This window comes from Marmota flaviventris, chromosome 18 (genome assembly GCF_047511675.1).
Source record: "Marmota flaviventris isolate mMarFla1 chromosome 18, mMarFla1.hap1, whole genome shotgun sequence".
NCBI classification, from domain to species: Eukaryota; Metazoa; Chordata; class Mammalia; order Rodentia; family Sciuridae; genus Marmota; species Marmota flaviventris.
The window spans coordinates 32,405,344-32,477,432 of NC_092515.1; positions in this window are offsets into that span (position 1 = coordinate 32,405,344).

Consider the following 72,089-nt stretch of genomic DNA (forward strand, 5'->3'; position numbering starts at 1 on the left):
TGCTGGGTACCCATGGACATTTTTAAGAACCTATCTAATAGACACTAAGTTGGAGATATATTTATCTTGTATTCAGTGAGATATGTTTATGTGTTTTATAGCACCCACGGGCAGCTAAGTTACCACTAGTTGCTCCAATGCAACTCTCCTCCAATCCACTGAGCTCACTCACCTGCATTAGGAGATGAGCAGTCCAGAGATGATATTGCCATAGGAATATGTAAGTGGAGAAGGAGTAAAAGGGAAATGTAAGTGGAGAAGGAGAAAAAAAAAATGTTTGAAAGATACAGTGCAGAAGCTAAGCTACAAAAAATTCTGTATTCATCAGATGTGCACAATTATGAGCAGAAATTTCTATTCAATTGATTCCTAGTCAAAATAGAAGTTCTTTCCTGTCAGAATACATGCAGGAAAGCAGCGTTTTATTGACTATATAATTATAAACCTACTATAATTTTGATGAGACTCCCATGAAATATAATTTATCAGAAATATTATGTTTGAAGGGTACAAACTTGTATTCTTCAGTAAGTACATCTGTCTGCGAAGTTGCATGTTTTATGCATCCCAAGTATGATATTTTTATTGCTTTGGATCAACCATATTAGAGAGAAGACTGAATTACCTTTCTTTTCTCTCTATAGAAAATATTACAAAGTCGTCATCATAGAAAAATGCAAAGTGCGTCACAGGCAAATTGTAGGAAAGAAATATTATAGAGGTATAATAATAGCAGTTAATTCATTAAAATGTTATTTTATTTTTCTGGATCTTGTGGGTTTAAAACATTTTTGTCAAAATTAGTATTTTAGCATGATTTCTTATTCTAAATAAACACTCTTTTGCTGAAGTTCATGCCTTTCCATGATTTTGTTTGATGAGGGCTTTGAATTGGAACAGGCTTAGGCCCCACATATCTAAGAGATTGAAGGGTTGGGTGTTGACCTCAGTGAGCTCTTTAGTCCAAACCACAAGCATAGAAAAGAGTGGGTTTATGTCTTTATTTGTTTAAGCTCATCATTCACATACCTTTGGTGGCCAGGGTGAAGTAAGCACTCAAACCTCTACTGCATAAATAGATGGTCCTTCTTCTAGCTCTAAGATTTACCTCTAGGCTTCATTTGGGAATATGGTCGATTAGATTATTGTGCAAAAATATCCACTGTAACCCTGCCCTCACTGCCATAGGAAGAATACATTTTTTCCATCTGCTGATGGTGAACTTGGTCATGTGACTTGTCTTAACCTCGTGGGAGGAATACACAGGCCAATCCTGGATTAATCTGCTACCCCTGGGAGAATGAGAGCCATGTGGAGTGTATCCAGACCCAACCTGCAGTCTCTGGGCACAACCAAACCCTGACTCCAGGCATGTTTTCTGGTTTTCATGTTCAATTTAAAATCTAACTAGGAAAACATACCCCGGCTTACGCAGATGCACGGTTAGGGGTAAAATGGACCAGCCAAAGTAAGAAGCATGAAAAAACAGGCTTGGAACACAACCACTTAGACAAAGTCAAATATAGATTTAACAACTAATTATAGGAGAAAGCTGCAAAGTGCGTTATAAAATCAAGTGTTTGCACAGAAACATTTTTGCTAGAAAGCAAAGTGGTAGCTCATTTGCATGTTTGGTATTGTTAGCATACAAAGGAGCTGAACTGCTAAAATTAAGATAGTGAGTTGTTTGAAAACCTCATTTTAAAATAGAATAAATCACGCCACAGACAGATGTTTAAGAGTGTGCCTGATGTGGAGAGCGCTGGCCTCCTGCAAGAGGGTTGGCAAGGGGTTGAGCCCAACTGTTCTCTAAACCTCAGGCATCGGTGACCAGGGATGTGGGAAATTCATGGCCTGTGGCTTCCTGGGAAAGTATCACGGTTGAGAATTCACAGCCTGGTTCTGGGTCAGGAGAGGAAATATCAATGCTGGCAGCCACCAAAGGCTTAAGAATCTCTGAGCAGTAAGTGCCAAGGTCTCCACCTGCAGTAGGACAAGACATGGAAGACTCCTAGGGTACAGAATGTCAGGAGGTGCCCACTCCCAGGGGCTGACCCTGCTGCTCTAGCATGACCTCCTTCCCCCCCCCAAATGCTAGCCTAGTGGGCAGTATTGGTTTTAACTCATCTTACTTTGTGATTTAAATTATGGTTATTATTATCAAAATCCCATTTTGCAGACGGAGGTGTAGAGGATAGGGGAAGTTAGAAAATGTCCCCAAAGTCCACAAATGGAGTGACTCTGGGACAACCCAAGTCTAACGAAAGGTAGCAGTGATTATCAAACTATATTGTACACCCCATCACAAAGAAAAGGTGTCCATCTGTATTTATTTACGTACTTATTTATTTAAAGATGTGCACGTGTACAACTGTATTATCTACCCTATTTTATTTTTATTTATTTATTATTTTGGTGCTAGGGATTAAACCCAGGGCTTTGAACATGCTAAGAGTGCCTTCTACCACTGATCTACACCCCTCAACTTTCATGACATGCCCCAAAATAGAAATTTAAAAATGATGAGAAGAAAAAAAAATAAAAATACTGCTAGTTTGTTCACACATAAGGGATTCTTTTGAATGTTCCAGGGTGCAAGGTTTTTCCCATTTTGAAAAGAAGCACTTAGCCATTATGTCTCTCAGTCTGACCCCTCTAGGCTTGGGAATTCTTATTATAAGAGCACCTGGCACCCTGTCAGCAGACTACAGTGACACAGCCGCATCAATGTTTATAGCAGCTCAATTCACAATAGCTAAACTATGGAACCAACCTAGGTGTCCTTCAATAGATGAGTGGAAAAAGAAAATGTGGCATATATATTCAATGGAATATTACTCAGCTTTAAAGAAGAACAAAGTTATGGCATTTACCAGTAAATGGATGCAGTTGGAGAATATCATGCTAAGTGAAATAAGCCAATCCCCCAAAACAAAGGCTAAGCTGTGCATCTAATATGAGGATGCTAATTTACAATAAGATGGGGAGCACTAGAGAAAAATAGTGTTACCTTAGATTAGATAGAGGGAAGTAAATGAAAGGGATGTGGGGATAGGAATGATAGTAGAACAAAACAGATATTATTGCTTTATGTATATATGTGACTACGTGACCCATGTGATTCTATAACATGTACACTCAGAAAAATGAGAAATTATATCCCATCTATGTATGATGGATCAAAGTGCATGAATACAGTCTACTGTCATGTATAACTAATTGAAACAAGTTTAAAAATTAAAATAGAAAGAGCTCATGGCACCCTGTCCTTTTTTTCTTAATGTGCACCTGTATGAGTTTCCTATTTGCTATAACAAATAATCACTAACTCAGTGGCTTAAAGCAATACACACGTATACTATTACAGTTCAGGGGATCAGAAGAGCAATACCAGCCACAATGGTCTAAAGACAGGAGGCACTGGAGGAGGATTTCCCTTGCCTTCTTCAGCCTCTAGTGTCCACCTGCATTCCCAGACTCCTTCCTTCACTTTCAAATGTCACATTACTTTCTCACATGACTTTGACCCTGTCTTCTCCTTATGAGGATTTTTGTCATTACTTTGAGCCTACCTGGTAACACAGCATAATCTATCCCTTGGAGGACTCTTTAATAAATCCCATTTGAAACTGCTTTTGCCATAGGTTCTAAGGATTAGGGTGCCAAGTGTGGGTGTGCATCTATCATGCATCCTGTCATAATGTCTCTTGCAGACGAACTGTGGATTTCCACAGACTCAGAGGTCCGTAGAAGAGGCCGCTTTGAAGGGAGAAAATCCCATCTCCCTTGAAACTTCTGAGCTCCAGGAAAGCCAGAATGAAAAGTCCTTTTACTGCTACGTGTAGGTACATGGTATGGAAAGTCCTGTGCCTTGAGTGTTCAACTGACCCTTGCTGAAGGGCAGAAACAACTTTCCCTTTAAGTCTCTCCAGATCTTTCTGTCCCTTTTAACTCCTGTTTATGGCCCAGATCATCCCAGAATCCTGAACATTTATTCATGCCCATCTTCATTTTTTGATCTCTGTATTCTTACGGCAAATATCATTTCATGCAAGAGAATCCCGATGTGCTGCGCTCAACATATTCAACTGATGAAACCAAACAGCAAATATCTTTCATTTTAATCCTTTCTTGGGACCTAAAATAGTCCTAAATCTTAAAGAAATGCTGAATAGGTACATTCTGCCTTGCCAGCAACATACACCCCAAAACAACTACACACAACGGCAGAGTAATGAAGTGGTGAAGCGAAATGGAGAAGTACGTGGCATGTGAGGGTCTTACATGGAGACAAATTGTTACAAGTGCAAGTTCAAGGACATTGCCTAAAGGAGCAGTTCCCAAACTTTAGGGTCATAATTTTTGAAATATGGGGCTCATATCTGCCTACCAACAGTATTTTTTTTATTTGCACATCAACTCAGCTTTTAAAATTCCATACCTTTAAAAAGAAAATGGATATTTAGCAAACCTTAAACTTTTTTTTTTTTTTTTTTGGTTCTTGATTGTCCACTACAATAAATGAATGAAAATATTCATTGATAGAAATACTAGCTATTTATTGCAATGTAGTAAGTGACCACAAAAGTTAGTGACTTAAAACAGCCATTATCATCTCCCCATTTCTCCCAGTCAGGAGTTCAGACAAAGTTAGGGTCAATTCTTCTGCTCAAGATTGTTCACAACACTTCAATAAAGTTGTTGGTTGTGACTACTGTTGTCTCAAGGTGGGATTGAGCAAGGATCTATTTCCAATCTCATTTAGGGATCCAAGGGCAGGCGTAAGTTCCAGGTGAGCTATGATAGGGAGAGCCACATGGGTCTTTCTATAGGGCAGGTCACCACCTAGCAGCTGACATCATTAAATGGAAGTGGTGAGAGAGTAAGACAGGAAATGCTTACAAAATAGATGTCCAGTCCTTTATAACCCACCACATCTTGAAAGTGACATCTTATCATCGTGGAGACAAGTCACATTGCCCCAGACCACAATTCAGGGGAGGAAATAATTCAAGGTGGAGGTGGAAATCCTTGGAAGCCATGTTGGAAGTAGGTTAGAGCACATTCCCTGGAACTGGCTTGCTTACTCTTCAGATCTGCGGGCCCCACACGGCAGCCATCTGTCAAGGATGCAGTGAGCCTAACATGGCACTAATGGTAGCTGGGAGAGTAGGTTGTGGGCTCGGGGTAGGGAGAGCGCAGCCCAGCCCCAGAGAAACCACAGTAAAGACGTGGATGTTTTCAGAGAGGAGCAGAGAGAGCTGCTCACAACTCCATTGACTGGAGTGAAAGGATCACACTAGAAGGCAGGATGGAGAGTTTTCTTCACTGGGAGAAAATCCCAGAACCATTTAGCCAGTCTCCACCTTCTTATTTTACCTATCTGGTCCTCCTCATTGGGAAGTTAATAATTACTTCTTCAGCTACAGGGGAAAAGTGTTTTTGTTTTTGTTTTTTAAATAGATTTTGACAGGTAGCCTTATAAAAGTATATTTGATATAAAATTTTCAGTCTTGGATAGAGATTTTTCTAAATTGTTCTTTCTGCCCTTGTTTTGCTGGGAACTCCCCCAAGTCCTTGAGAATCAAGCTCTTATCCAATTCTCCAGGGCAAGAGTCAGCAAACGATGGAAGCCAAACCTGGCCAGCTGCCTGTTGGTTTATAGCCCAAGAAGTGAGAACGATTTTCACAGTTTGAAATAGTTAGACTAGTACCTCCATGGTAGCTTTGATTCTGCCCCTAGATTAGTGGAGTCTAAAACATTTATCATCTTTTTTTTTTTTTTTTTAAAGAAAAGATTCCCCCTTCAAAAAAAAAAAAAAAGTGGAGAATCCAAAAGAGATGAGTTAAGCTGTTTAGGAAAGAGGAAGGAAGAAGAAGGAAAGATCCTGAGATGGACAGAGCTGTGTGACCCTAGAGCCCACCTTTACCTGTACTGACTTCATACCTGCCAAGCCTGGTACTCAGGGACACCGCTTCATGATTTCACTGTCTTTCAAACCATCAGAATCTCCCTGATGAGAAGGAAACTGAAATCATTTTAGAAGCTACCACTGACTTAAAATTGTCTCCCATTGTCAGGAAACAATTGTGGTGACTTAGAGGGAGACAGAGACATGCTCCATAAAATCTTCTACTCCAAGGCAGGAGAGGGAGATGGAGAAGAAACAGTTCCAAGGAAATAACCAAAGAGCCAAGAACTTACTAGAAGGAGACATACATAAAGAGGGTGTTTGCCCCTCAAAAAGACCACAATCCAGAGATCTCCACCTCTGCAGGAAGACAGGCAAGATTTGAAGGGAGTGCTGTGAGTGTCAGGTTTGGAGCAATAACTTAGAAAGCCCTTCTATCTTATGGGGCAGTAAGAACAGATGTCATGGCTGCAAGCAGAGAAGGCAGGAGGAAGAGGCATTGGACTTTCTCAACCTCTGTGGCCAGGCTTCCTGGTCAGTGTCATCCCATTTCCTCTTTATGTCAGTGAACAGTTGGAGCAGTTCATTTTTAAAATTCTACAGTGCTCCTTAGAATTGGGTTGGGACAAATGAATGTTACTGAGCATGGGGTGGGTAACCGTGCCCCCATCATTAATACCCTAGTTATGGCCTCTGGAAGCATTAGGAGGCTTAAGTGTGCCTCCATGAAAACCCAAATCAAGCTCCTAAAAAAATACACATTATTGGTTCACCTACAGAAAAAGCTCCATACAACTCAACTGCAGGCATGTTTTACCAGAGAGTTGCCTTCATTTCTCTGTGATTCTCTCAGATTTGGCCTTTTCTGCCTGTCAACCAAGACTTTAGCCTCATTTTGTTCATGGCTGCAAGTGTCTGTCAGCAGGAGCTGGAGGGAGATGACTCACCACGGAATAAAACATTTTTGCTTTCCAGGAACATCTAGTAAAGCACTGAGCTTCGCTGTGCTTGAGCATCTTAGAGGACAGACCCGTCCATGAGCCAAAGACTGTGCAGGGGATAGCGTAACTCTGACTTACTAGAGTTACCAGATCCTGTAGAGGATGAGATTCTTCTAAGTTGCAGCACTTGCTGAGGGGGAGGCAGGGGATTGCCCCAGATCAGCTACTTCAACATCTTTTACCTGTATTGGCTAGTTGAGAAGCAAGGAAGGTCTCCTTTCTCTGTCTTTTCTTTCTCTTTATTAAAGATGCACATCTAGTTTCCCCTCAAGCCAGGACTAACTTGATGGAGCTGTGGGATGAGAGACCCTTTAACTCCCAAGATGACACCAGTTTACTTACTTGAGAGATTTTCAGCACAGACAGAAATGGTATACAGGGGGATTCCAGAAGTCTCCCTGATGGGAATAAAGAGAACAGAGAGTCTGGAGACCCATGAAGGTACAGGATAGAGTAAGAGAGAGGATAGAACTGAATATACACAGAGAAGCCTTTTTGAGCAGAGTAGACGATTGGTGCATTTAAATGAGACAATGACTCAAGGTTGGGGAAAGGGCCATTCAACAGGTAAGAGAGAAGAACGTTGAATGTTCATACAAAGGTGGAAATAGAGCGTGTTCTCATAGTCCAGACAGGAAAATCTCACCCTTCATTGGATGAAGTAATCTGAAAGGTTTTGACTCAGAAATTGGGAATAATTAGACCTAATTATTCTTAAACCTGTGTTTCTCCTGATTCGCCTAATATACCATATGTGAATAAAGGTAGGTCTCAAAAGGTGCAAACTGTTTTCAAGTAACTTAACTAACTGAATGCCATAATAAAAGTCAAGAATATTTATGGGAATATAGAAACATCCATTACTCAAGGATTACCAGTCATGCCAATTGAAAACATACTGTGACACCACTATGCACTGACTAGAGTGACTCAGATTATAGACCGAACATGCCAACTGTTGAAGATGACGTGGAGGAACTGGAACTCTCATGCACTGCAGGTGGGAAGGCAGCCACTCCAGAAAGCAATGCAGCAGTTTCTTGAAAAGATAAATCCGTCCCAAGTATAGGATCCAGTTACTCTACTCCCAGATATTTACTCAAGACGAACGAAAAACATCTAACATACAAAAATGGTCCACTAGTGTCCATACACTAATGTCCATAATAACTTCATCTGCAAGAGTCAAAAGTTGAAAGCAATTTAATACTCATCAGCAATTGAATAGATAAAAAATATGGACTACATTTACAAGTCAATATTTCAGCCACGCGACCAGCAGGCTAGCTTCATACTACAGGTTCAAAAGCATAAAAATTAACTAGTGAGTTTTAAAATTAAAGAGACATAACTCTCATTACCTTATTTGCCCAGCTCAGAGATGGCTCCTCCTACCTCCTGCCTCCAGCCACCTAATGCAGTGGTGAGGTTAACACGGGAGGCCAGCAAGAGAGAGGGACCATGCCAGGGAGTGAGCTTTTATTGGGGAACAAAAAATTCAAGGGAAAATTCCATCCAATGAAGGTCGAGGGGGGGCAGCATTCCAAGGTCAGGGTCAGTGATTGGTCTTCAGATCAGTGGTCAGGCACACCCACACGGACAATCCCTCGCACCTGAGACAGGGTGGGGACGGCTCTGACACAGCGTGTCTAAGCGCCTCTCACCCAGCCAGGGAGGTAACTCAAATCACGTGTGAGAATGGCTTCCCACAAATATTACTCAACAATAGGAAGAAATAAACTATATATATTTGCTACATTTATGAAGCACATACTTTATATCAAGTAAAAGTGTATCAGACTAAAAAGAGTGCATGTGGTATGACTTGATTTATATAAAATTTTAGGAAACCCAAACCAAAATATATTAACAGAAATCAGACCAGCAGTTGTCTGGGGCTGGAGAATAAGAAGAGAGAGTTTATGAAGAGACATAAGGAAGCTTTAGAGGGTAATGAATTTCTTCATTTGATTGGTTGTGATGGTGGCTTCAGAAGTGTCGACATGCACCAAAGGGTAATCAAACTGTAAAGTAGAAATATGTGTAGATTTGTGTGTCAGTTCTGTTCTAGAAATGCTGGTAGGGAAAAAAAAGATCACATGTTAAGAGTTCAATATTGTTATTTATTAATTCTTCATAACTTGATCTGCAGATTCAACATAGTCTCCATCAAAAACCCAGCACATTCTTTTCATGAATATAGACAAATTGGATCCTGCAGTTCCCATGGAAAAGCAGAGGACTCAGAATAGCCAGCCCAACATGGAAAACGTAAAACAAACTCGGAAGGATTGACATGACCAACTTCATGACTCACTAAAACCTCCAACAATCAAGTCTGTATGATATGGAAATGGTAATAAACATAAAAATCCATGGAACAGAATAGAAAGTCTCTCAATAGACCCAAACACATAGAGGCAACTGATTTTAGTCAATTGATTTTTGATAAAGGAGGAAAAGCCAATTCAATAGAGAAAAGATGGTCACCTCAAGCAGTATTTGGATCTATTTTGTTTTCTGTATATGTAATAAATAAATAATGAAAAGATTGAGAACAGTGTTTACATCTTTCACAAAAATTACATCAAAATGGATCATAGACCTTTATGAAATTTCAAAGCTACAAAACAATTAAAAGAAATTAGTAAGAGAAACTCTAGGTGACTTCAAGTTTTATGATAAGTTTTCAGATACACACCAAATGCATAATCAATAAAAAAATAATAATTTGGACTTTATTGCAGTTAAAATCTGCTTTGCAAAAAAAAAAAAAAAAACTGTTAAAGCAATAAAAAAAAAAAAAACACCAACTGGAAAAGAAGTTTGCAAAACACATACCTGATCCAAATTGTACAAAAAAGAAAAACCTTCTACAACTCAATGACAAAAGAAACAACCAGGCAAAGTTAAAAAAAAGAAAAGAAAAGAAAAAGAAAGTCTAAATAAACATCTCACATCTCACCAAAGAAGTTGTATGGATGGGCAAATAAGCCCATGAAAGAATGCTTAGCATCTCTCATCTCTAGGGAATTGCAAATTAAAACAATGAGGAAATATGGCACCTGCTAGAATAAGAATATTAAAGTCCAAAACTAAATCCTGGCAAGGATGTAGAGTAACATAAACTCTCATTTGCTACTGGTACAAAATGGTGCATCTACTTTTGAAGATGGTTTGGTAGTTTCTCACAGAGCAAGGCATAATATTACTATTCGATCCAACAATTAAAATTCTTAGGTATTTACCCAATTGAATTGAAATCTTTTGTCCACATAAAAATATGCACTTGGATGTTTTTAGCAGCATTATTTACAGTCACCAACAACAGTGGGTAAATAAATAAACTGTGAATAAATAAACTGTGGCACATTAACACAAGGGAATATTATACAGCAATAAAAAGAAATAAGCTATCAAGTCACATAAAGACATGGAATAAACTTGAATGAATATTGTTTGGTGAAAGAAGCCACTCTAAAAAGACTACATACTATGTGATTCCACCTAATTAGCCCTTCGTATTTACAGAGTTTCTGCCATTGCAGATTTAACCAATCAAGGATAGAAAATATTTGCCGAAAATTTACATCTGTCCTGAACATGTTAAGCCCTGTTTTCTTGTCATTATACCCTAAACAATACAATAATAACTCTTCATACAGCATGCAGATTATGTTAAGTATCATAAATAATCTAGAGGTGATTTAAAATACCTGGGAAGATATGTGTATAGATTATAGGCAAATACAAGCCATTTTCTATATTGGACTTGAGCATTCTCAGAATTTTGTATCCAAGAGAATTCTAGAATAGATTCCCCTCAGATACTGAAGGATGACAGTGTGTAAACATTCTAGGAAATACAGAAGTATGCAAATAGTAAGAAGTTCATTTATATCCAGGAGACTGTGGGGAGGAGGGGAAGAACAGGGGTACACAGGGAATCATAGAGCAAGGTATTCTGTATGATACTGCATTGGTAGAGGAAAGAAAAGTGTCCCAGGACTGATCACACACACCTGGGAGAAGGAGCGGGTTTGTTGTCAGGAGCCTGACGAGGCTACTCTGCACAAAGAGAGGGACAGCAGCAGCAACTCCCCCTTGAATGTCACCTTTTATAGGCTAGAACCATGGGCATGGGCTAGGGGCGGGCTTAGTCTTGATTGACACAGTGAGCATCCTCTGATCTTGTGGAAGCCAACTTTGTTTCTTGGGAACAGAGACAGACAGTCTTCCTCTCTCTCAGAAAGGGGAATCAGGAAACAAGCATGTCCCTTTATCTTCTCAGGGAGGGAACAGGGAAACCAGTGCGTCCCCATCTCAGGGGCACTAAGTTGTCTCCTATCTCAATGAGAGAACAGGGAGAGACCCGTTCGTCTCCAGGTGGGTAGGTTTTATCTGGGGCTAGTTTCTATTTCTTGGAAATAAGAAAGGTATTCATAAAGTGAGGGTGGGGGAAGGAAGATGGCTACAATTATGCAGTTATGCTAAGAGTTGAAATGTGATATTATCCATTTCTCAAAACCCATAGTACAAAGAGTAAACCTTAATGTAAGTTATTTGAATAGTTAATTTAGAAGGTCAGGGGACCCAAGTAAAGAACAGACCACAATAAGAAACAACATGTGGTATACAGGTATGAAATATCCATCACAGAAGACAACAAGGGAAAAGATAGTAAATGAAGTAACTTTGGAAATCAATTGTCTCTGTAAGACCAAAGGCAAAAAAAAAAAAAAAAAAAAAAAAACCTCACAAGCACTGTACTCTCACGAATAAAGTTGTTCCCACGGAATTATGGGCTAGCAATTTTGTTAATCCCTACATGTATATTGAAACCTTGTAGTGTGGACTTGTAAAGGGAAAGAAAATAGAATTATCCATGTGACAATGGACCAGAGTTGGAGACATCAGTAAGTGCTCAGATTCATCGTAAAGGAGATGATTACATATGGAAATGTTGATAGATGTGTACACATACATGGGTTAGTGTATGGGCATGCATTTGTTTGTTCTTCCTGCTAAAAGGGTCCAGATTCAATGTCATCTGATTAGCAACAAATACACCTGGTAGCCAGGTCTTGGTTCCTGGTTAAGCAATGCCTGACTCTATGATGGGTGTGAGAAACAAACAAGATGAGCCAGGAACATCTTACAATGCTAGAACATAAGAAACTGCTTGGAAATAGCAATACTGCATTGATTGCTAAGCCAAAAAGCAATGCTGGTGTAGGGGCCTCAGGAAAATCAAAGGAGATCAGTAGAATAGAGGAAAGGAACCAGAAAGGGAGGATGGAAGGGAGGTGGGGAAGGGTTGGGGAGTGACATTGGCCAAATTATAGTACTATATTGTGTTCAGGTAAGAACAACAAATCCCAACATTATGTACAACTATAATGCACCAAAAAAAAATGCAAAAGATTTCTGGAATACTGAAAAAATTCCACATTGCTGGGATCATATTTAGGGGGCACAGGAGCCAATTGAAAGAGTGTCCAATGTTCAAAGCAAAATCAATTTGAGGAAAAAAAAAGAGGTAATATTGGGTTATAATCCAAAGTACAAAATAAATATCCAAGAGTACATGCATATTGTTACAAATAATTGAATAAACTAATAAATATGGGAGAAGACTCTAATTTCTTATGTAGAAGAATTCCAAACAAATCCTGTAGATACCCCATTCTCCAGGAGTCAGACTCCCCAGCCCTTAGGGTGAGCTACACACAGTGACTTCCTTACAAAGAGAGAAGGTGGAAAGGGGTGGGGTAGGGGGCGCCACTGTGCAGTGACAAGCTGCTGAGTCAGGCGATCAAAGTCAACATCAACCGTGATCAGGCATGTTGATGTACATACCCTTACTTATGTGATTAAAATGACACTTTACCTTTGTGGTGCTCTCCAAAACCCATATCCTCAAACTCCTCATGAGAAAGACATCAAATTCCAAAAGAGACACATTTCTATAACATGTCTGACCACTAATCCTCAAAACTGTCAAGGTCATCAAAAGTGAGTCAAGTCTGAGAAAATGTCAGAGCCAAGACGAGTCCAAGGAATTGTGACAATGAAATTTACTATGGTATACGGGATGCGATCCAGAATATTAGGTAAAAATAAAAGAAATCTGACTTTAGTTAATAATAATCTAACAATATTGCTTTATTCATTGTAATAAATACTATACAAATATGAGGAGTGAAGAATAGGCGGAAACAGTATTGTGCAGGGGATAATTTTAAAAAGAATGCTCTGTACCACGTGTTCAGATGTATGCAAATCTAAAACTGTTCTAAAAAAATTCAAGTCTATTAATTAAACAAAGTTACAGGACTTGTGAAGTGCAGAAATGAAGCCACTACCCTACATGTCTAGACCCTAAAATCTGTGTCCTTCTATTATGTAGAGGCTTCCTTTCCCATTGTCATTAACAGCTAACATGAAACATGTCAGTATTTACTTTAAGATGAGTTGGGACGCTGGTCACATGAGTCCTTAAGTAACTCTTCTTAGGACAGGGGCCGATTCTGTTTGCACTTCCTGTGTCTGAAGGGTGAACACTGCTCATGTGCAGCAGGAAGGGGGAGTGTTGGGAGGGTGAGGAGATAGGCTTACCTCCTACAGAGTTTATGGAAGCCCAGGAACCTACACTATATACAACTTAATCCTCATGTTTATGTCTGGGAATATATTAAATGCCATCTGCCTAACCATTTGCCATGTTATAAATTAAGGCGACATCAACAATGCTCTAACACCAAGGAGCTCTCTGCTGTCTTCCAGTTTGATATTAAATGGGTTTTGTTACCAAACTCTTCTTACAAACATGAAAAGAACAGTTGCCAGCCCTTCTGGAGCAGCAGATGGTCTCCGAGGCCTCCCAACGCAGGCTCTCCGTGAAAGTTACAGGATTTACATTTTCTATGCTGCAGACTTGACTGTGTAATGGTTATGACTGGGGAGAGCGAACTTTCTGTGGATGAGGTTGAACCTTGGTGCCATCCGCTTTCTTGCACTGTGAACTCACATGCGTAACTTAGCACCTTGTAATCTCAGTTTTCCTACCTGTACAATGGGCTTGAAAAACCCCAAACGCATCGAGTTATTATGAAATTTAAATGCAAAACTTCAAATTGCTCTAACTACTCTCCTTAGGTTTGGTTTGCACACATGTGCTCATGCAAGCACTTGCACACATCATTGAGACACAGTCTTCATTGAAAACCAATTCTTGCAATGGGTTATACCTTTCAAATTTTTTCCACTTTATTCTAACCCATTCTATTTTTCCTTTTTTTTTATTTCACAGGTAATATAGTGAATTAATTTTAGAACTTTTAAAAGTTCATAATCTTCAGATTTAAAACACCAAGATATTTGGTTTAAACACATGAAAATATGCTTGGTGCATTTGAAACATACGTAATACATGCTAGGTGATAATATTGCTTCTGATATTATTATTAACTGTAGCAAAGTGACGGGAAAATTAAAGTACTAAACAACATCAATCTTTCTCCCACTGTTTCCACAAACCCAGCCAAAGGTCTAATTTTTCCCTAACCCTGAAGAGCATCCACTGACGAAACCAGAAGCCTTTCAAGCCGGTGTTCTCATTGAAACCCACGTGGCCACCCAAGGAGGCCCTTCTCCCCTCCCTGACTCTTGCAAGCTCAGCATCTCTCTCTTCTTTCTGTTTCTGCAATCTCCAAAGTCCCCACCAGGACTGAGATTTGGTACCCATAGCAGTAACCTTGTGTTGTATTGGATTTCCTCCTTTCCTGGGGTCCCTTGCTACTCTCTAGCAGTGACCCCTGGAATCATGCACACTTGCACTCACTTTCTAATCTCAGAGATCCGCTTCTGACAGAACCCAGCCTCAGACAGCCCTGTGTGTTCTGCCCATTCTTACTGTACCTGCCAAGTCAGCTCACTGCACACAGAGTGGTATTAAACCCTGTTACTTCCATTTCTGTTGGCTCCAAAGTCATTGGAAGCAGGTATAGATGATCCATGGATCTTTACATGGATGGAACGAATCTTGAGAATCCCATTACTCTTTCCCTCCCCACTTCCTCTCCCACCTCCTACCCAGATCTGGGTGCTTTAAGGTTCTTCACATCATGCAAGACGACTATTTGCCCACCTTTCTCTTTATTTTTCAACCAAATAAACAAAGTACTCTGATCTTAAACATGGAATAAATTTATTTGTCTATCTTTCTTAAACCATATCTAATATCCTGTGGGTTTAGAAGGGCTACCCCCCTGTATCACTCACAGGAGAGCCCACAAAACTACATTTTCTCCAGACAGAACACATCTTTTATTGGGCTTGTGTCTGTGATAATGATGCAGGTGAATTTTATCATTCCTTTCACCCTACTAGTAATGAACAAATTCACTGCGTATTACTTTGGACTTGATCTCTGGCAAAACACTACTGGAACAAACAATTTGATTTGTCAACACCTTTACAAGGGCTCCTCAATCAATGTCACAAATCCAAATTTAAACAGCAAAGTACATTTGACTGCAAGACCCTGGACTGATTAGAGCTCCGAGTTCAGAGAATTGCTCCAGACAGGGCAGCAATCAGATTATTAACTCCACTTGAAAATACTCTCTGCTGCCCAGGATTAGCATGCATATTTTGATATAGATCGATAAGCAATCTCCTTTCTATAAGAAATGCCTGCAACATTCATTTGGCTGATCAAAGGTAGATATCAGCTGGCTGTGACAGCTAGCTATTGTTTCCCGGCTTTCTTTACAGAAGAGCCTCTATTTAAAAAATTCTCTGGCTCCTTTTCAGCTAATAGTTGAAGCCAAGAAAGAGCCACAAAATCCCATCTCCCTCTCAACACTGAACACAATTAGTGCAGAGGGACTTGAGTCTTTTTTTGAGCTAACTTGACCCATTTCCACCTCGTGCACTGACAAGAAATGTCAAGTTCCTTCTCCCTCCTTTTCCCATTTCCCTCCATTCTGACCTATTTTCAACTAGAACGGTGGTCTTAATCCGAAACTGCTAGAAAGATGGCCCTGCCCATCCTTATCCCTCTGGTCTTTCCCAGGTGAGGTCGAAGTTCTCATATTAAGGACTTGATATTGTTTCAACGTTGGATAGCTCCAGTTTGGATTCTGGCTGAGGACACGGAATTGATTCATGGCTTTGAAAGCAATTGAGTCAATCCCTTCACCCCTCTTTGTCTCCGATTCTGTTATAAATTCTCCATTTCCTTTTTAAAAATGATTTCTCTTTTATATTTTCTACCTATTCTATTTCAAGCTCATTTTTCCCCCCGACTAAACAACTCAATAGGCAACCAAACTTATGTACCAAGTGGTGATTCCTTTCTTTCATCCAAAGATCTCGGAAAAAAAAAAAAAAGCAAGAAAAAAAAAAAAGCAAAGCAAGAAAAAAAAAAGCAAGGTATGTTTTTGTTCAGTCTAGATTAATAACTGACAAAGGTAAGCTACAGAATAATTTGCACAGCCTGATTCAACTTTCATTTTTAAAACAATATTTTTACATGTATATGGGCATATACATATTGACTCTATAAATATATTATTTATGTATATATACACATGCATGAACACAAAACACATATACAATGCTCTGTAGTTATGTAGCTAATGGTATGCAAGAGTAGATTCATGGGAGATATTTATTTATGTCATTCATTTATTTATTTATGTTGGTGTTGAGTATTGAACCCAGGGCACTCTATCACTGAGCCACATCCCCAGCTCTTTTTAAGTTTTTGTTTGAGACAAGATCTCACGAAGCTGGTGAGGCTGACCTTGAACTTGGAATCCTCCTGTCTCAGCCTCCCACATTGCTGGGACTTCAGGTGTGCGCACCCCCAGGCCTGGCTAATGAGAGGTTTTTAAAATCTACTTATGTAATACATTCTATTTGGATTTGGAAAATCCCTCTTTGTACTATGTCTTAATTCAGGTAAAAATGACATTTAAAATGAGAATTAGAGATGTCTCCCACATACACTCACTGTGTATGTGTTCTTATCTGTTTTTAGAATTCTTGCCACCATCATGTCAGCATGTTTGTCTTAGAGCGTAAGGTCCATGAAAGCCATGTCAAGCATATGCCAGCTGCTCAGTACCTATGGGGTGGGTAGTGATAGGCTCATTAGGATTATTTGATTTGTGTTCATACCACACTGATCTGAATTGCTTGTGGGGGAGTATGACCTCGATTAGTGAAAATCTGAGATATTGTACTGTTCAAAGTAAGTGTGCTTGGAATTGAGTCATTCACGCTCTACCTGAAACCACACAGAGAGAAAATAACTAGGTAGTTATCACTAAAAACTGTAATCATAAAAGGTAAAAATATGCAATAACTTCTAATTTCGTAGCACTTCAAGTTTTGTAGTTCTCAAAGAAGTATTTCTTTGAAATATTTGACATGTTTTCTCTCTGTGAAGGGTTTTCTAAGCTGAGACCTCATCCAAGTAACTCCAAATGCTTTGTAAATGAGATTTAGGAAAATCTTCTGAGTTGCTTATGATGGATATCATTCATATCGTAGCCTTGAATCTTCACAAAAACATGACAAGCCAAGTGTGTTTGCTCAACTCAGATCTGACTATAAAGCTGTGGAGAAGAAAGATTATATTTAAGTGATATCGAGTAAAAATCAGTGGCCAGGGGTGGTAGCACGCACCTGTAATTTCAGTGACTCAGGAGGCTGAGGCAGGAGGATCTCAAGTCCAAAGCCAGACTCAGCAACTTAGCATGGTCTTAAGCAATTTAGCGAGATTTTGTGTCAAAATAAAAAATAAAAAGGGCTGGGGATATGACTCCGTGGTTAAGTGTCCCTGGATTCAACCCCTGTTACCATAAAAACAAAACAAAACTAGATCATAAAATGGCATGTGTTTTCTGAAGAAAACAATGAAATTGATTCTACTGATTTATATGCATGAAATTTTGCTCATGGGACTCAAATTATACCATACTTATAGACCCTGAAAAATGCTGCATTTATAGAGGGATTCTAATTATGTTAAGATAGAAAATTGAGCTCCAGTAATTAAATTTGACAGCAATATGTTAACATGACCCGTACTGAGAATGTGCTTCCATTTCTTTATGGCTGGAAATACTTTCTGAATCAACTATTTAGTGGTTAGATAGTTTTGGTTAAATTTCTTGATCTCTCTCTACCTTTGCTAATAAATGGGAGTAATAATGGTGTCTACCTTAGAGGGTTACTGTGAGATTCAAATGGGAATATATATGCATATTTTAATATATATTAATATAAATATATAATGTATATTATATGTATATTAGGCATTACTAGTTACAAACAACAATCATAAATCTCAGGTATAGGTTTCCTCATGTATACATTAAGTCAGGAACTCTAGGATAATTTATTTTCTTGTTTAATGAATTCTCTTTCTAACAGTTCCTTACCTATTAAGGCCTTCAGTTCTTTTCTTCTTTGCTACGAAGATTCAGATCTTTCTCAGCAGCAACTGAAAATAACTACGTTTATTTCTGGTGCGTTTTAAATTTGCAAAGTGATTTTTTTAATATCTTCTTTTTCTCACACAAAACCTGGCTATGAGGCAAGTGCTGTCACTCAGGAAGCATGTATGAAACCTCTCCTGAGTTCCAGGTGTTGGGTTAGGTGTGGCCCCTTCCCCTTGAGAGCCTCTTGGAAAATGATTGATCTTACTTGACATAAAAGCATGTGGAAGCAAGTGAGATAGATCGCCCAGTGAAACCTCAGGCATTGTACATCCCAGTTTTGTTTTAGGAAGATAGTGAACTGTAGCCTGCAATCCACAGATCTTTGAAAGGGTGAAAGGTATAGGGGGAGGAAGGAAGGGAGGGAGAGATAGAGGGAGGGAGGAGACAGGCAGGTACATTAACCATAAGTTGACATTGGTTGACCATAGGATCAAGCTGGAATTCTCGCTGGAATTATAAATATGAAATCAGGAATTCTAGGATAATCATCTCCTAATAAACACAATTTGAAGGGTAGAAGAGATTTCCAGAGTTCATCCAGGAAGGGTCAACCAAGGAGAATCTACCAGCCTCGCCCATGTCACCCCCGACTCCAGTTTGTACAAGTCAGATGCGTTTTCACTCCATCCTGGTATTTTGCTTTGGAACTCCAGTGTTCCAGCTTCCCGGAGCCATAAGGTCTGGCTGCCCCAAGGGCCATGGGTTTACGAGGGAAAGTGTTTTTCATAAGGTCTTGCCACACAGACGACAGCATTGAAGTAGGAACTTGGGCTCCTCAGGAAGTATTGGTTGGCCCTTGACTTCCATGATGCCAATTTACATGTCATTTTGCTGGCTGCCTAAATGGCAGCCCTCACAGTGTTTTCCCGAGGAGACAAGGGCCCGTAGTCCGGGAGGACATGGCAGATTTTCTTTGCCATGCCAATTAAGTTTGGCCTTCTTGGTGTTGTGTAGGAACAGCGGCATGCGGCGTATCCCTAAGCACCTTCCCACTATGATCTGCTATATATAATGATTTGGCAAACATTTCTTTTTTTCCCTGACTGAGGAAGAGAAATGGTTTTCATTTCTAGTCTAATAATCGAGGACTTTCTACAGCAGGAAAAGTGAATCAGACTTTCTGATCTAACCAGCCAAACCCCAAAGGACCTTCTGAAGGTGTTACCAGGCAGCCAGGGCCAAAACTCTTATCTGATCCCCGCGTTTTCCTTGTGAGGAGGGCGACGTTGACAAGGAAGGGTCCCCATGATGTAAGGGCATGCTTGATGAAAAATCTGGTTTTTCTCCTTGGATTGCCTCAGATAAATCAAATGCGAAGTTTGTCAAATGTACATTGGCCACTCCTGTGTGAGGACCATTTCTCCTTTTGAAGTGGAAGATTAAGTGCAAGAGGCAATTCAGAATATTGGATGACTGCAAGCTTCAATGAATCAAAAATATTCCTCTCTGTTGAGTGGAGTAATTTATTCTCGTCGATGGGAGGAAGGGTCAAACAGTGGCTCCTGCTTCATTATGTCTCTCACTGGTAGATAATTCTGATGGGGTTCAACTAGGGCAGTGTCTACACCAGCCCGTAGGCAATCTTGCTTTGTCATGACTGGAAGTTAAACTTGAAGAGAGTAAATAGCTATAAGTTTTCTAATGATTTCTTTATTGATGATAACAAATGCCATCTATATGCTGTGTATTCTTCAGATGTTGATGAATTTATTTTATTCGTTTATTTCTATGTGGTGCTGAGAATTGAACCCAGGGCCTCACACAGGCTAAGCAAGTGCTCTACCACTGAGCCCCAACCCCAACCCATGCTAACACTTTTGATTTGGGAATTTACAATTATTTGTAAATCTGTTAAATAAAGATCATTGGTAGGGTCCTGTCACCTTGTCCTTAGGACTCCCTTAAAAATATATTTCAGGGGCATTTTTCTATGCACCTCACCAATGTGCAATACATACACTCATTATGTAAATGTTTCTTAAAAATATAAACACATTAAAGAGTATGATATATATTGACGTCTGGCACATAAGAGATATTAACTAATGATAGCTGATGCTAATAAATCAAAGCATATGTTATCAATTTATAATAGTGAAATTTTTATCCTAAAACCTGTCTTTGTAATTTAGTGGGTGAAGTGTAAAAAAAAAAAAAAACTATACATATAATGTAATGTACTGTCATGTAAGCAAAGATCAATGTAGGCAAAAAAATATTATAGAGAAAGAAATTTATTTTGGATCGTGGAAGAATGCCTCATAATGGATGCATTTGGCTGTAAGGTTTTTGAAAGATGATCAGGAATTAGCCAGACAGATGGGATTGGTAAACTGTGAAGGGTATTCATGTCAAGGGAGCACCATGAAATACATACACAAAGGCACACACACATAGGGGTTTTGTGTCTAGTTAGAAGCAGTTCAGTTTATGGAAAATCTGGCATATATTTGTAAATATTCTATGTATACTTAAACACAGAGTATATTCTGCTTTTTTCAGATAGAGTGTTCTGTAAATGTCAATTAGCTCAAATGATTGCTGTTTCTATTGAAATCATTTATACCTTTACTAATTATCTACTTATTATAATAATTAACTAAATGATTTATTGAAATCTCCAAATGTAATTGTGGATTTATCAACTTATTGCAGTTTTCTTAGTTTTTTCTTCATGTATTTTGAAGCTTTATTATTAAGTGTTTAAGCATTTAGGATTGTTAGGTTTTCTTGATAAAGTTACTCATTTATCATAAAATAATCCCTTTTGTGTTTGATTATATTCTTTGCTCAGAAATCTAATTTGTCTAATAGAGCAACTCCTATGTTCTTTTCATCTGTGTCAATGTTGAATATATTTTTACCCAGTTGCTTTTAACATATTAGTTTTTATACTTAATGTATATTTACTGCAGGCAGCATATAGTTGAAATTTTGCTTGTACATTCAAACTGATAGTCTCTTCCTTTTAAATTGAATGTTTAGAACATTTATATTTAATATGATTATTGATACAGGTATATGTTAATTTACAATATTGTTATTTGCTTTTCATTTGTTCCATTTAGTCATTGATTGTTCTTATTCTGACCAATTTTGGATCAAATATTTTTATGATTTCTTTTTACCTCCTTTGTTGGTTTATTAACAATAACTGTTTTATTATCTTAGTGCTTGATTTAGAGTTTATAGTACATATCTTTACCACTATCTACCCTTAAGTATTATTATAATATCAACATAATTATCTATCAGAATCTTTGAATATAATAATTTTATTTTCCCATTTTACTTGTTCTGCTGCAGTTGTCATTTTATATTTATATATGATATAAACCTTTCATAATGTTACTGTTAATTTTTGTTTAAATAATTAATTATCTTTTAAAGATACTTCAATAATAATAAAAGTCTCATATCTTTATTTATGTTGTTCTCATTTCTGGTGCTCTTCAGTTTTCATGTAGACCCATATTTTCCAATTGGCATTCTGTTCCATCTGCTCAAAGGAGTTTCGTTAACATTTCTTGAAATGTGGATCTCCTCTCAGCTCTTACATGTTTGAGAAAAATCTTTATTCACTTTTTAAAACTTTGCATTTTAAATATAAAGAAAAATTGTGAAGCAAGTTCAGAGACTTTGCATAAACCAACTCTTAGTTTCCTAATTTGTAGCATCTTACATTAACATTCTCCTTCATTTTTGAAAAAAAATTTTTTTGCTGGATACAGCATTCTAGGTTCACAGTTATTTTCTCATTCTATATTTTAAGGGCATTGTTTTGCTCTCTTCTTGCCTGCATTGTATTTAATAAGTAATTTATTATAATTTTCATTTTCTCTCTGTAACAATTTTTTTTTTTTTTTTTTTTTTTTGTCTCTGGCTGCTTTTTTCCTTACCATTGTTTTTGATGTATGTTGGTATCATTTCTATCATGTTTGGCTCATTGAGATTTTTCTATTTGTGATTTTATAGTACACAAATTTGGGATTTTTTTCTTCCCTTATTTCTTCAAACATTTTAAATGCTACCTTTACTCTCTCTTATCCTCCAAGAACTCATATTGTACATACATTAGCCCATTCTGCCTCCCAGCTCTCTGATATTATGGTTACTTTTAAAACATTAATTTCTCTCTGTGTGACTTATTTTTGGCCCTTTTATTGCTGTATTTGCAAGTTGACTGATCTCTTCCCTGTGCTCTCTACATTCTATTACCCCTACCCCATGAATCTTTCATTTTCCACATTGTATTTTTCATCTCTGGAAGTATGATTTGGGTTTTCTAACTTCTATGTTTCTGCTCCTTTATTTTTAAAAATGGCTCTTGTAACCATTTAATTAATTCATGTAATAATTCTAACATCAGGCCTGGCTTCAGATCAGTTTTAATAAATTGTTCTTTTTGCTATTTTTAGGTGCTATTTTTTTCTTCATTGCATGCCTGTGATTTTTCTTATTTTAAATTGAATGCTCATATTGTAGATTCTATGTTACTAGGGTCTGGATATTTTTGTATTTCTACAAATATTCTTTGACTTAGTTTGGGATGAAATGACATCAGTTAGATATAGTTTAATCTTTGGGGGGATTGCATTAAGAATAATTATTTAGGGCTAGTTTAGTCTGAGCAAGACTCCTTTTTTTAAAAAAAAAATTTGTTTTAGTTGCAGTTGGACACAATACCTTTATTTTATTTTCATGTGGTACTAAGAATCGAACCCAGCGCCTCGCACATGCTAGGTGAACGCTCTACCGCTGAGCCACATCTCCAGCCCTGAGCAATCCCCTTTTGAGATCTGCTCAGTGTCGCTTACTGAGAAGCTTTTCATTTTAGCTGATGGAAGAAGACAACTCCTAGCGCCATGTGTGTTCCCAGTACTGTTTCCTCTAATCATTCAGATGGTTCTTTGCTTAGCTTCAGAGAACTTTCCATAAACATGCAATGAATGGTCAATGTTGGATGCACAAGGAAGGATCTTGGCAGATTTTCAGTTTTCTCCTCTGACGCCCTGACCAGGGAATGACTGCCATCTTTGTCTTCCCCTCCTCTCATCCCAATTTCTCAACTCAAAGGATTCACTGGGCTCTATCTGCAATTCACTCTCCCCACACAACAATCTGAAAACTTAGTGAAGGCAGGGAGCTGAGACCATTGTAAGGCTCAACTAATCTGTTTCCCATCTGTCAGGGATTGTTGTCCTTGGTTGCCTGATGACTGATATCTTGAAAACTTATTTTTTTTTTCAGGTGGGAAATTATATCTGTGCCCCCTGTTTCTTCATCTTAGCTAAAACACTGAAGTCAAAAATCCAATTTTATGTGCTGTTCTGACACAAAGGAATTTCACAAATGGTTTGTTGCTTTCTTGGACTATGTCTTCTATGGTCTGGAGGATCAACTTGGAAAGAGGCAGGGAAGTAAGGGAAAGGGATGTAGAGGAGAGATGGAGAGAATGAACGAGTATGTAGAGAATGTGATCTGACTTGTACTAGCAATGTTCCCGAAAACACACTTCAGGCCAAGTGCAGAGAAAATATCATGGGTATGGAGAAAAGTGGACTTCAACTGTCTGCAATAGGAATTGGTGGGCTAGTGGCCAACCGATTGTTTGTGGAGGTGATGGATTTTTCAAGCTGTGTCCTACTGGGAAAACAGAAATCTACCTGAAAGTGAAACTGAGAAGAATTTAATTCAAGATATTGGTTACATTTTTGGAACAACGGGAGAACAAAATAGGAAATGGATAATACCCAGAGACTGAGAGCCTGTGCTGCCCCTAGGATGGAGCCCATGAGCCCATATTCCCTGTTCTTATTGCCAGAAGCACAAACCTGTGGTGGTAACCAGTGACCTCTGCTCTTGACACCAATATTAGTGGAGATGCTGCCATGACACTTCGGGAAACCTAGATTGTGGGAAGCCACTCCTGAGCTAGTTAGCATCTTCACTTGGCCTTGAGCCAAGGACATTTTGGTCTGGCATTGCCCTCTATTTTGTGGCCCCTCCCACCTAATGGACTAGGCAGCGCATGTGACTTCAGTCTTCACTTGGCTAGGAAGGTTGCTGGCGTGACCCCTTGGGCGTGGACAGCCCACCTCCTACCTTATTTGGCAGAACAACATTCTATGAATACTTTTGAAGTCTCCCCCACATATAATAAAGCAAACGCAGGGTCGCTCTTTCTTTCTTCTTGACTACTAAGGTCGTAGAGCCATCCGTGATGTGTGATTTTTTATCGCCTTCTTTTTCTTAGCCTTATTTTTCAGCCAGTTCACTCCACACAGAGGAACTCCATCTCAACCTCCTGCGTGAGACGTGGGAGGGACTAGATGTCACTGTTTGCCAAGGTGTCACCTGAAGCAGACTGGCCTCTATCTTCTCTCCACCTTCTAACCTATGAGGACGCTACCCTGGAAGAACCTTGCTAGAACCTGGATGATAAAGAAATCTGGGTGATAGAGTTCACAGGCCCTCAACCCCAGGGGGACAGAGAATCTGGAAGGATGAATATGGCCAAGAGGGAGTAAGGGAGGAGCTATGGTGATCCTGTAGCTCTCGATGATGCTAGAGAACAGGATATCAGCTGGCTGGCTCTTGGGATCTGCCAACCATGTTATGCTCTCTTGTCCTATAGTAAGACCAAAGTCATCCGTTGGCTCAGAGAGACAAAACTTAGTATATGGCCTTGAGAGATGTCCAGATCCTGATGGATCAGGACTCCTTTATGTGTTTTCTTGTCATTAAAGTTTCTATCTTATAATTAAATGATGAAGTAAGTAAGATCATAAACCCCAAGAAAGTAGAGAGTGTGTTTGCTAGGATTGCACCTATGTCCTCAATATCTAACACGCCGTTGGCACTCAATAAATACTTGTTGAATGAATACATGAATAAAAACTGAAGGAATCATGTTATGGAAAATAAGTAAAATTCAGTGGACATAGGCCAGAGGAGATTGCAAAACGGTTGGGTGGCCAGGCAAATGTGGAGATGTGGGAATACAGTGAGTTAGGGGGGATCCAAGAGGACTTGTGGAGGGCGTATCTACAAGGGGGCTGGACTCATCCTGCCTTTCTCCTTGGGAATTCCCGTAAAAGAGAGATTGAGAGGGCATCAGGCGTCTTGGTGTACAAGGCTGTCTGTATTTTTGTCTCTGACATCTAGATGAGGGGGATTTTCTACTATTTTCAAGGAAATACAAAGACTTTCCTAGGATGAATGAGCTGAGGCTTTGGGGTAGACAGGAAGTCTTAGGCATGGAGACAATTATGGATATATAATAATAAAGATCATCTAAGAACTGATAATAAATGTTTATTTTTAAAGCACTAAACTGCAAAAGCCCCATGCTCTCGTGGAGGGGGAAAAAAAAAAAGCTTAATTAAAAGCAGAACCTTTCTAAAGGGCGATCAGACCTAGTATCCACATAAAACCCCCCACACTGGGCATAGGAGCCACCAGCAACCCAAAGGCCAATAATAAATGCACCCCATAAAAACAGAAATAAAATGAGTTCTGTCTGAGGCATGAGGCAAGGGGAGGGCCAGGCCCACGGCTGGGTAATTGTCCAGCCCTCACCTTGTTTAGGCGGATTACCATGGGAGGCATTAGGAACTGACCTGGAGGTGACCACTGGTGCTTCACTGTGAAAACCCAAAGTGGAAAGGGCTCACCCAGGAAAGGAGGGACAGCTGTGGGGTGAGACTTCAGGCAGGAGCCTTCATGTGCCGTAGCTGGCCTCCAGGGCTGACTCCCCTGTATGACCTCATCATGAAGACCAACATTTCTTTTGGAATCTGCAAAATGGACACTCTTAACCCCAGTCTATCCAAATCTCCAGAAAGACTGTTGAGAAAGGAAAATGATATGCACCAATCAGAACACCCCTTAATAAAAGGAAGATATGTCAAATGTTCGAGAAAAATGACATAAGCTACCCATTCTGCGTGAAGAAATGAATGGCCACAGAGATCTAAGACAGGCCCCTGCCCTTCAGGAAACAAATGGCCACGGCAGACGTACTCATATGGAGAGACGGCCCAGGCGGATCTCTAAGCATGGCTCTGTCTGAGCCAGACTTCTCTGGGATTGACCAGCCTGTTGCTGACCACTGCCTGGCCTTGGCAAATTGCATGCCCTCTCTGGGCACAAGTTGAGATATTATAAAATAGTTTAAGAGTTAAGAAATAAAGCTCTGAGAGTGATGCTTAGTCTAGACCCAATGCTCCAGGAATGACAACACTTATTATCTCACGGCATTGGTGTCTAGGGATTAGTGAGATCATGTGCTCACGGGAACAATGGCCCAACTTACCTCATTGTGTTGTGAACAGCAAATCAAATACAGACCTGGAATTTGTGAAGTATTCTTCTTGCTGCTCAGAGGGGTGAGGATGGGATAGCTCTTCGCAGCAGTTACTGTTGCTGCTGCTGTTCTCCCCATCACCTGCAGACCGTGTCCACAAATCCTCTGCATACAGATCTTCCTGGAGCATGTACAGCCCCCGGCTGAGGCTGCTCCTGTGAAGTCCACAGCAGAGTCTAGAACCCAGGCAGTCAAACCCTAATGTAGGACTTCCCTAGAAGAGGTGCACCTCCCTCTACCCAGGCTCGTGTGTGGATGATAGTCTAGGAAGCTCTGTGTGTGCAACGATTCCATTTTCTTCCATTGATATTATCTCTAGCATCCAGCATAAGGCCCCCCACACAACAGCTCCTGAATGCAGAGTGATTGACTAAAGGGAAAAATTACCAAGCAGAAGACCTTGATTCCACCCTCAGAAGAAAGCACAAAAGTGAAAGTTCTTCTGCAGGACTGTCAGACCTGTCATGGGCACACGGTCACTTTGGGCAGATCGTTGCACACAAGGGCGGACACCAACATTGGTATTAACATTACCTTAGCAATGGTTAGCTACTTTTGATTGAGCACAGGCCCTGTGTTCTGAAATCTAACTACTTTTTGTCTCATTGAGGACTACTATGTATCATAGGTATTGTCCCCATTTTGTAGATGAAAAGCTGAGCTTCTGAGAGGTGAAGAGTCTGGCGTCATGGAATCAGAGCTGCTATTCCCATCCGGGTCTGCATCATTCTAAGCTCGTTTTCTTCCCATTCCATCCCATGTCGTCTTGTTAAAGGGACTGCCACTGCTAGGTTTCCAATTATTGTCCATCAGTCCTTCAGGAAAACACAAAGTCCAGCGGATTGCAAATGGCCTCCCTGAGACTCTGCACAGGGCCCAGAGGAACCAGCCACCTACCCTCTTACCTCCCCACTATCCAGCTGTCTGTTATATAAACATTGGTTGGCCTGAGAGAGAGAGAGAGAGAGAGAGAGAGAGAGAGAGAGGAAGGGAGGGAGGAGTGTGAGAATAGACTGTAGATTAGGGTTGGGGAACAAGATAAGTGATAAAGACAAAATGGGTCCTGCCCCCAGGGACCCTGCAGTCTAAGGGGAAGAGATAAACATAATTAACTGCGATAACTCTAGGCAGAGCAGGGGAAGGGCCAACAGGCCATCCCAGGGGAGGGGAATTTTAATTAACTCTTCTCAAGGGTTAAAAGGGGAATTCCTGAAGGAGGAGCTGGCATGTGAATGGGAGCTTAGGATGCAACTCAAAATTCTTTAGTAGGTGGAAAGTGTCCGATCAAAAAAGCACCCTGGTTAGAAAGGGCAGCCCAGGTAAAGATGGAGGGGACAAGTGACAGTAAAGGCCTATCACAGGTGGTGGCTCCCACACTGACCTGCCTCAGACTGTGAAATTGTCCAGCTTTATTATTATTTTTTTTTTTTTGGATTTGAAATGATGGGGCCCGCCCACACTGCTGGGCTCTTATTAGTATCTAAGATACCTTTATAAGGTGAATGGAAGAGAACAGAGCAGAAATGACTGATGTATGTCATAAGTGATACCATTCCCTGTTTCTTAACCCACAGCAGACATTACCAATCAATACCAGCATGGCCTCAGAATGCTTTCAGCCCAGTGTTTCCCCATGCCCTGACAATAGGTTAGAATTCCTATGATAGTGCATAGGATGCATAGATAGACATCTCCATCAGTCAGATGACTTGGTTTGAATGCCAGTTCTGCAACCTCCTGGCTGTGTTATTTTGGATTATTTGACTGGCCCCTCTGAGCTATTATTGCTTAGCCATCGTAGATGAACAGGGAAGGAGCTAATTTTGTTTCTTTTTTCTGTTTTTTTTTTTTTTTTTTTTTTTTAGTGCTGCAATAGAAGTCATGTTCCATGTTCATTTAATCCTATTTTCTTCTCTTCCTGGCAAAGAAGCCTTCCTTGGGTGGCTCTTCTGCAGTTTGATTGGCCCATGTGAGAGTTTTTGCCTCAAAAAAAAATACAGATGGAAAGAGTATGTACAACTTTAGGTTTGAGCTTAACTACCATGCTCCTCCGTATGTTCTGCTCCATGTTTGCAGAGGGCTCCATTGGGAACTCCAAGGACTTAGGACACAGAGGAGTAGCTTGACAAACAGCCAGGTTCCCTAAGTCACCACGTGGAAGCTTGCCCACCAAAGTGTCCCCTGGGACTCAGGGGAATGAGAAATCAGCTCCCACTCAGTTAAGTCCCTGAGATTATGGAGTTTATAATAATAGCATTTACTATCACCTGTTCCAACTAATATAGGTACAAACACGTGATTTCATGTAAGTGCTTTAATGGCCCTTTTAGGAAGGTGTAATTCTCCTCCATTTCACTATTTCACTGATGACAATATTGTGGCTCAAGGTCATACGATTTCATTGTGGTCCCACCTTTGGAAGGTAAAGGAGTTTTAAAGATTTCTCCCCACTAAAGCCCTGCATCTTTTAGAAAAGTCTGTCCACAGTACAAGAGTTTGAGGAGATTTTGAAGGCTCAATAAGTTCTTGGATGTGAACAGATTTCTAAGTATTTAAGAAGGAAATGTACAGAGTTGAATGATAACGATGATGGTGAAAACACCAAGCAGCACAACTTCACCCTCTGCAGAGCAGCTGATTTGGACCATCTCCAAAGCCCAGGTACACAGCCAGGCAGGGACAGCACTTTTGTGCTCCCTGGGAGGGAGCCCTGGCACCAGGGATCTTGGACCTCTGAGAAGCCTGAGGACTGGGAGGGAGGGAGGAACAGGAGAGGGTGGGGAATAATTATAATGGCACAGCAGTAAGCGAGCAGACTTTTAAATATCAGACTGATTTACAGGTTCCACCCACCTAATTGCTTCTTTTATAAACTGCATGTTCTATACATCACGGTAAATCATCAAGGAAAGATCTCTCATGTCAAATATTAAAGGTGGATGGCCCTCTCAGGAGACAGTCACCCACCCATTCCCAGAATGGCCAGGTCTGGCATTTGGATAGGACATAGGATTTTCGTAAGAGAGATGGTCCTCCTTCACTTGGAAGCTGGCCCAGTCAGTGACCCAGGTGAAGAGGGCAGGGAGGAGACCCCTGGACCTTAGCAGCAATCCTGAATTATGGCCTCATGCCCATTTCCCAAGATTAATAAGCCTTCCCAAGCAATGGAGCTGGGTGCCTCAATCCCAACTCTGCAGAGATGAGAAGGGATCTCCCCCTAAATATCCCAAGGTAATCATAGCTTGGTTGGGGAAACTTGGTTGAGATGCTAAAAGATTTTTAAAGATGCTATTGAAAGATGGTTTTCATTGAAAGATATAAAACTGTCCTTTATATCTTGCTTTTCTGCTTAAAACTAGAGGACATGATTGAACTCCTTTCTGTAATCAACTGGTAATGAGACTTTCCTGACCACCTTCTATATGTCCTCTGCATTTAGGCACATTTAAGAGGTTTTAAAATCCGTGTGTGGAGTGGTAAAATAAAAGGATGATAGCATTCAGCATTCATTCATTCATTCAACTGTTCAAGACCTACTATGTGCTATACTCAGTTCCAGACACAGAATATATATATATATATATATATATATATATATATATATATATATATAGAGAGAGAGAGAGAGAGAGAGAGAGAGAGAGAGAGAGAGAGAGAGAGAGGGGGGTAGAGAGAGAGAGGGGTAAAGTCATGTGTAAATATTACTAGTGCTATGCTAGTAAATTCTAACCACTGACTCATGGGGAAAGGAAAATGTATTCTGGCTGTATTGGCATGGTGTCAATATTCCCAACATTACCAATTGCAAGGTAACAAAGTGGCATTGTTGCATGTTTTCCTTGGGAGTTAGGAAAAGACTGCACAATAGATAATCTTGCTGGTGGATGAGAGCTGGCTCCAGCACCCCACTGACTCTAATTAGAGGCTGGATTGTGTGTATGTGTGGTGCATGCCTTATTCAGAGAAGAAGAAGCATCCTACGTCACTCTAGAAAGGGTTCCTTGAGCAGGAGGGATGTGCAGTAGGACACCCAAGAGGACCAGGTTTGCAGAAAAGGGAAGAGGACATTCTAGACCAAAGACCTCAACCAAAGCAAAGACACAAAAGCAAGAATGGGTGAGGGATGGGTGTGTTTCTTGAAGCCTTTGGAATGGGGGAGGTGGGGTACATGAACCCATCAGAGTCTTAGAAATAAAAACTAAACTCTAGGTCCACCGTGGGCTAGGAAGGAGGCCTCTGGCAGACTCCCTCCAGGTGGCACAACCAGAGCCTGCATGGTACCATAGATTTGTACCCCGTGGCATAACCAACTCCAGAGCAATTAAATGGCTCATCAATACTCATCATCACAATAGCAAACACTTACTGAGAGCTAACCACTCCATGCCAGAAGCATGCCAAGTCACTTTCCATCTTCATTTAATCTGAATAACCTAAGGAAGTGGTTGCTATTTTTGATCCCATTTTTTTTTCAGATGGAGAAACCAAGACACCCAAAGTTTAGAAAATTTCGGACTCCTTTGTCTGAGATCATAGAGCTAGCAATGGCAAAATCGAGATCTGACCCAGTGCAGTTTGCTCTCTTAAACCTTTTCTCCTTCTGTTTTCCTTTTTGATTTAACCTGTTTTCCATTACCGTAATGAGATAGCTAAGACTGGGTGATTTATAAGTAAAGAAGATTATTTGGTCTCAAGGCTAATGTCTGCATCTGGTGATGGTCTTCTTGCTGTGGTCCCAAGGTGGCAAGAGACAGGGAGTGTGTGTGTGTGTGTGTGTGTGTGTGTGTGTGTGTGTCCTCTGGTCTCTCTCTCTTTTCTTCTTAAGCCAGCAGTATCCAGTTGTAGGGGCTTCACTCTGATGACCTTATTCAATCCTAACCACCTCCCAAATTCTTACTACCTCATAATGAGGATTAAACTCCAACCTGCATTTCACAGTAGATAAACCAAATTCAAACCACATGCTTTCTTTTTTTCTAACATTTTACACATATAAAGTGATCAAATACTGTACCCATTGCTCAACTTCAGCAATCTTTAACTCCTGCCAATCCCATTTTGTCTACACCCCTCCTCATTTCCATTCTCCAAGTATTTTGAAGCTAATTCCAGGATTATATAATTGTATTCATAAATAACTCAATATGACTCTCTCAAGTAAAAGATTCATTAGACACATACACACTTATCATTGTTGCTTTTTTAATTAGCAGTGATTTAAACACATCCAATATCCAATCAGTGTTCATATTTCCCCAATTATCTCGTGAATGCAACGTAAAAATAATAACTTCAAATTACGGTCTATGCAATATTTATATATTGATTTGATTGTTCTATAAGTCTCTTTAAACTTCCCTCTTTTTATGATCCAACTTATTTGTGGAAGAAGCCTTATGGTGTGTCCTACCATGTTTTCCATAATTTGGATTTTGCTTTTATACTCCTAGAGTGTCTTTTAACATATTTCTCTGGTCTCTTCCTTTCCTTAAAATCCGTTGCTATTTCCAGAATCTTGGTCAAATTAAATCATTTTTTTGAATCCAGACTACTTCTTAGAAAATGTTCTATTATTCCTCCAATAGGACATACTTAAAATCTGGTGTCTGTTGTGTCTTTGTGCGGCCATCTTAGTGGCCATCAATAATTATTGCCTACATTCATTATCTCATTAGGGGCTACACAATGGAAATATTCTAATTTTATCATTCTTTGTTCATTTATAACAGAAACTGAAACATTTCTGCAAAGAGAAACTTCCTTTTACCATCATCTATTAACTATTTGGTTACCTTGAGGGACAGAACATAGACTTCTTTCCCCTTTTTTACTCTTTCTCTAAGGAATCTGTTTCCTAAGCATGTCCAAAGATGAGCACGGCAACTTTTAAGTCCTGTGACAAAATTCCCGTGTCTTACTTCCTTGCTTCCTTCTCAATAACAAGACATTACACTCTGGCTTTGTTCATTTTCCCCAGACCTGGAGTCAGCCCTTTTTCATAGGGAAATGGTATTTATAGACTACACAGTAGGTACTAGAGAAGTATCACGTTGCTTTCTCCTTAGGTAAATAGTGGCATGAAAATTCCAAGCTGCAGATCAATCAAAAATTTTTGTTTGGGCTTAGTTTCTGGTGAGTTGAAGCTATGAAGTCTGCTGGATCAGTTGCCACAATTGCTCTTCTTGCTTCTTTCCTTTCTGTACCATCGAGACCTTCACAAAATAACAAAACAAAACCAACAAGGAAAAATTACATTTGAGCCCTATGTACAGTCGGGTCTTTTTGCTACAGAAGTGATCATCCTGTAACTAAATCAAGAGACCTTATGTCAAAATAGAGCAACTCTGTAAGGGCCAGACTTCCAGGGCTCACACTATCTCTGCCCATGCTGAACCTTGGTTCTTAAAACTCCTCCTGAAATCGAGTTGGAAGCACATTGTGCAGGTGGAGATTTTCTACTCATAAGATCAAACTGACTTGAGAAAATAAAAGCAAATTTAAAGACACAAAGTCTCCCGAGGAGTAACTGGGACAGTCATCCCTTTGTACCCATAGGGCCTTGGTTCTAGGACTCTCTACTCCAGGATGCTCAAATCTCTTATTTAAAATGACATAGTACAGATGCACTTGGCTTACGATGGGCTATGTCCCAATAAAGACATGACAGAGTGAAACTCCACCACACCCAACCTGCCGATCATCCCAGCTCTCAACATAGTACTCAATGGAGCGCCAGCTGCTGGCCCTTGTGATTGCTTGGCTGGCTGCTACTACCCGACCACAAGGAAGGGTCACACCATATATGGCCTGCCCATGAGAAGAGCAAAATTCAAAAGGTGAGGTACAGTTTGTACTGAACACATAGTTGAAAAAATATAAGCTGAACTATCCATAAATTGAGAGCTATCTATATGTGCATGTAATGTATGCGTACCTCCCAATATAATTTGAATCATTTCTAGATTACTTATAATTACTGATACAATGTAAGTGCTCTATAAAAGAGCATTGTTTAAGGGATGATAAGTATATATTCAGTAAAAAATGCAGTTTCTTAAAAAAAATGATTTGATTTGTGATGTTGAATCCATCGATGCAGAACCCACAGATTCAGAAGACTGACCCTGTACTATAGTAGTTCCAAATATGATACTTCAATCGAAAATCCAAAACAAAATGAAACAATCAGAGACTCTTTATTCAGATTGCCTAGTGTCATATGCCAGCTCCAAATATTACTATGTGCAACCATCAGGCAAAATTACGTTTTAAAACCTGTAAAATATGAATGAAATGGTGAGTTAATTTATGTATAGCACTCAAATCAGTTCCTGGCACATCATCATAAAGGAAATAAGCTACTAGTCTTGAAATTTCATCAATTAATGGATCTATTCAACAAATATGAAGTTCTTGTGATCTATCCCTGTTGTTGGCTAGGGCTTTAGACCACTGAGCATCAGGTGGAGGAAAGATGTAACTAACACCACAAGTTTAAGACATGGAAGGGAATTCCAGAGTGGAGCTTCAATATGTTTCTACATAAATGTCAGGTGTTTATTCCATTAGACTCTGACAAGAATCTCATTCACTCACTCAATGATTTATTCAACAAATCATAGAATACATTGAAGGCGTTATCATCATGGAGGAGGTTGGATGGAGGCAAAGGTGAACAGGTTATTTCTAATGATTACGGCTATACATTTTTTCCTAGTCCAAAAAATTTTTGTTCCTGGAAAATTCAGAAATCCTAAAGTGTCTCTAGTGAAGCATGGAACCCAATAAAATCCAGATATCCATGGCTTAACCTCCTGCCAACTCAAAAACAAATTCTCTGATAACATGTCTTAGAATTGTTGATTTTAGGGTACCAAAATCAGTGACTATCAGGGAGCCAGGCAGGGACATTAATGTTTGCAATCAACCAACCTAAGCAACTGGCCTGCACTTGAAAACTTTCCAAGGGGGAGAATGGAGTTGGCTGTCATGTGAGAAGAGGGGCCTAGTTTGCCAGTTCTTGTCATTTTTCAAAAAAAAAAAAAAATTCAGAGTAGTTTCCACATTCAGGGGAAAATCTATCAGCTATCTAATAAACTTAGATTTGTGTGTGTGTGTGTGTGTGTGTGCACGCACGTGCACATGAAATTTCCCAATGTTTAAGCATTAAGAGCATTTAAAAAAATATATTTTCAAGTGTCCATGTCCTCCAAAACCCAACCATGAGCAAAACCTGGCTCATGGGCGGTTAGCATGAAACCTCTGGCCTGTTTACGAGAAAGGAGTGAAGGGGATTTTGGCAGATGGAGAACAAGCCCACTAGTGGCAAATCTTTCATTGAAAAGAAAACAAATCCAAACAACAACAGGGAGGAGTCCCCGGCTCTGGGCAGGAAGCCATCCCAGTTCTCCTTTTGTTGGAGGAGGCTGCCAGCAGGGCAGGGTAGTGCAGAGACCCACACCACCCTCCATCGCTGCCATGCCATATAAATCAGCCATTTTCTCAGAGACAAGAACCCTGCGAAGCCATTTTACCAATATGAATTTTGTCCAAGTGATCGTTGGGGAGAATACACAAACAGACTGCAATAAAATTAAAAATAACTTTTGAAGGAAATAGTATATTGGAAGGATTCATTGCAGAAGTTCAAACCAGGGCCCATATGTTTCCCTCCTTTTTATGGTGGATTATACATTTTATTGTAATAAAATGAGAGCAGGGGCAGGGGACTGGGGCTGGCTTGTTGAGGTAAAGTATAAGATCTAAACAGCAGATAAATAACCAAGATATCTTTATGATCATATAGGCACTTGCCTCCTGAGCTCCCAGAAGTTTCCTCCGATCCACATTTGCAATGATGTTTTCATTAACCTTGGCCGACTATGATAAGAAATGAATCATTTGACCTTCTCTATTTCTTTTCTGTCCGTCTCCTCAACCCTTACCCCACGCTTTGGTCTTTTAAGTAAATCTACAAATTGGGTCCTTCTGGATATAGGTTTCTCTCTAACTTTATTGTTTAGAAATCAAAAGTCCCTGGTGATTTCCAGGTTGACTGAAGGTTACATGGAATTTATACAAGAACCTACCCAGAAGTTACGGTTCCTTATAATTTAAGAGAATTACGTTTATTCTCAATGTCTGTCCTAGGCTGTATACAATGTAAAATTTTATTTTATCTTTGAGATAATAAATTTTCCTATAAATCCCAGAACACATTATCTGTTTTAGACAAGTTTTTGAGTGTCTGCAAGGATGGAAGGGAGAGAGGAGAATTTTCATACACACACACACACACACACACACACTTGCACACTGTTTTAAGCTTCATCAGAGCATAGATGTTAATACTGTCTTGATTTATACTGTGTCCTACAGGTCTTGATCCATTTGAGCTAATGCCAAAAACTTGAAATATACAGTGTAGGCTTATTGAAGGATAAAGAGAGGCTGAGGTGAGTGGGTACCCTGAAATATTAGAGGACAAATATTAATTCAATTTACTTTTGGAATGGAAGACATCACATTTCCTTCCTAAGTTTACCTTCTAGAAAGCCCTGTACAGATTCCGCATGAGACACTGTAGAGCATGGAAGGGTGAAGAATATCATAGATCATGGTTTGTACACATTTCATAAAGAGGAGAGACTGAAAAACAGATAAAAAGAATAAAAGTAGGAAGTAAAAGAAAGAGGGCAGGGAGTAAAGAAAGAAAGTAGAAAGGAAAGAAGGAAATGAAGGCCTTCTCACTGGGGCCATCTGTGATGTGGCCACAATTCTTCTTAGACCACCTTTAAGATTTTTAGTCTCTTTCTTTCCTTTGTTTCCTGGTTAACCTTAAGTTTAAACCCTAATAAAAGCTAAATTTATGGGGATCAAGCTTGTCATCAGCCTTTCATGACTGTCGGTTTCTCTTCAATTGCATCTAACTCAGTTCGGGGCATTGAAGAACGTTCCCTGACACTCGGTAGAGACATTTTGCGTAGCCACCAGAACAACTAACGACCAACCGTTTTGCAAGAAGCCATGACTAAGAGGGCAGTCAGTGACCGACAGAGTGGTGGAGAGTGCTTAGGAGAGGTCTTTGCCGGGGGCCCCAGCCCTCTCATGTTTTAATCAGGAAAGGCGGGTGGCAGGTCACAAAGATTAGGTTTAACCTTCCTGATATACATCGGATCTCTTGCCCTTTCAACCTTGAAGCCGTGTGAGGAGGCATGCTTTTTTGAAACCCATAAATTAGAGACCAAGGTTTCCTTGCAAAGTATAATGACAAGATGACAGAATCCCCACGAAGCCAAGCTCTTTTCCCTAGACATGAGAATTTTATTTATTTTCTTTGGAACATTAAGCCATGATTGGTGGGTCAATGGGAGTCCTGCATTTTTTTTTTAATGAAAAAAATGCTCTCTCCATGAATGCATTCTGCTTAGATTTAAGACCCCCAAGCTCCCCAATGACTCTTCCTGGTTTACATGCTTGTTTCAAAATCCACTAAGTAACTTATTTAGGTTCTGAAAGTTGTATACAATGTAAATCCATCCAGGCTGAAGTTGGGGGGGAGGGAACCAGGAGCTGTAAAGCTGGTTTCTGTATTGTTTGGACATAATACTGTTCTCAAGCGAAGTCATAAGGGAATAGGGCACTTAAAATAGGGTGTCACATTTCAAGGTAATAAATAGCAGATTGAATCTACCTCCCAATTGATCCTGCAGTTTACGTATACACAAGATGGAAAATAAAGTACCAAAGCCACTGAGATTTACTTTGGTAGAAATGAGACACTCCGTATTAGCTTAAGTGAATGTAAAGGCCAGCTCTGACAATTTATTACAGGCTCAGTCCAAATGCAGTTTGGATCAAGTTGCACGACAGGCACCCACGGATGGCCGTGCTTTTAGCATCTCTACAATTAAACACATTTTAGGTCTCTTCATTTCTTAATGTATACACTCTTCATACCAACCATGTCCAACAACAGGAAGTCCCTTTCTTGGCCTAAAAGGATTCCATTAAATAATAAGATACCATCTTGTTCCTCTCTCTGTCAGAGTGATTCCCACTATTTGGAAATTGGGATGTGGTCTAGAGTTTGTTTGTCATTCCCTATTCTTCCTCCCAAGCATGGTGTCTCTTAATATAGTCGTTTTCAATTATGGATTAAAAATACTTTTAGGATGAGGATGTTTGGAGAATTTTCCAGCATGCTCTGGGTCACTCTGAATCAGTGTTGTAGGATTAGAAGAGTTGACCCCGGCCCCTGGTCCGCTGGTTCATACCTGAACGTGTGCTGTATCACTTTATCCTGGCCCACAGGACTGAAATGCAGCAGGAATGAAACTCGATATTTTGTGGCTGTCACCACGTGTCATAGAGTGTGGTGAGCATTTTGTCAATTCTCACGATAGCCCTACAAAACTGGTACTGGTACTTTCTATGTTTTGAGAACAGGAACTGAGACTTAGAGGGGTCAAGCAATCAAAATGAGGGACTCCCACTCAGGTAGTCTGATTCCAGTGCCCCTGATCTTGACCAGGTTGTATGATGTTTCCAAGAAGGGCACGTAAATACTGTCCACAGCCCTAAATTTACTAACGACTGAACGTTCATTGGGGAGCCACTGTTCTGAGCCATCCACATGTTTCATTGCATCAAATCCCCCACCCTACATGTGAACCTGGTGTGTGGGTTCCTGATATTCATTTGAAATTCCTGCTCTCCCAGATAGTGTCACTTTTGTTCATGTGATGTCACTATAGGACACCTCAGGTTTTTTTCCTGCCCAATACTTATTTTTTCTTCCCCTATGTATTATAAAGACTGGTTTGCAGTTATGGGATACAAAAACAGCTCACAGGACCCCTTAAAATTAAAAAAAAAAATGGACATTTGTGCATAATGCCCAAGAGCTTGATTTCTCTCCCATCTGATTGGGACAAATGAGAGAGAATGCATGAACATGCACCCATGAGGTTGACAAAAATAATTTAATTTCACACATAAAGAATTTTTTACATCACAGCAAGAAATACTTTTTTTAAAAAAAGGTTAGGGAATGCAGGGAAGAATAATAGTCTGAAAAGCTTCCTGTTTTCAGAAGTATGGTAGAATAGATTACCCACTTCATACCCACACATTTGCATACACACAGGCAAGAAAGTGTCTACAAATAAAGCATTTAAAAACACGGTGCTAAAAAAAAATAGGGGAAACATATTTTTAAATAAATTACTGAGCTGCATCTTTTTTGAAGTAAAAATTCCCAGGGGAAAAAAAGCAAAATGAAAAGAGGGATCAACAAGAGGAAGGTAGTCGTTGGTTTTTGCCTTTGAAAGGGCTACACAGAGCACAAGGCACAAAGACCAAAGAGACTCCAAAGCACCCTCCTCCCTGCGAGGTGAGATGAATGATGGACGCACCCTGCACACAAACTCCCCATCGTGGAGGGATAAAGAGTTTTTAACCGGAGATGACTCCCTTTGCTGTCCCCAAGTTCCCCAAGATGGGAAATTATTTTTAAATGGTCCTAGGTTCATCGAGTTCCCAGACAACTAGCAGAAGAAACATTCTCTGAAGAAATAGAATTCCAAAACATATATAATTCATTGTTGAAAATCAAAAGAAAAGCAAAAGTAAACAAATAGGAAGCCATTAAATTCACAAACTTCTGCACAGCCAAAACACTCAAAGAAGGGAAATAACAAGCTACAGAATGGGGGAAAATATTTTTAAACCATACATATGATCTCTCTCTCTCTCTCTCTCTCTCTCTCTCTCTCTCTCTCTCACACACACACACACACACACACACACACACATATCAGGCAACTCCACAGCAAAACAAATACCTCAATTTAAAAAATGAGCAAGGAAACAGAACAGACATTTCTCAAAGAAGATATCCAATAGACCAAAAGTTATGCGAAAAAAAAAATGCTCAACATCACTCATCAGGAGGGAAGTGCAAATTAAAACCACAATGAGATTTTGCCTCATACCTGTTAAAACAATTATTAACAAAAAGGCCAAGATAGCACATTGTTGTGGAGGGTGTGGAGAAAAGGGAGCTCTTCTGCCCTCTTGGCAGGCATGTAAATACGTAAAGTTATCATGAAAGATAGTTTATTGAGGTTTCCCAAAAAACTAAAAGGGAGCTACTCTATGATGTCCTTCTGTGTATCCACTGCTGGCTATATATCTAAAGGAAAGGAAGTCAATAAACCTTAGGGGCACTCACATGTTCTGCAGAATTATTTACAATAGCCAAGTGATAGAATCAACCTTAGTGTTCACCAACAGATGAATAGTTGTAGTACACACACACACACACACTTTGAACAACACACAAACATTTTCAACAACATGGATGAACTTAGAGGACATTATGTTAAGTGACTAAAAACTAGGCACAGAAAGAAAGAAAAATCCTGCATGATCTCACTAACATGCCAAGCCTAAAAACTTTGAAGAGTAGAATGGTGATCACCAACGGAGCCAGAGGAGAATGGAGAGATGTTGGAGAAAGACATGTAATTTTAATTAGAGAAAGAACATGAATTCTAGGGATCCATTTTTTATTATGATAACAATAGTCAATAACAATGTACCACACTCAAAAATCGTTAAGAAGAGTAGATTTGAAATGTTTTCACCTACAAAAGTGCTAAGTATGTGCAGTAATGGATATGGTAATTAGTTTGGTTTAATCATTCTATAATGTATACATATATCAAAACATCAGGTTGCACCCCATAAATGCATGCAATAAAAAAGAAAGTGAAAAGACAACCTGCAGAATGAGTAATACCATTTGCAAACCATGCAAACCAGGTTTATTGATTAAAAAAAACTCATATCTAGAATGTAAAAAAAATGCTAACGATTCCATAGTAAAATAATATAATTAATAAATAGTCCAAGGATATAGACATTTCTTCAAAGATATACAAATTGCCTATAAGCACATGAAAAGATTCACAGCATTACCAGCCATCAGAGAAACACAAATCAAAAACACATTGACATACCCCTGTATACTTCCTACACAGGCTATAATAAAAGAAAGGTAATAATAAGTGTTGATGAGAGTCTGGAAAAATTGAAGCCCTCACACACTGCTCACTGGAATGTTTTGAAAATCAGTCTGGAAGCTGCTATAATGGCTAAATGTACTTACTGTAGGACCCAGCACTTCCATTCCTAGAAATGCAAAATTACGACAGTCTTGCAATCATTAAAGAAATCAACGCCATGGTTAGAAATCATTTCTCAAAAAAAAAAAAAAAAAGAAGAAGAAGAAGAAAAAAAAAAGAAAGAAAGGAAAAAAAAAAAAACCTGTAGTTCCAGATGGTTTTCTAGTGAGTTTTACCAACTTTTAAAGAACAAACAATTCCCAATGAACACAAAAAATTTCCAGAGATGAATAAAAGAAGAAACATATTGCAACACACTTTATGAGACTCGTAAATTTTGATTCCAAAATCAGTTAAGGAAAATATGATAAAGGAAAAACACAGACCAATCTCTCCAATGAAAAATAAACAAGTATCTTAAGCAATTAGCTAAGAGATTCCAGCCATTTATAAAGTAGACCATTCATGGTGACAAGTTAGGTTTATCCCTTGAATTAACATTTGGAAATCAAGGAATTAATGTACCATATTAAGAAATCAAAGGAGAGAAATTCTATGATTATCTTATCAGAAGCAGAAAAGCAAAGTCTTCAACATGTGTTACTGACTACTCAGTATTAAAAAAAAAAAAAGCTCTTCAAACTAGAACAAAAAGGGAACTTCTTACTCTGATAAATGATACATTAAAAATTATATTAAGCACTTTACTGAAAGTTAGAGTGACAAATTCCACTTAAGATCTCAAAGGCAAGTCCAGTCTCTAGCGATATTTTTAGTTAATGTTATATTTAAAAATATAAAAATAAGACCAAAAAATGTTTAAATATGTAAAAAGAAAATAAAAATGCTCCTGCTATGTAGATGATTAAGTTTGTCTACCTAGGAAAAATAAAATTATCTACCAAAATTCATAAAAATTAAAGAGTTAAGCAATATTGCTAGTTTTAAAATAACAAAGATAAAGAGGTCAGTAGTTTTCACATTGAGAGTTAAATTTGTTTTTTAAAAAATCCTATTTACAATATAAGATAAAATAGGAAAAATCAAACAGCAGATTCATAAGATCTTTATAGAGAAAATTATGAAATTGCATTGAAAGACATGGTGAAGTAGAAAACATTTTATAAAGCAATAAAAATATAATTTGTCTCCAGAGTTTTCTATAGATTGGTTGCAGTTCCATTTAAAATTCCAATGGAAGTTGAGTTTGACAGTAAGTTAAAATACATAGGAAATTAAAACACATAGAAAAGCATGAGATACACAGCACAGCCTTAAGAAAGAACAAAGAGAGGAGATTGCCTTACACTTCTTAGAAAGGTCCAGAAATTAAGACACTATAATACTGAAACAAGAGAAGGTAAGTAAATCAATGGGTCACAAGAACCCAGAAATGGGCCTGCACCTAAATGGAACCCTGTTCTATGAAAGAAATGGCTCTCTAGATCAGTGAGTGTCTCCTTTTGAAAAAAAAAAAAAAAAATATATATATATATATATATATATATATATATATATATATATATATATATATATATCCCTTACTTCTCATACAAAAATCAGCTCTGGGATTCATAATGAAAATGCAAAAGGTAGCACTATAAAAATTTTGGATGGAAATCTCTAGAAGCTTTGAAAAATAAAGAAACATTTTTAAACAAAATTTTAAAATTAAGGACAAAAGACTCCTTAACAACTGTGAAAAAAAATTCTTTAATTTTATGTATGTTATATCATGTATATATGTCATATTTATATATACTCTTATGTGAATGTATAAAAAGATAGAAATAAAAATGATATATGCCCTATATTATGATAAAAAGGTGGTCCCCAAATTTTTAAAGAAACTCTTACTAACCAATGAGAAAAAAGACAGGCGACCTAATAGAAAAAAAATAGGCAGAATTCTTAAACAGATTCTTCAAAAGAGGAACCCTGAATTGCCAGAAAAACACAAGAAAAGATGCTGGGGGTCCCTAGAAATCAGAAAATTGTAAATTGAAGCCATCATGAGACATTATTTTATACCTAATAAATTGACAAAAATGTTAAATGCTTGATCAGGTTTTGGTAACAATATTCAATATCATATCCTTCTGGTAGTGATGCGATTAGTTCAACCGTTTTGGGACAAGATGCCTAATTTGTAATTCCGCGAAGTTAAGGAAAGCAAATACCTGAGGAACAGAATTTCACTCCTAGGTGGGCAACTGAGAAAACTTCCCACAGTAGACATTACCAGGAAGATTAGAGCAGCAGAGTTTATTTCATCAAAAGCAAAGCAAAATATTTTGATACACAAATATCTACAGACAGGAGAATGAACAGAGCAGACTAGATGGGTGTACAAAAAAATGAAAATGGTTGTTTTGAGCAGCTCCACATGTGTGAAATTGAAGACATAATGCTCAAGGAATGAATTCACAGAGGATGATCACCTCATGTGGAGTCCTTGGTGAAAAAGAGATAGAGAATAAAAACAAGGGAACGGTTAGATGTTTAGGATATAGAAGAATCCAATGCCTTGCTGATCTATCACTTAGTGGGCTGGTAAGCACATGGATGTGTTTTATTATTCTTAAGGACACTATAACTATTTCTAATTATTTAACATAAACAACTTTTAAAGTTTTAAAATTCTTTAAAAGAGAAAACACCCTGAAGACAATCTTCTACAAAGACTCTCAGATGAAGCATTCACTGTCTGTTAAAATCATAATGAGGATGATAATTGTTCCAAGTTACTGCAGGGCAGACCTCTAAGAAGTTAGTTATGCCTGATAACAAAATAGCGTACAGTTGGGTCATGGTTTACCTTTGAAAGCTATCAGACACAAATAAATGTTCTATATGTTGTAGCATCACCTTAATAGGGGAATACATCATCCATTCTGTTCAATGGGGAAGGAGATCACAAAGATGCAGAAAGAGCAAGAAGTGAATCCTGTGCCACCCAGAGCCAATTTACCTGTGCCTCACCTTTAATGACCTACAATTACCAGTGAGATTTGAACAGTGGAGGTGCTTATATCAGGTGCACAATTATATTTCTTTCCTGGAAATTCGGTTTTTGATTTTTCTTTGTTTGCCATCTGGATGAATCTGTAGATGTATGTTACATGTGTGCATATGATCCATTCTCCCTCCCTTGACAAAGCAGTAGTCATTTAGAAAGTGATCAAAGTTTGCTGGGCATGGTAATACTTGCCTGTAATCCCAATAACTCCAGAGGTTGAGGTAAGAGGATCAAAAGTTCAAGGCCAGCCTTCACAACTTAGCAAGACTCTAAGCAACTTAGTGAAATCCTATCCCAAAATTTAAAAAATAAAATAAAAAGAGCTGGGGATGTAGCCCAGTGGTAAAACAACCATGAGTTCAATCCCCAGTACCCGGGGGAAAAAAAGTGATTAACATTTATTATTTCATTGAAAATTGTGTATCTGACTGTGATGTACACTATCTCATTTAATTCTTATGTTAAGACTTAAAACATTAAGAAAACTTACCAAAGTTTTCATAGCTCAAAAATGACAACCCAGAGCTGGCTGGTCTACAACCTCATCCTGTTCTTCCTTCCTCCAGAATTTGACAAAATGCAACCTTATTATTTTTAGAGGCATGGACACCAAAATCTTAAAATGAGGTAATTAGGCAAACTGGATTCATTTAGGACACCCAGATAGATAAGAAGTGGTCAGCCTCACAGAAAGAGGTATACTATATTAAAGAGGGAAGTACCATTTCAGTTGATTTGTGCATATCTGTTTTCCTATCTGTAAAAGGAGAAGGGCCTTAGACTACCAGTAGCCCTAAAGCTTTCTGAATCAGAGAATGGTTTTCCCCGGACATGTGCACCTATCTGTGCACATATGATGCCTGGGGCTCTTGAACACCTTGAACCTCACCCCAAGTCCTGTGAATAACCCCAGCCTCCATAGATCTGGGAATCTTCTTCCAGCAGAATCATTCAGTGATCCAAAACACTTCTTTCAACAGTACAAAAGGGAGCCTTCCTTACCAGCCAGGGGAAAGAGCCAGAGCTATCTGCAAACTGAGAAACTCAGTGGGGCCTCTCCAATATTTTAGCGTCTACCAAGGAGGGCTTTGTGTCAGGCTTGTTGGCCGTAAAACAGGAAATGAGGACGGGGCATTAACAGCCTCTGTAAACAGCGCCTTCAAGGTCTTCAATCACCAATTTGAGGGTGTTCACCACCCGGGTGGAAAAAAAAAAAGAGAGAGAGAGAAGAGGAAAAAGCCAAACAGGAAATGCAGTGAAGGGAGATGAAAGCAGATCAATAAAGGGAGAAACACTGGTTTGAAGTCTTGCCTTTAAAATAATGGGACCCCCCCCCACCGCCACCCCCTCCAGAAAGTAATTTGGGGCATTACCACAGGTCTGGACCTTAGGTGTAATTGCCCCAGATTCCAGCCACCCAGAGGTTTAGAATTCCAGGGTTTGTGAAAATAATTCAGTTTGAGGATGTAGATTTATGACCACCTCTTAAATAGATTTTTTTTAAAAAGGATTTACCTAATGTTAGAAGAAAATACTGTGGATCCCTCCCCCCATACATTTTTTCCCCAAATTAAAGAGAGGCAAAAGGAACTTTCCTTTGATCACATGTTTGAGGGACACTGTGGTGCCTCATCATGGAGATAAATGGAGCTACATTTCTGGAGTGGACAGTAGATAGGGGTTTTCTAGGGCAACAGATACCCGAGTCTCAAGTGTGACACACTAGTCCCTTTGGTCCCCTAGGTCATTCAGAATCCAACAATTCGCATTTCTTCTGCCTAAAGAAACACAAAGCAGGGTACATAGTGCTTCAATATGTAAGGGCTTTTGAAAAACCAAGTGGCATGGAACAGGAAGGAACACTGGGTCCTCCTGGGAGTGCCGGAGCTCAGAGAAAATGGGAGCACATTGTCTCAAGCCTCTCATATTTTTAAAGGCTTTCATTTTGTTTTAAGATCTTGAACCAAATGCCAATGTCAGGATGACATTTTTTTTTCCCCTTTTTGTTTTGCAGAAGCGACACCAGAGGGTTGAAGCGATTGTAAGAAGGAAGGAAAAGAACTGGAGGCTTAGAAGATAAGGAGACAGAAACACAATTGTAATTACGTGAAGGAAGCAGCCATTATTTTGTGCTTTGAAAAGATGGACAATTCCAATCCCATCCTTAAATGACTTTCGAACCTCTCCCACCTCCAGAGCTCACCCTCTCTCTCTCTCTCTCTCTCTCTCTCTCTCTCTGCGGCTGGAGGAGTCTGCAGGCAGGAGGGAGCTCCTGATGAAAATCCCAAATGATTTTTCAAACTGTTCTTTTTGTAGATCGAGGAGGACCAAATCACCCTTTCTGCTAATTTTATAATACCATCTGTGTTTCAAAGTAAACACCTGTCTCTTCGGATTACTATCATTCAGCAAAAGGAAGAACAGCTACCACTTGGAGGATAGATTCATTCACTCATTAAAGAATGTGTTTTTAAACATTGACTTTGATTTAATTTCTCTCTGCAGAAATCAACAAATAGTGAATGGGTAGTATACCATGAGTTTTTCCTCCTGTTCTCCCTTACTTTCTCTGTTCTTCTCTCCCTTTCTATCTCTGCCCTCTCTCAGTCCTTCTTTCCCATTTCATTAATGCAGATTTCCAGGCAGGCAGTGAAGCCCTGTAGCATTAAAGGTTTTGACCTTCTTCAGCACAGAGTCAGGAACAAAGAGGTGTCGATAAGCTTGAAGTGCAGGTACTTTACTTTTATCCTCTGCTGTTTCTTTTCTTTCTTTTCTGGGAGGTGGAGTGGGGGTGGGTGGCTCACCTTTTACAATGGCTGCTTTATGACATCTAAATTACTTCCATGATTTGCAAGCCTCAATTTCCCAGCTATTCTCCAAAATTCCCCCCTCCCTTGAGACCTCATCCTTGCTTCACATTCCTTTACTTGGGTCACAGTTTCTGTGGTCACCAAGCCACAGGGCACTCAATGCTGCCATAAACCATGGAGGTTGTTACCTCTGTCTTGGGCCAACTTGAGAGAAGCTGGCTTCCGTCAGGGCCACATGTCATATCTGGGAACACATGGGACCCTAACGTGGGAAAGCCTCCGTGAAATACCCATGGAGCACTGCTTCTCAGGGGCATGCGGGATTTAGTTGTGAAGTTATAAAACAAAATAACAGCAAAAAACGACCACAAAAACTGTTCTCCAGAACTCATGCCTGGAGATAAATAGTCTGGTGTCCTGAGCATCAGGGTTTTCAGAAATTCCTTAGTAGACTCTGCTTTGCAGCCAAGTTTGAGAAGGACTACCTCAGAACCTTTTTATTCTTCCTTGATTACAGATTCTTTTTGCATACCCCATTGACAGAATTAATGATATCCCCAAATATGGAAAAATTCCACCACACATTATTCCAGCAAGCTTCTGAGACTGGGAATTTTTTTTTTTAATTTTTTATTGTTGGTTGTTCAAAACATTACAAATTTCTTGATATATCATATTTCACACTTTGATTCAAGTGGGTTATGAACTCCCATTTTTACCCCATATACAGATTGCAGAATTACATCAGTTACACATCCATTGATTTACATATTGCCATACTAGTGTCTGTTGTGTTCTGCTGCCTTTCCTATCCTCTACTGAGACTGGGAATTTTAATAGCCATCAAATGTCCTCTCTTTCCTCCGATCCACTCAACCCCAGCCCTGGAGAAGCTGTTAATAGGTTTATTTATGTACGTCATGTCCAGGCGAAGAGACCAGTGGCAATCTTGCCCGCAGAGCCAAATCAGTTCTTTTAACAAAAATGTGCCCTGTTTCTCTGGTTCCCGGAAGCCTGTATCAAACCCGGATTTCTCAAATATTGTGATGGGGTTGTACATCAACATAAGAATCCTTTCCTGCTGGGGCTCCCTGCCTTGGCTCTGAGGTGTCTGATAGCACCTTTGTAAGACATCCCCTGTCTTTGTCAGCTTGCAATTAAATCAGTGCTGGAGAGTCTTCCTGTTCAAAAGACCTCCACATGGAGTTTTAGGAACTAATTGTTCCATCTTGGTGGGAGTGGGAGAAACCGGAGGTTTAATTGTAGGAAATTTTACATGAAAGGCATTCAGCAAACTCATCAAGCTCTTCCTTTCTAAGACTCTCTTTGTACCAGGTGCAAAGTGACTTCAACACTCAGAGGCAAAGTATCTCTTACACCATAAAACACTGTTCTGGGTAAACATGAAGAGGTTTACTGGAGAGAGTGTAAAACCTTTCAGAGAGATTAGACACTGGCTCCATGGTAGGTAGGGGCAGCCTCGGACCTCTAGGACCACAGAGGGACATCTGTGTGTGACTGGACTTAACAACCATGAGGCCCTCTATTGAATTAGGAAAGAGACGGGAGCAGGGGATTGGATATAAACGTGAGATTTCACCTGATCCTGAGATATGTTGCACAGACTGAGACCCATTTCAACACTGAAAAAAATCTAAGACCTTGATGGTAAATGAATTTGTAAGAGAAAAGTACAACCAATTCAGTTAATGACCATAAGAGAATAATGGCCCTGTAGCAGCACACGTTTAGGAGTAGCAAGTTCTCAAAGCTGTGAAAGGTGCAGTGGGTGAGAGAAGCGGTATGATCATTTGTAAAGGGTTTGGCTCAAAACCAGCAAGTTGTGCATTAATAGGCTGGTGGACCAGGCAGGTCAAATCTGTGGCTTGTGCACGTTCGAGTTTCCATAACTTTTCAATAGACTTCTGGGGCACATGATCCAATTCCCTACCCCTTCACCTCAGGTGTGATATATAGAAAGAGAGACCTAGTGTGTGAAAGATGCAGAATGAAAACTTTCTAGGTTCACAGGAAGACCCCTTTGTCCAACCTAGAAGCTATTGCTGCCACCATATTTGTTTTTACTATGAACAGTGGTATAAATTGAAGGCAAGTGGGGCTAACACTAAATTAAGATGATGAAGATCTTTTTGTGGCACTGGAGAATCAATATCCTACAAAATAATTGTCTATCAATCTGAGAATTCTGTTTAAAATTTGTAAGATTGTTACCTTTTCACTTTTTTTTTTTTTTGTTAAACATTTTAAAAGAGGAAATCCATGTGTGTGGAACAAATCTAAATAGAACAGAATGGTGTACAATTAAAAGTAAGCTCCCATCCCATTATACCACTGTACATAGGCGCAAGTAAGCACTTTTACATGGAAATCCCAACTGAGGATATAGGGCTAGAAACAGGGACAATGCTTATGGTACACATTGCTTATGACTCACAGTGAGGCAGATTACAAGTTCATCCCAAAGCCTCAGGGGAGAAAAGGTGCTATTTGTGAAAGGTCCTGAGTCCAGGACTTATTAAGACACTTGACTACATCAATACCAGGTCAGGTTATGGGACTTAATGCAAAATGAAAACATAGAACATCTTCTTTAAAAAAAAAATTAAGAATTTCAAGATGGTAACAGCGAGGGCAAATCTCCATGTAGTCATATCCCTATGGTCCATTTAGAAGTAAGCTTGCCTGAGAAATGTTTAGGATGATGGGCACATTATGATAATTCAAACCAAATTACAATTTTTATCTTGGATTATGAAATACCATCCAGAGTGAAATTTCACAGATGAATCAGGTTTATTTATAATAAGTATGTCTAGTCAAAATAGTAAAACTACTTAACTTTATAATTAAAACTGATACATATCTAGTTGAAAAACTATCCAGACCCAAAAATACTTGCACAGGAGATGGATACATACTTTGGCACAAAATCCCCTGGCCCCTTCCAAAACATTTAATTCTTTTTCTTATTCTGAAGGGGAGATTGTACGTTTTCCCACAATATCATATCAAACACGAGTATAGCATTATGCATTCATTCTCAGTACCCAGCAGTCCAGGCATCAAATGCCCTTGTATTGTAAGCTGAAACTCAAGGAAACATTTATTTATTTAAAATTTTTTTGCCCATAAGTTAGACAAACAGCAATATTTCATTTCACTGTGTTTTAAGACAGCCCTGTAGACAGAAATCCTGCAGTCTCCATCTATGATTATGCATACCTCTGTAGGAAGATTTAATTAATTTTTTTTCTTTGAAGTCAAATATCCACTGAGAATTTTACATTTGATCCTAGTTCACTTAGAAGTAGGCTGTAAATCCAAGTATTAAAAAAAAATCATACAATCCTTTTTCATTATATTCATTATTTTCTCAAGAAAACTGTCCAAGAGCTGAGCAACTCCCTTATGATTGCTATCAGTGGCACAGAGAACCTACGTGGACTGAATGTCTCAGGCAACATAAATAAGCAAGACAGATGCAGGAGACAGCACTGTATGATGTGATGAGTATGGGGAAAAAATGGAGTCACCTCTTAGAAATGGCCCTGAAGGTCTGTTGGTGGCCCCATCTTCAGAATCTGAAAAGGAGGATTTGAAGAATGCCATCTTTTGTTACTTAAAGTATCAAATTTTCTTCATTAGGATCAGTTTATATATGTCAGTGTTTTTCATTTCTTAGATTTCTATTATTTGGCAAAAAAAAAAAAATTGGCTTCTCCTTCTGTTAGGTGGGAATTCTGGGGTGCCAAGATGGTGGAGGCAGGGTACAAGACAAGGAGATGAGTCATCGTGTCCAGATTTAAGATGAGTCCCATTATTATGACAACTTCAGCCATGGAGGGCTTTTCTACCTTGAGAACTCCTGCCATAGGTTCTGTATTCTAAAATAACCAATGGGAGTTAAGAGAACAGTATTGTGAAGTAATTAATTGGACAGTATTCTAATCAGGTATCACAAAGTGACCAATGAGAGAAAATGGGGCGGGTCTGTATAGGGAAGAGAAGACTTCACAGCTCAGCATATAAGACAAGAATTCCTAGTCATTGGGACCTTGAGCCTCTCTTCCCTGCTTGGCCCACTTGGGTCTCCCTTACAGAGTGCTACTTTCACCTTCACCTTTAATAAACCTGTGCTTTGCTTGTTACTTCTGAGTGTCTGTTTCAATTCTTTGTTCAGGACACCAAGGACCTGGACCCCAGATAACACTTCTAAGGTTATCACAGGTTGATCATCCTTAAACCAAAAATCCCAAATCTAAATGCTCTAAAATCTAATCATTTGGAGCACTGATATGATGCCACACCTATTCTCATGTGACAAATTGCAGTCAAAATTCAGGTGAATAAAAATATTGTATACAATTGTATTCAGGCTATTTGTATTAGCTGTATATAAAACATAAATGAATTTCATGTTTTGGCTTGTATACAATCCCTAAAACACCTCACTAGATATATGCAAATATTCCAAAATCTGGAGAAATAAAATGTGATACCTGAAACATTTCTGATCCGAAGCATTTAGCATAAGAGAGACTCAACCTGTATCACTGAGCATGAGCCAGACCAGTGGTGCTCCAAATATGGCCCTTTGGATACAGAAGCATCAATGTCACCTGAGCATTCACTGAATCAGAAATTCTGGGGCTAGCACCCAGCAACCTGTGTTTTAGCAAGCTTTTCAGTTGATTCTGATGTGGGTTAAGGTTTGAGAACCACTGAGCTAAAAGATAACCTGAATCGCAGGTTCTCTGGAGAAGTAATGAAAATGTCTTACTGTCTTAATGTCTTAATGCCATCACAGGAGAGATCCTACCTGCTGTCAGATAGAGAGGCTTTGCCTTGGACAAGGAGCTCAGATGTAGATTCACATACATTCCATGGTTTCCCATGTATCCCCAAAGCAGGTGTATTCTAAAAGTAAACATAATTTCTTTAAATCGAAGGTCATGGATTCTATGGATGGTATGCACTCAAAGTCTTGGGTCTCACCTCTCATTGGGCATCAGAATCACATGGCAAACATGTGAAATTAGCCAGACACCCTCTAGCCTCTTCATATTCACATTTAATTGATTTGAGGTGGCACTCTATCTTTTTAAGTTCTTTAGATGATTCTAATATATATTCAAGATTGATACTCATGTCACTATCAGTAGCATGCATTGTTTGGTGCCATTTTTGGTAGATGGTTGAAATTTAAGTCGTCCCATTATCATAAAGGAGAACTAAGCTCTAATGCTAACCTGAATGTCAATGTAAAATTTTCACCCAGTGTCTCAGTTTCCCTACCTACTGAAGACCTTGACAATTGATGTTCTATATTCTATGACTTGGATCTATGTCCTCAGTAAGCTTAAAAAATGGAAGCATCCTGGAGGCTGGTGTTGGTGATCTCCATGGAGAGAAGCCCCTGATGGAGAGAAGGCTTAGTCTGTATCTGCTCTTGGTTCCAGCCAAATCCACGTGACACCAAATGTGGGTGAACAGGGAATGATTTAAATACCCCAGTCTCCAGTTTTTCACCCAGATGTTTGGTAATGATATCTTAATATATGATGAACGGTTTGCTGAGAATTAGGGAGTCCCCAGGTCATGCACCAGCAAGACAGCTTGGGGGCTCTCAGTTATGACATCCCCACTCATACCTTTGATCCTTAAGATGACTTGTGCCTAGACATATCTTACTGAGTCAACTGACCGAGAGTTCACTCTAGAGGGCCCCTGAGGGAGAGACCATGCCTGCTGGTTTATTGAAGCCTCCACGAGTTGGATGGACTTCAACTCCTTGCATCACTTAGAGTAAACACGTGAATAGATGCTCAGTTCTATTTGTAAGGAAAATAATGGATGAAAATAGCTATAAAGTTGATGATAGTAATAAACAAAACTAATGTTTGCTGAGGACCATCAGGTGCAAAATAGATTTTCACATCTCATCTAATCTTCCTAGCAAATCTCTAAGATGGTCACTATAAGTGGCGCATCATACAGGTGAAGAGATTGGAGCTCAGGAGGTTTTGGAATGTGCCATGGTCACTGAAGAGCCGGTGGTGTTGGAGATCCCAACCCAGCCTTGTTTAACTTGGGATTCTACTCCTGCACAGCATGACTTCACATTCCTGTCTGTAAATTCCTATGACATTTCAATAGAATTCCATGTCTACAAATATTTGATTTTTGTCTTTGTGCCAGCCCTGGAGTCATAAAGATGGATATGTTATGTAATCAATACCTCATAATCATTTAGAGGAGACAGGCATGAAAGTTATAAATATTGGCACAGTTAAAGTATGTGCAAAGAAGAGGAGGTCCTGAATTCTGCCTATATTACTTTATGAGGTCTTCAGGAAAGTCACTGAAGGGAGGTAACTAATCTTATACAGATATTGTGTGTTGTAGGGGAGGAATTCACACTATAAAAAGAAATGCATATATGAACACATATATTTACATAGGTAATATTGCATAAGTAGGCACATTTGCAGTGTTACCTAAAATTTCTTGACTGTAAGAACTTGTTAAAATCTCAGAATGTATCTCAGAATTTATCAGGTACCCCAGGCTTTTGGCTCTGGCAAGGTTGGAAAATATGCATATTTATATAATGGTTTCGTATCTCTACATTTTACATGTGCATGCAATTTTCAGGATATATTTTTTAAGTATAAAAGAGTTCTGTCCTAAATTCAGCATTATTTGGAATTCTATACAACATAGATTAAAATGGGCTGCTTGAAACAACTTCTTGCAGGTCAAACACTAATACAATAAGCTGACAATGGAATTTTATAAACATCCTCTCCCCCAACACACACACACACACACACACACACACACACGTTAAGTGACTCTTGTATACAGTTACCTTAAGCTGATCAAGTATTTCTTAATATCTTCATTAGAAAATATCATAACAAAATTATTGTGTGTTGTTGAACCCACTCAATATTATTTGGGACACTGTCAAATATTACAAATATCTTACAGCGAAAGCACCTAAGTGGGAATCATCTTTGAACAGTTGTGTTTATTGGTTATAATATACTCACGAGTACATTGTGTAATCATCCTGTTTAATATCTACACCTGGGGAAGCATTTCTACTAGGAGGGTTACACAAGGACAAATTCCTTCACTCTTGGTCTTCTTCATATGCTCAGTATCCATTTTCTCATCTTCTGACAATAGCCAATACTCCTACCCAAAGTTTGGTTCCTATGTTTCTGGCGGGGGTTGGGGGGTGGGGCTAAAAATAGTCCCACTTCCAGACTGTGTATGAGTGCCAGGCCTGGCCAAAGCAGTGTCATAATAACCCTGTCCACACAATTATAGCTTAGTATCTATTGTTAAAAGGTAATTTTATAATGTGCTCAGAAGGCCTGCACTAATGTCAAATATTTAGAACTCTGTGGTTCTGAATTAGAGTTTAGCTTTGGAGTAAAAACCAGGGGTAAATCTGTTTCTGATAATCAACTCTACAAGACCTTCATCCACCTTCCCAGAGGATGCAGTACATCCTGACCATGTGCCACATCTCTGTGCCTCCTGTCTGCCCCTAGCTAAAATGATAGCCAGTGTAACCTTATGTTTTGACACCAGAATCTTCCATGGCTGGGACTCTGAGGGAACAAGAAAGGTGGAATCCAAAAGTGCTGCCGGCCAAGAAAGCACCTCTGGGGGTTTCTAAACACTCAACTGTAGCTGCAAGAGCTCTACTATAGCTACAAAGGGTTGACCAGTTGATACAAGCCAGGAAAGTTGGAGTTGATGACACACAGTTCTGGAATTTTGATTTGAAGAAAAAATTTTCTTTCTGTTGTAGTTACTAAAAGAGTAGTCATTTTTTTTATCATGATACTCTTCATGTTGCAGTATCAATTTGGAAACCTATCCCCTTTGGCGCTAAGTAGATATACCTTAGATCTCATGGAAATAGACTAGGAATCTTCCTTTTCCACATGACAAAAACCAGTTCAACACACTTATTAGGACTTGGTTGCTTGGCTTTTTTCTTCCTTTTTTAAGATCCATTTTCCTCTCTGGGGCCTCAATTCAAAAAAATATTTTCCCATGAAATGACACAAGGGTCTCTAGCATGAATAGGCTTATAGTGTATTCTTTCATTCAATCCAGCAGAAGGACATTTCTCTTTCTAACCTAAATTCCGGACTTGAGTCTCACTGACTGGCTGGCCTGGCTTGGTCAAATTCTTACCCCCTAGCCCATTGTGGTGGACAGGGTTAATATGACACTGCTTTGGCCAGGACTGGTACTCATACACAGTCTGGAAGTGGGACTATTTTTAGCCCCCCTAGAAACATAGGAACCAAACCTTGGGTAGGAGTATTGGCTATTGTCAGAAGATGAGAAAACAGATACTGAGCATATGAAGAAGACCAAGAGTGAAGGAATTTGTCCTTGTGTAACCCTCCTAGTAGAAATGCTTCCCCAGGTGTAGATATTAAACAGGATGATTATAGCTGAGTATCTATTGTTAAAAGGTAATTTTTTAAAAAAAAAGTAAAATCATGACTTTCATACAGATATATAATGAACACATGTCAAAATTTTTATTTAAGTCATTAAACAAAGTGAGGGAACAATGCAGATGTCACTACCAGTTCAAAGGAGAAGTCAAAGAACAGCTTCAGGTTTAGATTAGGAATATTGAACTTGAAAATGGCTGCGAAACTGCCTTTCTAGAGTGAGTTTTCCAATGTAATCGCATGTCTGCAGGGAGGACCATCTGCGTGGCCGTGCCTTGAGTTATACACCATCAACTCAAAGGCAATGAGGACAGAGTTAGAAAACATGAAAAGCTATCCCCCAATTAATAAATAAATTTCCTCAAGAGATCCTCAGTAAGCTTTTCTGATTATTCCAAATTCCCTATACTATCTCCTCCAAGAAAGATAATTCTTGATCACAAAATAAGGTTGGTCTCATTGACTCTGGCCTGATTGTTCACAGAGGTGGAGCAAGAGTATTAATTTCCCACAGAGGTTTCCTTCAGTTTGCTTTACTGGAAGTTCCCATATAAAATACTAGATTGGAATTTTAAAAGCCTTTATTATTTGCTATCCTAAGGTTAGGAAGCCAAGCCCCTCAAAAATTCTCTTCACTAGATTTCACCTGCAGAACCTATCAATTTTGGTGAATTCCTCTCTCCAAAATATCCTAACGTTCCCTGTGTACTAGGAAGTGGCTTTCCTAAGACTGGGACCACACAATTTAAAAAATGACCACCAGTTTTCCTGGGAAGGCTTTCTAAACATTGGCTTTATAGAGTCAATCTTAATTCCTTTGAAGTGGCAATAGTGGATTAAATATGCATTGCTTCCAAATATAACATACTAGGCAAAGTCCTTGATGCATAACCATTTTTTTTCAATTATATCCTGGTGAAAGAATGACAGGTTTTTACTAAATCTATGAAAAAATAACTGTATTATCACGAACCGTAAAGCTACTCAATAAGATCTCATGATTTGAGAGAAGGGAGTCTCACTGAGAATAAAATAACATTTTGAAATATTTCCTTATATTTCAAAAGTTTAATCCTCTAAGTTATTCTGGGCTACAGAAAGCTTCATGAGAAAGAGAAAGGATTTTCTTTTTATTTCCAGAAAACAAAACATTAAAATAATATCTACAACATTCTGAACGGTTAACTCCAATAAAATTTCCTTTATCATCAATTCATTCAGTCTGTCTTCTATCATTGGACCTTGGGTTAGAAATCCCTTGGAGTCAGCTGCTTCCAAACTAACAGCAAGTCCTGAGAGTCTTTTTCTTTGCTTTAATTTAGGATCTGTAAGATGTACAACATTCCTTCATTGTGGAGACACAGGATGAAAATAAAGATTTTAATACTCAGATGTCCTGGAGGACACATGGCATTATTTGAGCCCATATGCACAGAGGTTGGAGGCATTTGGGAGAGAGGGAGGGACCTGTAGACCAACAGCATTTCGATGGAGAGTTTTAACTGATAATTGAATTCTAAGCAGCAGGTATGAGTTCCAGGAGGTCATACATGACTGAGAAATAATCACTGTGGCATATATGCCCAGTCCATCCAGGATGTGAGGATCAGAGGAGAGAGTCGAGTAGGCTAGATCTAGCTGTCCCATAGGGAGGTGGTCACTGGGGTGCAGCTTTATAAGCACTATCTGGGTGGACCATACTGAGGAACTGGGAAGCGGGTGTAGAAATGGAGACGGTGTCAAGGATGACTGAGTCATGTTTGTGGTACGAGAAAGTGACAATGATATTCAAAACGGATGCTGAAGCAACCTAACATTATGAAAATTTACTTCTCTCCCCACTGAAAGGGCCTGGAAGTTGTCTAAGCAACGTCATCATAATCCTAGACCTAAAAGTCTACAGTTTTAAATTTTAACACTCCACAGCTCTTGTTGTAATCCTTTTCCAAGGTGTTCTGAGATGGTCCTTTCTTATTTATATCCTTCCTTGGTGAAGATTGGAACACTAGTCTGGAGCTGGTTTCAGAGCCTTCAGCAAGCAGAGTTAAAAAAAAAAATAGTAGAAGAGAAAGAAACCCCACAACTCTCTGTCGACAAGGGCAACTTAAAATGACTGTGGTTAATTTATCACTGATAATTTTCAAAAGTGAAATGCCTTAATTGGAGTTAATAACACAATTGACAAGGAAATTGGTTGTTTCTGTGTCAAGTAAAACAAGATAATAAGGTCATTGTCTTCAAGGACAATGATTCAGCCTATATTCAAAGAAGCCGGTGAATGTTACATCTGACTTATGAAAATGGTGCCTCAGTCAACTTTCTATTGCTGTGACACAAGGCCTCAGATAGAGGTTCCAATCCATGGTCACTTGGCAGGGTCACTTTGGCCTGTGGCAAGGCAGAAACATGTGGAAGAGGCAACTGCTCCCCTCATGGCAGCTGGAAAGCAAAGAGAGAGAGAGGAAGAGGTGAGGGTCCCCAAATCCCCTTCCAGGACACACCCCAATGACCAAACTTCCTTCCCCTATGTCCTGCCTCCTCAAGGTCCCCCCACCTTCCGGGCTTGATGGCTCAGGCCTATCATCCCAGTGCCTCAGGATGCTGAGGCAGGAGGTTCTCAAATTCAAGGGCAGCCTCAACAAACGAGCAAGGCTAGACCCTAAGCAACTCGGCAAGACCCTGTCTCTAAATAAAATATGAAAAAGGGCTGGGGATGTGGCTCAGTGGATGAGCACCCCTGGGTTCAATCCCTAGTACCAAAAAGAAAAAAGAAAAACAAAACAAGTCTCCTCCCCTTTAATAGCACCACAGGTTGGTAACCAAGCCTCTGACCCATGAGCCTTTGGGAGCGTAAATGATACAAACAATATCAAATGAATAAACAGATTCCTTTTAGAAAAGGAAAAATCTCAAGCTACAGCATTAATTATGAGACACATATGGGTGTGTTCATGTGTGTATGAGAGAGATAAAATAGAGCAGGAATCAATCAGATGTGTACTAAGAATACATCCATCAACAACACAAAGGAAAGCTGTGTGGTAAGTATGAGCTATGGTTAAAAAACATGCGTTTTTATGAAATTTCATAGCTAAGTCCATGTTATGGTTTTGGTATGAAGTACCCCCAGAAAACTCATGTGCGAGACGTCTAAGAAAGGCCCTAGGTGAAATGATCTCATTATGAGAACTGAAACCTAATGGTGAATTAATCCACTGATAGGGATTAACTGGGTGGTAACTGTAGGCAGGCAGGAAGTGACTGGAGGAGGTGGGTTACCTGTGGCATGCCTTTGGGGTTTTTTATTTTGTCCCTGGTGAGCAGAGCTCTCTCTGCTTCCTAGTTGCCCTGTCCTGAGCTGCCTTCCTCCTCTACACACTTCTGCCATGATGTTCTCTGCTTGTCTATGGATTGAGAGTGGGTCACAGTGTTGAAAAATTCACTCAAACAGACTAATATGCATCATCATTTGACTAGAAGATGGCATATTTAAATTGAAGTTATGATTATGTGAGAATTTTAAATAATTACCAAAATCATGACTGATAACACTACATTGTTACTGCTTATTATCTCCAAGGCTTGATAAACAAAAATACGTTAGTGCACAGTCAGGGCATAATGTATTATGGACAAACCTCCAGCAACTTAGCAACTTCCCATACAGCTTACAATTTCTGAATTTTAGGTATTAGCATTATTTTACTCCTATAAATTCAATACACAGGGGGTGAAGCAGCCCTTCTGATTTTTTTCATCTTTCCGATGTGATTCATCAATTGCAGTATTTGAAAGAAACCTATTTCTAGCCCATTCCATTTCATAAGGTGAAAGAACAAATCTGTGAACTTCCAGGGAGCTTCTGAGAGGCCTCGATCTAGTTTGAGGTGCAAAAGACAACTTGAAGGTTTTATGTTGTTGTTTTTTTTTATGTTGAGGATGAGATTTGGAGAAAAAAAAATAACTTAATAAGTTGCCAAAGGAGATTTGGACACTTGATTACAGTAAGATCACTAATGCCTAAGACCCCATACTTAGTGATCCATGAAATCAAAGAGGCAATAAAACAGTAGAAAATAAACATTAGAGGATAACATGATTATAAAAAATCTTTAGCTCTTTCTTAAGTGAGGAATCTTTGTTTTCTTAAATGAGCTAGGACTTAAGAGAATAAAATTACTCTCCAAGACATAGAATCTGTTTTCTAGGCAGACTGCACACAGAAATGTTGCACACAAACACTCTCTTGGATGTAAAGCCAGGAAAATAAGGAATTGTCCCTCAAAATTGTGCAAGCTGTTGCTAATATTTTTAACACATTTCACAGATTTTTAGACTCAGAAAATTATAAACAAAGGTAAATAAGATTCACTTTTCAAGTTTTGTCCTTCATTATGTTCTTTCAGTTTAGGGAACAAACTGGTACTTTGTGGCAGATCTCAGAGTGCTGGTAAGGCCATAATTAAATTCCTAATAATATTCAGATGTTATTAGCATGCAATGTGTTTGTTTATCGTTGCTATCCTCAAATGAATCTGTAACTATTTAAAAATGTTACCAGTTTAAGTGTGTAATATTGTAAGTATCAATATTTCTAACTTAAAAAAATCATAACTATTTGGACTTTAAATAAGTTTTAAGAAAATAAAGTGACCTGAAGACAAAAACAAATAAAATGGAAAGTCATAACATGAAGACAAAAACAGAATCTTTGAAACAATCTTTGAAAACCAGAGGTATGTTGTATTAGATCATTTGCTGTTACTATTACAAAATACTGGAGGCAGGATACTTTTTAAAAGAAAAGAGTTTTATTTACCTCCCATTTTGGAGGTCCATGAATGTGGTGCTATCATTTACTTGGTTCTGGTCCTCACCAGAAGGTTGGTGACTTCATGGTGGAAGAATGTACAAAGAGGAAGGATCAGGAACCAGGCTCAATCTTGTTATAAAAACTCACTCTCTCAAGAAGTAACTAGGGCCCTGATAGCTACATTAATTTCTTCCAAGGGTGGTTCCCCCAGGGACCTAATTACTTCCCATTGAGTCCAAACTCTTCAAAGTTCTACTCCTCCCAACACTGGGAACAAAGCTTCCAGCACATCAAGCTTTGGAGGATACCCCAAACCATACCTCATGTACACATATATATTTCTCTGTTACTATTACTCTAAAATATACTCTCAAATATTGATATTAATGAAAATTGTAATGAAAGTAAATAATTTCCATTTCATAGAGGAAATTGAAGGTGGATAATAAGAAAAACTCACACAGTAGCATTCAACATCCACCCATATTCCTTACACAACTTCCCTAAGTGGCAAAAAGAAAGACATTCATATACCTGTTCCAAAGAGAGCATCTCTATAGCACAGAAAAATCCAAAAGGAAAGCAAAGCATGTAAACTTGAAATTATGCTTAGCAATCAGTATTATTTTTTAAAGGCTTTTTTGAGATATCATTTGCTTCTTATAAAATGCTTCCATTTAAAGTGTACTATCCAAGGAGTATTATCAAAGAGTGCAATCCAGCTACTTATGTTCACAGAGCTGGGCAACCATTCCCACAATCAATTTTATAAATTTTTCTCTGTAACCATCAGTAGTCATTCTGCATTTTTCTTCTCTGCCACCTTCCTCTATGGGCAGTCTTCTCTGGTCCTGTTCTCTCTCTCTCTCTCTCTCTCTCTCTCTCTCTCTCTCTATATATATATATATATATATATATATATATATATATAGTTAATTAATTGCATCATTAATCATTGAATCTCCTCCTGTATCTATGTCCTAGCAATGTGCTCATCACATCGAGAGAGAGAGAGAGAGAGAGAGAGAGAGAGAGAGATTTACATGCTGTAAATATATGTCTTAACAAATTTCTCTTACTTAACTATAATTAGATATCTTTGACCAACATCTGCCCATCCCTCTCTCCCCTCTAATAATTGGAGTCTTTTATAAGTACAACTCTGCTCTCTACTTCTATAGTATTGTCTTTTTTAGATTCCACATATGAGTGAAATCATGTAGTATTTGTCTTTCTGTGTCTGAATTATTTCACTTAGCGTAATTTTTTTTCCAGGTTCACCTATGTTTGTTGAGAATGACAAGATTTTGTACTTTTTCATGGCTGAAGAGTATTGTATGATGTACTTTTTATCTATCTGTTGATGATGACTTAGGTTAATTCTGTATCTATTATGGAATAGCTATTTTGAATAGTGCTGCAGTGATCATGGGAATGCAGATATCTCTTCAATATACTGACTTAATTTCCTTTGGATATATACCTCATAGTGGGATTGTTGAATCATATGATAATTTTTAACCAGCACCTTTTGGGGGGGGCATTTTTGATAATAAACATTCAGACATTTGTGCTCAATAAGACCATACTTAATTTGCTACAGAAAGACACATCAGTCATGTATTGCTGTGTAACAAAGTACCTAACTGTGGTTTTAAAAAAATATATTTCTTTAGCTTATTTAACTGATTTGGTGTTTCTCCTGGTGTACATTTGGCTCAGCAAACTTCATGAAATTGCTTATGGATGCTACAATGGCTTTTGGTCTACAAATATGTACCTGAAAAGTGATCTTGAATTACAGATTTCCTATTTGCAGTTCCCAGGTGATGTCTGGGACTGCAGTCACTTGGTAGACCTATTGAGAACAGAATTGTCCCCTAAGACTTCTCCATGTGGTCTTCCATTATTAATCAGGTAAATCCGAGCTTCTTCCTCTGTATCAGTGGGAGGACACCAAGTGTACCAAGAACAAGAGAATGAAGATGCATTAGGCAAGTTTCCTCCTGCTACTTCCAACTGCCCAGATTCAAGGGGAAGAGGAATAGGTTCCACCTCTTGGTGTGATGAACACATTGCTAGGACAAAGATACAGGAGGAGATCCATTGATTAATGCAATTAATTAAGTGCAAACCCTTAACTTGAGAAAGTTCCCTCTCTAGGGCAGGAGGGAACCGTGACATAAATACCTGTCTCACAAAGTAGACGTTGATAGATGCTGTCCTAGAGGCACACACCACTGATGTCTAATAGCAGAACAGGAAAAGGCTGAATTAAGAGGATCTGGGAAGGCTTCATAAGTATATGATTGGAGCCAAATTAGGAAAGATGAGCAGAAAAGTTCCCCCGGGGGGGGGGGGGGGCGGGCAGGAAGGGGAGTTGGAGATGGCTGAGGGGGAGGTCATAGACCTAGTAACTGAAAGAGGAAATCTGCTATTTACTCTCACATTTTGTATGTATAATTGTGGACTAACACCAGGGTTGCATCCACAAAGAATTTGTATGGGATGGTTAAAAAAAATAAAAAATAAATTAAAGAGTAAACCAACAATCATATTTAATATTAATTTTTTTTTCAAATTTAAGGCAAATACTTCTAATTCTGAATTTCCTTTCCTTTATCATAAAAATTCCTATTCTAATTTGACTATGTCAAATGCTTTAAAAAACTTGTGGAGGATCTTATGAAATTAATTTAAATTAAAGTTCAAATGAAAGACTAAAATGCAATGTATCTAATAAGCAAGAAGTTCATGATAATATAAGTTCTACAAATCAATAAGAAGGCAAGAAATAACTAAATACATCATTTGCAAATAATACGAATAGGCAATTCTATGAAAAAGAAATATAAGTGACTAATAAACTTACAAAGTGCTCTACTATTTATTACTAACAGGAAAACACAAAATACATAACAATAAATTATCATTTTCTTTTCTTTAAAGTTGAAAAAAATTAAAGATTGCTATTATCTTGTGCTAGAAGAGTGGAGAAATGAACCTTATGTATGTAGTGTTGCCTAGGGTATGAATTGATACAGTTTTCTCAGAAAGCTATATGGCAGACAGTGTAAAAAATTTAAATTATGTTCATTTTGATTGAAAAAAAATGTATTTCACTAAAATGCTTATGCAAACTTTCTTTTTCTGACACAGACACCATGCATACGCATGAATATATGTGCATATGTATATGTGTACGTTAGCTCATGTATAGATAGATAGATTCATTCACAAAATATTAATCCAACATTGTTTATAATCAGGGGAAGTCAGAGCATCCAAAATGTCTCTAATGAAAGCAATGTTTTATATATACTCATACAAAGGATATTCACAATGAGTTATTGAAGGGAAAAAATGTAAAAAAAAATACATAACATCATATGCATATCATAGTCTGGTATTTATGCTATGTAAAAAAAAATAGTCTCATCTTCCCTCCTTCAAAATTAAAAATGCTAAAATGAGCAGATTTTAAAGTGCTTCATAAACTGTAAAGTTCTACAAATATTACTAAACTTAAGGCACATCTGAACTCGGTTTGGAAAACTTTTAAAAACATAGTGATTCATTTCAGTGCTCTATGGCTTCTGCTTAAGATCTGTACATGGTTTTCCCACGGAGATAAATAAATTGTGTTAACAGAGTCCCGGCAAACTGATTTGTGGGTGCACCAGAAATGCGAAAACAATGGCCCCAACTGGGCCTATTGATTTTTCCTTAGGGGAGGCATTCAACCCGCAGAGAAGATGTTTTGCTCTTCTCTCTCAGCCCTTCTCTTCCCTGAACAAATGGTTAAACTGGATAACAAACTAATAAAAAATAATTTGGAATCTGGGGCGTGATTATGGCCACGAAAGATGCTGATGATCATTTCATGTGATCAGAGAAAACCCTAAAATAGAGCACTCTTCAATTACCATAATTTCTACTGTCATTGCAATTTCTATGCATAAAAGCATTTGGTCTGAGGCACAACAAATTTATCTGTAAATTACACAATAAAGGATGGGGAATGGACTTTCCTTTAAAAGAACAAACAGAATCCGTCATTTATGGAGACATCTTCATCTTAATCGACATGTGAAAGCCACAAAATGCACACTCCGTTATTGTACAAAGTTCTGAAGACTGTCACCCAACCCCACACCCACCGCTCTCCCAAGTTTAATTAAACCAGTATCACACTGAGACTGGAAGGGAAAAAACAATGATGCAACAATAAACAAACATTAATCATGATCATTACATACATTTTATTACATGAAATAAATAATACCGTGGAGCTCTCCCTAGCAGAAAGTTCTTCCTCTTGGATAACATCCTAAGGCAATTGAGGGGTAAAATAATACTAATAATGATAATAATAATTAGTATGAAAAGGGGAAAAGAAGGGCTTATCACCACATAAAGCAGAAACTGCAACCTCCTCCATTTATATTAATCTCATATTTGCTCATTTCTTCTTTTTAAAGTCTAATAAGGGCGTCTTCTCACTGAGAGAAAGGAAAAGTAGTTTTTATTTGTAGCCTAGCTTTGGCATACATAATTCAACTCTAATCGCCCCAGGACAAGGAGATACCTGGAGGATTCTGTCAATATTCAATCCACACGGATGGAATTCCACCAGGAAATAGGGGAGGGTGTGCTGAGCCCTCAGGCTGCATGGCAGCCAGAATGAGGAGTGGGAAAGGCTCAGCAAGACTCAAGACATGGGTTTTGTCCTTGCTTGAGAAAGACCAGGCCCCCAGTCTCATTCTGTTCAAGTCATTTTCTGAAGGGAACTGAAGATCCCCCTGGCTGGTCTCTGAATCAGGAATGAGCCCCCTTGGGGGATGCTCTTTTGTCTTTCTTTCCAGAGGGCCCCCTGACATTCTTTAGCATAAAGACCATATTGGGAATCACCACTAAACATATAACACGGTTGTCCAGCCCTATTGTCCCATCTCCGTGTGGGAATGACAATAAATAGGTCCTCTCCTACAGAGATGCCCATTAAGGGCCACTTCACCAGCCAGACATGAATCCCACTCTTGAGGCCTCACTAATTGTCCAATCCTGAGGTGTTCTGTTTTGTTTTTTTTAGTGCGCTGCCCGTGGCACCATTTTGGAAAAATCTCTTTCAATAAACAAAAAAGATCCAAACTGCCCTAGCAGACCCCAGGAGAAGGGAACAGATATGTGCTTAGGAGATATGTGCTTTTGTGCCTTCTTCAAGACTCGCTGGACGTGCAATTGCTCAGAAAGGTGATGGAAGATTCTACCTCAGTCTCCTTTAGGGAGGAAATCTCCTTCGTCTCCTATCTTGAAGAAAGGAAAAAGGGAAGAGAAGATGAGGATTGTTTTTTTCCTGTTAGACACCGAGCTTCTGTTCCTGCTCACAAGAAGCGGAATCTTCATGGCCCACAGTTGAGAAGGGACTCCTGATCCGGGTTTCCCATGGCAGCTCGGGAGCAGTGGGCAGGGGTGGATGCCCCCAGGGACTGAGGCGGTGGCCTCTGCATGCTCTCCACGGACCTCGTTGGGATTGGCTCTCAACCCAGTTGGGAAACAAGAGAAGCAGGTTTCCTAGCTTAAGGTCCTTTGTCAGCCAAGATCTCTCTTCCTTCTTATGGGAAGTCCTTGGTGAGGACATTTGGGAACCACTGCTGCTGCCCGGCGGCCTGTGTTTGACACCCAGTGAGAACAGACCAGAGGTGTGGCTGGGGTTGTTCTCCTGGCACCTGGCCCTTTCTCCTGGAGATCGACTGGCATGTGACCAGTTATAAAGGGGCTCTTAGGATTCTTGCTCCTCCCCCACAGAGACATTTTCACACAAAAAAACAAGAGAAGAAATCGGTGAGTGGACACACTCTGAAGCCTCCTCCCTACCAGAGTCCCTCAGGGAACGTCCCCTACCCTCTGCCTGTGAATTTCTAGGGCTGCCTCTATCATAAATACTCTGATTAAAATGTAAATTTAGCCAACCTATCAGCTTCCCATTAAGGGGACTCTTTAAAAACGCCGTTAATCAGATGAAAGATTCGTAGTGAAATACCACTCATCAATTGTAACTGCTTATGACAGTTAACAAAGCTTTATATTTGCCCCAAACATGTGCTGATCTATCCATTATGCCAAGGTTCACTCTCACGCTAATTGTACATTTTCTTCTCTAATGCATTTTTTGCTGTTATCTCATAGGCTAATGAAAGCCAGGAAATCAATAAATATAAATTATACATGCAAAGAAGGACTGCTGTGAACATAAAGTTTCTAATTAATTGCACTTGATTAATTTATATCCTTTAATTATCTTGCTAAGCCACAAACAACATAAATATCTTTGCAATCTGGTTATTGCTATGTCAGTCATAAAAAAGCAGACACAGTAAATCTATGAAATCTAGCGAACTGCATTGCCAGAAAACATGGAATGGCATAACCCATAAATATTATCGAACTTACTCAAGACACCGATGAATAATTTCAGTGTGACAAATTAACACTAAATATGTTGTATGGTTATTTGACGAAGGTTATAGTGATGTTATAAGTTTAAATGGCGCAGATGGAGTAAGCAAAAATGTGGATTTTTTTTTTTTTTAACTGCTGGGCTTATAAAAATCTGCTCAAGCTGGGGAAGAGTAGCGTGGGTGAGGACCCACATGCAAATATCCCGTGTAATTCTGCAAAAGGAACGACACTACTTTCCTGACCCAGATGAAGGGCAAATTGTTAACTATGTTGTTTCTTAGTTTTCCTTTGATAAGCTTGATCAACAAAGAATAATCTTCTGCAAAGGTAAAAGTAAAATGCACACTCAGAGGAGAAACTGAAATCCAGGAACCGAACTCCAGGTTGGGAGGCAAGCCGGATGCTGCACATTTCCATTCTCTTACAGGATGCAACTTTTACATGGAAAGTGGTTTCTTTTTATCCACTCCCCCCACCTTCTAATTTTATCTGACTCGGCTAAGCCAGCCATCTGTCACTGATCTGAAATCTAATCCTCTCTGTCCACCAAGCTTGTTCTTTGTCCTGGGCCATAGCATATTACCAAGCATCGACATCTACAACTTTCATAAATGTGTAAAAAGAAACTGTATCTGTCCTCAGCTACACTCAGACAAAGACCATCTGTCAGTGACTGCAGCTATTCTTAAAAAAAAAAAAAAAAAAAAAAAGCATCCAAAGGGATTTGCCCTTTACCAAGTAAACCCACTTAACCCTTCCAAAAAGATTAACTGTTATTTGTTTCCATTAAATAAAAATAACCATACTAATATACAGTTAATAGTTCTGTAACAGTTGCCGAAAGATCAGCTCTCATGTGGATATCTTTTGTAGATAAAACACACATGCACATAAATAAAGGAATTATGACAACAATTAGATGTTTCTACTTCCTTCCTCCAGTCTGGGGTTATGAAAGAGAAGCCAACATAAAATATAGACGCCAGAAAGTATCATACTCTCCAGGTCTTCAATTTTACAGTAAATAGCACTTCTAGATATAAAGTATGGCTGAATACACACAATTATTAAGATTCAGAGGCCACCCTCTGACTTCTGCCCTCTTATCACTGTACATTCTTGTAGACAGTTTGACGGCTCGGGGAGGCTGTACGTTTTCAAGTCACCATACACAGGGTACACAAATAGACTCTGAATAACTATCACTGTAATTATGGGAAATTTGTTGGTGGAGGGGAATAACTGCCATTTAGTGAAACTGATGTAGAAGTACAGGAACATTTTAGGAATCCTGTTTCCCATTTCCATCCTAAAGATGGCCAAAGTTGTTTGGCTTAGCACTTCAGAAGCAATATAAATATGACTTTGGCTTCCATGGGAAAGCCCAGGGGAATTTTTAGAACTATCTGCTCTCTAGATGTTTATGGACAGATTATTACAGATGACTGTGATTTTAATGTCACTTATTCAAACTCGGAAGGCCACGTTATGCTCACAGGTGGGTAAAGCGTGCATATAGACTCCACTGACCACCTTTGTAAGACCTTCATGTGCCCAGAAGTCTGTTTTCTCACTCAGGAAGTTGATGGGCAGACAGGAATAGGTGTATCCTAGGCAACTGAGGTGGGGTGGATGGATGGATGCCCAGCCCTGGTATTCCCCAAGTGCCAGCATCCGCTGAGGACCAAGCCATGTATTTTTTTCTGCAAGTGGATGGGGGTCACCAGGCAGATGAAATGACTTTGGTTGCTTCTCTCCTCTGAGCTTCTACATTTTCTCCCTTAAAACATTTTATGAAGTCCTGACTACTCCATTCCATGGGAAAAGCCAATTAAAAGATTCCCTAAGCCAGACACACCTGTCATTTGGCAAGTCTTGTCTTTTTTTTTTCTTTGCCTTGAGCTGTGACCATGACTCTGCCCTGGTAGTTCTGCTTGCTTTAAATGCCTGCGTGAGTACTGCAGGACCACCCTCCCCCAGCCGGCTTTCAGCCCTTCAGAGTCCTCTGCTCTGACAGGTGAGTCCCTCAGCCCAGAGCTACTCTCCTCTTGGGGGCTTCAGCTGAGACCTCCAGCTTCATGCCCAGCAGGTAGCTAAGCTGCCCCTGCGCCTGGTGTCTCAGGAGGCTGGAAGCAGCCCTGCAGAGAGAAAGAGTGCGGCAGTCACTAAGGCGACAGGTAAATCTCCTGGTGCTGAAATCAGATTGGTGAGGAAGAATCGGCTCCAGAGGCAACTCGCCTGCCTCTGGCTTCTTTCTCCAAGGTATTGAAAAAGCCAGTCAGGAGGGAAAGGCGGACCCGTGACATGTGTGGCCCCTGCAAGTTTGTTCCTCCGGCTGATGGTTGGAAAAATACCAATGTGTCCAGCGGGGAGGAAGTATGTGTCTCCCCACTGCAGTTCACCAGATTTGTCATTTTCGATTTAATGCACCTAGGTAGCAAGTCGACTCGTGAGGTTTGACTGCAATTACCTTATCTTTCCTATTTTTAGTGACAGGACCAGATTATTTTAAGTGCATTTTATAGAAAACCCTTCTTTACTGAAGTATAAAGACTGTAATAAAGACAATACAATGTTTTGAAACTGTTTTAAATCCTTCACTCAGCGTTGCTTCTACAGATTTAACATGTAGGGGTTCTAATCTTACTGCTACTAATTAGAGCTTTAGTGTAATTGTGCCAACAGGGTGCTTGGCATAATAATTACTATTGAGAGATTCTGGTGGCGCAGTAACGTGCCTACATAATGCAGATATGTCTAGTATTACAGTGTAGTCACCTTGGTATGTTGACTCAAGTTGGATTTTAACCAAGTAAGGGGTTATTTTGCCTTTATAATAAAGCTTAAAAGGCATATACATATGTATGATTTAGGTATCCATTTTTCCCCTTTGAGTCTTTTGAATATTAATTAGCAGGAACCTCAGAAGGCAACAGGGACACATTCTGTTTCAAATATCCCACAATTTGGGGCAATTCGCTCTGTGAGTGGGATTGTCCCTGCTTGTGTGGCAGAATCTATTTGGATGCAGCAGTAACGGCTCCTAGATAAACTCCCCATGTGCAGGGAGGAGGGAATTTCTCGTGAGAAATCCTGCCTGGCCATGTCAAGCAAAGTAAGGAAGTGGGGGGGCTCTTGTCTGACCAGGAGCCGCATCTGCACAGGACGTGTGTCTGGTTTAGAACAGGAATCTATAAAAAAAAAAAATTCTCAGGAATGTTCTAGCCTTCACATCTTTAGAAATGTCAGTCTGGGTTGGTGAAATCTATTTCTACCCTAGACTGGGTAGTTCCAATGATAATGACCCCTGGTTCCCTAAATATTTAATACAAAGGGGACGTCTAAAGATACCCATCCAGGTGTGGCATGCAGGAGGTGTCTAGGTGGGAAAGACCACTGCAGTCTCTCTCCACTTGGTACAAAACCCCAAACTGGGCAGCTGGCTTCAGATGGATCAGACAACTGACAAGGACCAAATTGGTTGGTTTCACTTTTAGTTGTTCCTGGGCAAAGCCAGCACTAGGTGAGGCTCTTGCCCAGCACTGGGGCTTCCGGCCACTGCCCTGCTGGGCACGGAAGTGGGCAGAAACTCAGTGTATTGCTACCAGCACCACATTCATTTGCATAGATGCAGGCATGCTGTTTGGGAGTGTGTGTGCATGTGTGTGCAGAGTGTATGTGTGTTAGATTTTGGTTTTTGTGGGTTTTATTTTTGGTGCAGGTGAAAGAGTTTCCACAAAACCGATTCCACAGAGCAGTAAGTCACTGCAGACGGCGTCACCAGCCGTTTAAAGTGAACTACAGAGGTTTTTTAATGTCATAAATACATTGGAAAGGTGGTGTGTAATGGCCCAGAGCCTGAACTATAGCTCCATTTAGCTCAAGGCCTTGTTTTTACTGCCCCTTAGTGCCTCACTTTTAAAGTGACAGGAAACCAATTTCTGATTACAAATCAATGGGTTAGGATGTCACCTCCGGACAGTGAATTTAGCTGTAAATCCAAGGAATCACACATGATGCTAGGATATTGGGGGTCAGGGTAGAAAGACAATCGCTTTGTACAATGAGGATGGGAATACATGTGTTAGCACAGCTCGGTGTTATCTGCATCTCTGGGGAATGCCCGGGTAGGTCCAGCCGTCCCCCCACCCCCAGGCATCTCTCTTAACTAACTGACCCCCCCCCCCCTGCGGCCAGCAGTGTGTGTTTACCACGTGCATCAAATGTGGCTGTAAATTTTTCATTTTGCTGTGGAGGCTGCAGACTTCACCCAGGCTGATGGGCTAGTAGGCTCCCTTTCCCCCTGGACTGTACAGAGCCTTCGCCACATCATGTTAACCAAAACTATCTATGCTCCTGTCATGTAGGATACCTTTTGATGAGGCCCCTTTTTTCTTTAAGCTTTTAAGATAATCTTAGAGAAATCATCAAGCTATAAAAAGGAATCAATAAAAACAGAAAAGGTTCCCATCACCCTGAAAAAAATCCATAACTTTTGCATTTTAATAGAGACACTACAGGACTAGACCCGTCATTTTCTTTCTGATGTGTTCCTTTGATTTCCCTCCTATCTCACAGGGCTCTTGACTTTCTTGAGAAAGGGATTATTGAATTGTGTGTCTCCCTCAGATGTACTTGATCACTCAAGTATCTGTACTTAAGAATGTTAGTCTGTTCAGCTGTAGCCTCTTTGGGAGCTCATCGGGGCTTGTCATCTTAATATTAATTGGGTTTTGTGCAGGAATCTCAAGTCCCACATTGAGTGGCTTTCAAGAGAGAAGATTATGCCCAAAGCCAGATACAAAGACAAACATATTTAGCACAACAATTATCATAATTGCAGAAACATTCTGTCATGAAATAAGCAAATCTGATTAAGAGCCCTTCTCTATTATCAAATATTAATCTGGTGTCTTCAATCTAACCTGGTTCGAACATAAGAGGCTTCTTATGGTTTTATGTATTAGCAGATTTGCAGAAGCTGGGCAACATATAAAGCCGAATAGTATGAGACAGTGAGCCAGGATAGTAAAAGGATCTTTGCTAAATGTAATCCACTTAAATTTAAAATAGACACAGATAGGATCATAAATCTTAAATCCAAATTAAAAATACCCTGCCAATGAGACTTTTTTTTTTGTATAATTCTGACCACTCGATCATTTCAGAACATATTGTAGAAAAGAATTATTAGTGTGCTCCTTTTTGTTTTAAAAAATGAGGTCAATATCTTTATAGTCAAGCATCACCATAAAACAAATAGTCACATGAATCTTTCCAGGCTCTCGATACCCACACGAATTGGTTAATATTGGAAGCCATAATATTCGTGCTGCACCAGAGAGTTAATTTTATTTGTAATTTTCAGCTGCTTTTAGTTTAATTGCACAATTTCCTCAATTATTAAAGTTCGTTCTGCGTACTTAAGTTCATTAGCCATTGCCAAATGGGCAAATTACTTAGCGATTTTAATATTTGTTGGACAAACTGGTTAATAGAGTCACTCTCCAGACCCAGTTGATAGGTTCTCTTACAGTATCCATCAA